This window comes from Strix uralensis, chromosome 5, assembly GCF_047716275.1.
Source record: "Strix uralensis isolate ZFMK-TIS-50842 chromosome 5, bStrUra1, whole genome shotgun sequence".
NCBI classification, from domain to species: Eukaryota; Metazoa; Chordata; class Aves; order Strigiformes; family Strigidae; genus Strix; species Strix uralensis.
Window position 1 is genome coordinate 8,489,049 of NC_133976.1, and position 62,931 is coordinate 8,551,979.

Sequence of the window (62,931 nt, forward strand, 5' to 3'; positions counted from 1 at the left end):
AGAAATAGGACCAAGCTCCACGACAGACCATGTGATGAAGAAGTGTTGCCATCCACGGGAAGGGGCACAATTTATCAAATCATTGGTATCGTGAAAACAAACTCTTGGCTGAGGCAGCTGCTAAACCCAGTAGGTTATCTGTTGGGTCTGTTACATTAATGGCTCAATCAGATCCTGAAGTGCTAAGGCTTGGACAATAGGCCCAAGCCAGAGTTGACCTATAGATGAATCCTGTATATTTTATAACTGATAACCATTGTGCTAGTAGGTATTGTACTAGGTTATAACAACCCACTTATGCTGATGTAAAAAGTGCTAAAGTGTTGAAGTATTGAAGCCTGAACAACAGGCCCCAAGCTGAAGCTGCTAACTTAGTACGTAGTCATTAGCAAAATATGTATGCTCATTAATGAAAGATGTAGCTTAGATATCATATACTCATTACTGATGATGAATGTAATGAAAACATGTCTATCCTGAATGTGTCTTTCTTCTTCTTTGTGTAGGGGCAAGTTAACAAGGCCATGAAGCCAGCTGTCCGGCCTTGGGACCACACGTGTGGCCTTGTTCTAAAAAGAACATAAATAAATCAGATAAGCAGGGAAACTCCCTTAGCTTCTCCCTTGAGCTCTGGCCAGGCTCTGGGGGAATCTAATGTGAGAGTGAAACCGGATGTTCCGCTGAAAACAAAGGTGCCAGCTATTCTGGCTTGCTGAGTTTTGGGTACATAAGGCTGGACCCGCTCACAGAGACTTTGGAAGCCTCACCTATGGGTGGACACACCGCGTAGGACTTCCCACTTGCCGGGACAGGCTCTCCAAATCCTCGCTGTAACCGGGGCTGCCCAGCGGCTGCGGGTCTGGATGATGGTAATATATACAAGTGGTGATGGATCTTTCTTAATCACTATTCTCTCTCTCAGGTAGTAATGATTTGATGCATTACCCTGTATTTTCCTATTTGTTTAAGTGCACTATTCTGTCTTTTCTTGCTGTATGTTTTCTGTATTATTCTGTTATATTATTTAGTTATCCCCAGTAAAATACGCCTGCCCTTTTCACCCTGGTGTCTGATTGGTGTCTTAATTGGTATCCCTAATCAGCAAAACAGATCCTCACTCATCAAATTACCCTTGCTGCCTACTAACTGAACGTGTCACCCAGAGAAGCATTTTGATGCACAAGCAAGTGGGCCAGGCAGGAGATGGTTAAGTGGAGAAGACATGTAGCATTTAAAAAAATGAGATACTACAGCAAACCATGGGCTGAGTAAGTCACCTGTTCTGATCTCAGCATGGACACCTGAGCACTTTGTCCCCTTCAAGGTGTGTTTGGCTTGTCCCAGGGCCACAGGACAGCCCACAGGAGCCATGGCTGTCCCGCACCACCACCAAGGCCCAGCTGTGATTTCAGTGCTGTCATGGCAGCAGCTCACTGCGGCTGTGACCCACCTCTAAAGGCCACAGAATGCTACATCCTGGAGGTTAAACTAATGGCTATTATCTAGTGACATTCGATAACAGAAAATAATTTTCTAGATATCTAGAAAGGATGAAGTCTGGTCTTCTTACTCCTGACCAGTCGAAGAGATACCTTTCATACCAAGCGTCAAGTGTTGGAGGTGCCGATGATGAGTACGGAAGGAAACAATAGAAAGGGAGTTTTTGTCAGTTTATGTCCTAAAGAGGCTGAGACAAGCACAACCTACCCTCCTTGGCCAGAAATGTGGAAGGAGTCTTGAAATGAGTTACGCAAGTGAAACCCCTGCTGAAAGAACAGACAAATGGTTTTATTTGTCTTATGAAACCCAGCTACTGTAGACTGTATTTTTGAGTGACATTGGTTGACATCTTCATTTCATCTATGAACTATTTGTTGACACTATTTATGTCCAAGTAACAGTTTGTATTTTTCATCAAGTTTTGTCTGTGTTTTGCATTTGTTCTAAATTATTGGTAATTAGTCAACAGATGTTGGAAGAAGGTTATGCCCATTTGTCCCACAGAGCCATAACTCCAAGCATAAACGCGATACACAACGCAGGGGACTCACACAGTTGCTCCCCTCCAGCAACCCAGTGTTTCCTGGGCCCCAACCAGATCCTACGCAACCCTCAGGATTTAATCTGGTCAGAGCCAGAGACTGCTGAGGAATAAAATATGTAAGTGCTGAAAAATGAGTGTAAAACCAACTGTAAGTTTTCTACGGGCCAAGAGCACTTGTGTGTCAGGAAGTCGCATCCATCACCCCATGGGAATTTTTTTCCCCAAGTGGCTCAAGATGACATGAAGAGTCTCTCCACTGAGTCCTGGAGACCCTTCTCCACCAAACAGCGAGTGTGGGAACAAATGCTGGAGGGTTACAGGAGCTCTTTATGCCTTTCCACCCAGTACTTAAGCTCAGGATGAAGTCAAGCTCATTGAAAACTTGATAATTTTCCGGCCTTGCTTGTATTTAATACCTTTCATCTTTGAAGCTGCGGTGCTTACGGTCTTCAAGCGTGTTGACCACAGGAGGCTGAGTGGAGATTAAGTGCACCCGGAGCCCTGTGTACACAGCACATGCCCTGAGGTCAAACAGCCCCAGCATCGCTTTTCACCTAAAACAACCAAAATGTTTTGCGAAAAAAGTGTCTGGACAGACTCTTGTTCAAGAGTTGGGGAGCTCCTACGAGCCACAAACAGTGGCCGAAAGGGGATCTTGGATGACTGGGGGTCACAGGAATTGACCCCCAACCAATAACTGTACAGACAATTAATATTTGCTGCTGTTTTTCTTCTTTCTGGTCTTTTTACCTACAAATCTGGCCTCTAAATCTTTTTTATCCAGCAAGAAGGAAATGCCCATGTTGTTTCTACTGAACTCCACTGATATTTAGTGGAATTTGTCTTTCGGGGCAAGAAGCCTCCTGGGAAGTTGTGGAGAGGTGTGGAACAGGGTTGGGAAGAAACAACAGAGCCAGTTTGAACGAGCAAATAAAATCTGTCCGAGGAGACATGATATTTAGCACATCTTAATTGGTTTAATTTTCATCCTAAAATGCACTTGGAGAAATGTCGTAGCCATGATGTTCTGGGGCTATGCAAGAGGAAAGATATTTTGTGAGAGCAAATGAGGTAGTTGGAAAAAATAAAATTAATTAAAAATTAATAAAATTTAACATGAATTCAAATAAATTTAATAAAAATGAATTAAATAAAAATAAAGACAAAAAAATTACACACCCCCCCCCCCCGACTTTCTCACATGCCAACCTGTTTTCAGCCCTGAAAAAGCAGCAGCAAGCTTTAGGCAAAGCAGAGGCAGTGCATGGGATTTCACTTGGTGAATCCGAGTGAAAACTTCGGCTAATGGATAGAGCAAAAATATTTCAGTGCCACCAATCCCAGTTCCGGGAATAAACACTCCCTTTTATCTAATTTATGTAGATAATACGTGTAGGTGGCCAGGAATACTGTGTAAGTTAATTTTTCAGTTCTGCCAGCATCAGATCTTAAAAATAAAAGTGAAAAAAAAAAGCCAAAGTAAATAAAAAATTAAAAAATAAAGTAAAATAAATAAATAAAATAAACAAAATAAATTAAAGTAAAATAAATAAAATTAAGAAATTAAATAAAAGAAAATAAATAAAATAAATTAATAAAGATAAATAAAATACATTAATAAATTAAAGTAAAATAAATAAAATTAATAAAGTAAATAAATTAATAAATTAAATAAAGTAAAATAAATAAAGCAAAATAAAATAACAGTTTTAAAAGCTTAATTTCTCCAAATCACAATATCATCATCAATAATTTGATTTGCTTAAATAACGCGACTTTGTTGAATAATAATTAAATGTAATAAATAACAGACCGGTGACCTTAACTCCACCCCAGGGCCTGGGCTGGCAACTCCGCCGCTGCAGAGGTTCCGCGGAGCCGCACCGCGCCCGCGTAAATCTCGACATAACCATACGCAGGTGCGCTCAGAGATACGCGTATAGCCCCCCGCCCCCCCGCCCTCCCCCCCCCCTCCGTGCTCGCGTCCTCCCCCGCGGGTGTAACGCCCCCAGCGGGCCCCGCAGCAGCTTCCCCCCCCCCCCCAGCTCACCGATCCCCACGGCGGGGGCGTGGCCGGGCGCGGGGGGCGTGGCGGCGCGCGGCGGGGCGCGGAGGAACGCGGAGCGGCGCGGAGCGGGGGCGCAGCATGAGGGCGCCCCCCCCGCCGGCCGCCCCAGCGCCCCCCCGCCATGGAGGGGTTCGCCGCCCGCAGCTACGGCACCGGCGGGCCGGACAACCGGCCGCTCTTCGGGGAGACCTCGGCCAGGGTAAGGGCGGCGGCGGCGGCGGGGGGCGGCTCCCCTTCGCCGCGGGAGGGGGGGGAGCACTGCCCGCGACCCAACGGGGACCCCCAAAACACCCCCCGACCCCCAATAAACGCCAGCAAAGAAAATGTGGCAGCACCACCCCTCCCCGCAATGCAAATGCCCCCCAGTAATGAAGAACCTCCCCCGCCCCCCCCACCCGGGGTAACGGCACCGCAGGAGCCGAGCGAGCCAGCCCGCGAGGAACCTGCCCCAATCCTGCAAACAAATTCTAAAAAAATCACCTAAAATAAGGAAGAATATCCTCGGCTCCCTCCGAACCAGCATGAAAAAAATCAGTAAAACGACAATAAAGCTGCACCCCAATGGAAAAATGGAAAAGGAGCCCCCCAAATTCCAACAGGAAGAAACCTTTCAAATTGGCAGAATTATTAAAAAAACCCTGAAATAAACCAAAACCAAACCCCTCCCGATCAGTTCACTAAAACAAAACAAATTAACCAAAACCACCCCAAACAAACAAACCCCCCAAATTTAAAAAAAAATAACACATCTCCAGAACGATCACCCCAAGTGAGAACTGCTCCCCCAATAAAAAAAACTCCCCAAACACCCCTCCCTCCCCCCCCAAAGAAACCAACTTCCAGATAACCACCCCCCCACACACCACTGACCCCCCCTTTCCCCAAGCGCCCAGCGGGGAGCAGGGGCTCGGGGTGCAGAGCGCCCCAGGATCGGGGGGACCCCCTGTTCGGGGCTGGGGTGCAGCCGGGGGGGGTCACGCTGGCCAGGGTGCCCCATCTGGGTGCGTGTGGCCCTGCAGCCCCCCCAGAGCGGGGTCCAGGGCTGCAGCATCCCGAGTTGCATCTCACCCAATTTTGGGGGTCTTTGCTGGGGATGGGGGGGCTGCTTTTGGTGCCCTCCTGGTAATTAATTTTTTTTCCCTCTGCCGGGTGCGTGCGGCAGCGCCGACTCATCAGGTGTCAAATCCCCCATCAGCTGGGCAGCTTCTGGCACTGCTGTGGGTCGGTGCCTGCTTCGGGGGGCTGCGCTGGGGAGGGGGCTCCCTGGGGTGCTGCCCTGCCTCGAGATCCCTCAGGAATGTGATACCTGGCGCTGTGCACCCGTTTCCAACGGGGTGACGGTGGCTCAGGGTTTGTCCCCTGTTAGGAGAGGTTACGTGTCCGTGTGGGTTTGGAAGGGTGCGGGCTGAAACTGCGTCAAGTTATTCACAAAAGTGTATAAAATGCATCATCCTTCCCCCCAAATAATTGGAAATGCTGCTAAAATGATAATGTTTAATAAAAATAAAGTGATGCCAGCCAAATTTTGGAGGGGGAAGAGAATGATGTGGGGTAGGAAGAGGACAGGCAGCGCCTCTGAGAGGATGAATTGAGGGGGGATGGGTCCCCCCTGCCAGTGGGTGCCAGCCCTGATGGGGAGCGCGGGCGGCGAGGGGACCTTCACCGCAGTGCCCTGCGCGGGGTCACAGTGGCTGATCCTCAGCCAGGGATTTTGGGAAACCTCCAGGGATGGGGACTTCTGGGGACTGCAGGACAGTGATCCCAGCAGGCAAACCCCAAACTTCTAGCCCAGGCCAAGCCTTTGATCCCTGACCTCCCGTCTCTTTCTGGTTGTGGCTCCACTCACAGGGAGCAGTAAATAATAAACATGGGGTGCTCATTCCAGTTCCTGGGCTTGAACAGGGATCCCGTGTCCTGCATGTCACCTCCTGCCCATCTCCTGTGGCTGTTTTTGGAACCTGTCATACGGGACCAGCGGTGGCCGACGGTCCCTCTCTGCCATACCTGTGTCTGACGGGCAAGGGACCGCTGTGCTGGCCTGGGGTGGTTTCCTCCCTGATTCACCGGGGTTGCTTAGAGACAGACACTGGTGAGGTCCGGAGCTGGAAATGTTCTGTCTCAGAAATGGCAAAGCTAAACTGCTTTAAAATGGGAGCAGGTCTGATGGGAGAAACGTGTCTGCCCGTGCCCTGGCTCTGCTTTTGGGTCTCTGCAAGTGGTGGCTGGTGCTGGCAAACCGGGACCCTCTGGGCTGGGCATGAGGCTGTGGGGAGGGGCAGGGGCAATGCTCGTGCCCCAGGAAGCCCTGCACCCAAATCAGGGGTCTTGCACCCTTGCCGGCAGTGGGAGATGGATGTAGAGATGGGGCTGCCCTCTTCTTGCTGCCGCCTTCTTGCTCTCCTGGTCTCTAGGCTGGTGGCCTTGGGTCTGAAACCACCCTGTGGGGACGAGAGAGCTGGGCAGCAGCATCGGCCTCCTTCCCCTGCCATGGTCCAGCTGCTCCTGCCAAGCTCGCCCTCCCGTGCTGGCTGCTGAACGGAGACTGGGGGCAAGCTGGTACCAAAGAAGTCTCTGGTGGGAAGAGGGAGTGTAGCAACACGATGCTGCTGAATGCCAGGCACTGTGGATTCAGCTGTAGTTACCAGGGATGCAGCTCTGGCAGCGAGTGGGTATGAGATAATGCAAAGCAAAGGCACAAGCGGTAAGGTGGCAGAGGGGAGACGGAGCGTCACAGATGCAGGACTTCTTGGGAAAGAATCACAGAATTATCTAGGTTGGAAAACACCTTGAAGATCATCTAGTCCAACCATTAACCTAACAAAGTTAGAAAGAAGTTGAAAGTAGAAGCTCCTTGGGTTCCTCCGTGACGGGAGCATTTAAATATAAGCGGGTGGGTGTAACTGCTGTGGGTTGGAAGCAGAAGGCGATAGAAGGAGACTGAGCAGCTCAGGATGGGAATGAGGAGCCTTTGAGGGCACAACAGCATGTCCCCAAGTCTTGCAGCAGGAGGGTGGTCAGCACAGCTCTTCTTGTGTACAGTATATATTGTCTGCTATTCCATGCAGTTTCATCTGGCACTACATTAAAGTATCCCCTATGGCTGCAGTGGGCTGCTGACCATCTGGACTTGCTGATGTAAGGCATAAAAATGGCTTTTCTGTCATGCCTGCAGAGATGCCACCAGGTATCTGCCCTCCAAGGCACCAGCCCCTTCCCCTGCCCTGGCCAAGCCTCTGCTGGGAGCTTGTTTCCCACGGGCTCAGCCCGCAAGCCGCTAACTGGGAGGATGCAAGGTGCTGAGCTGGAATGGGGCAGAGAGCAAAGCTTGTCACACTGTCAGAGCCCGTGCTGTGGGCACAGTGGTGCGGACACACCCTCAGTCCTGCCTCAGTTTCTCTGTTGCTCAAAGTAACCCTGACCCACATCCCCAAGGATACTGGACTGTGCCCTCCTGCTTTGCGAGGGCTTGATGCTTCCTGACCTCGTCTCCCTTGCCCAGAGGCAGCTGGAGGGAGACCTCTGCACCACAGCAGCTCCCTGGGACAAGCCTGGTGCCTCCAACCCCTGCAACACCCTCCTTGGAGTAGGAGGAGAGGGCAGAAACCCTCCTGTTTTGAAATGCAGCTTGCGCAACACTGAGACACCGAATTCATTGCTTGTCTGGTGAACAGCTCGCTACGTCTCGGCTGCTGGCTGGCTGAATGGGGATCCCCATCAGCACATCGCGTGCTGCCGGGCTGTATCAGAAGTTAGTGTCCGTGTGTGAGCACCCTGCGCTGGTGCAGGTGATCTCCAGTAGCCTGCATGCTCACAGTTCTGGTGTGCGCGCTGCTTTTTTTTTTCTGTCTTTTCACTCTAGCGGCTATCATAATACATAGTGATGCTGGAGAAGAATCCTCCCTGAATCAGCTGTGCTGGTTGCAAGAGCTGGCTGTGCCAGCTTGGTAACATGGTTTGTAGGACACATGGCTCGTCACAGCCCGTTTCTGCGTGCCTGGTATCCACAAGTGTCTGCCCGGGATGGGCTGCGCACTTGGACGTGGCGTGGAGGTGAAAGGCTCCGTCATCCCCAATCCCTTTAGCCGTCTCGGCCTCTGCTTGTGTATTTTTAACCTTTTTGCTGTGCTAAGCTGCCTGGGGCTGAAGTGTCAGCGGGCACCGGGGAATACAGCCTCTCGCCACTTTGCCAAGCCTGGGATTTCAGGATCAGTGGCTCTAATCCCTGGATCCTGAAATACCTTCTTCTGCCGGCAGCGCAACTGGAAAATTTTAGCGACCACAGGTTTAACCGTGGGGAAGGGGATGCCCTGACCCACAGGGACTGGCTGCCACGTGGCAAAGCCTTCTGCTGCCGACATCTGTACTCAATTTGGCTATTGCTGTGATGTCCATCACTCGGCGGCGTGAGATGAGAGGTCCCCATGCTGGGGGGACGCTCTCTCCTGCACCCCGTAAAACAGGCAGAGAGAAATGCTCCGTGGTTACCACTGAGTCCAACCCCCTTGTTTTCTCCTGGTAGACCTGTCTCTGATCTGGCAAAATGGGTGAATTCTCCCTGTCTTAAAATTGCAACCCTCCAAGTCTCTAGTTAATCAGGAGAAACCTAATCGTGGCTGAGTTTCTGGGTGGTGTATCCTGTCCGTAGGTATGTGACTGTGTGCCCATCCCTGCCGGGCTGTCAGCGAAGAGCAGGCTGTGACTGTGCTCTCACCGGGTTAGCTGTATGGGATGGCTCTGCAGCCAGCTCCTCAGCTTTCCCTCCCCTTCCTCTGCTGTTCAAAACCCATCTCCCCATGGCACAAAGGGCGAAGGGATCCAGCTGCTCACCTCCCGCCACCCCTTTTGTCCCTGGGGAGCTGAGCCTGAATGCAAACTCCAGTCCCCCTTTACAAAATCGCCTTGGTGGGCTCAGCTGGGTCTGCAGGGCAAGAGCAAAACTGCTGTCCTTTCCTGATGTCGTTGGAGTTGCTTTTGGGTGTAAGGATCCCTCCACATAACTGTCTAGATTAAAGTTAGCTTTGAGTTCTTTAATTAATTTGTTTAGCTAGGCGGAGGAGCCCAGCTGAGCTGTCGTGATGTGCTCTCGTGGAGGTAGCACGCTTGCCTTTCGCCCTGTTGCTTGTTATTTGCCTGGAGTTACTTCTCTTAGCTCGTTGTTTGGGGTTGGCAGTGGGTACCTTGTAGATGGCTCCCAGAGGCTGCTGTTGTATCGCTGCCACCGCATGTGGAAATGCCGGTGAGGAGCAGGGGCTTGTGCCTGGCTGGCGAGGACCTTGCATGGGGGGTGTTGGTGCCGATTTCTTATGGAGGTGGGTCACTCCCCACTGCTGCAGCCACTGCCGTGCCCCCACGGCCGGGGGCCTCTGAGCTGTAGGAGCAGAAGTGGTCTGGTTTTACGTAGAGGAGCTGGGGACTAAGAAGAGGTTTTAAAGAGTCTGTTTGCTGTGGGCCTTTCCCTTGGGCATGGCATCTGCCTGTTACTGAACCGCAAGCTTGGGCGCCGGAGCTCCGCCGAGCCTTAGGGCAGGGTTGCTGCTCTCCTGCCAGAGCATGCTTTGCTCTCTGCCACCTCCTCTTTGCTCTCTGCTTCCTCCTCCTGCCCTGCTCCTGCCATGTGTTACTTCTTCATGACATGGGGCTTCTCCCTCTACAAGTTGTCTTCCAAAATGTAATGCTGGGAGGGAAGAAGGGTGCGAGACCAGGTGAAGGGAAACCTGGGCTGCCCTGCCTGCTGGCTGGGATGTCTTGAGCAAGAGGCTTTCACTGCTCAAACTCCTTCCTCAGTTTCCTTTAACTGTACCTATTTAATGACTCAGTGTAATTAATTGAAGTCCTGGGTTTTTTCTCTCTGCGCATCTTTTCTGCTATAGCTTGTTCTTCTAGCATTTTATTTGGGCAGCCAGCTGTCTGGGGTGTTACACCTGACTGCATGCAGCCCAGTCCGACCTTGGTGATAGATGCTTATACTCAGAGTAGCACCATGAGGAAAGGGAGGAGGCAGGTATCCCGGCAGGGATGGGAATATTCTTTTGCATCAGGTCATTTCTTACTCCAGTGAGTGCATCGGTACGGGGTCCTGCCCTGGGAGCTCCTCAGAGCCTGTAGTCACGCAGCCCCATGTCACTGCCAGTCCCTGCCCTGATGCCACCTGGGCTGGGATTGCGATGCCAACACCGAGGGATACCTCTTCCCTGGTGCAGAAAGGTTGTCTCCTCCCAGCCAAGTGTTTTATACGGATGGGGAGCAGCAGAAAGAAGTGTGTGTGGGGGGATAGCTGTCCATCCAAGCAGGGCCACCCTGAGGCATGTTCAGATCTGCTGATGTTAGGGGGGAACATTTGGGGTGCAGGGAACACTTCACCTCCTTGTCAGTTGCCCACAAATTCCCACCTAAGACACTATCATTCTCAGGCACTGAGACTAAAGTAAGCTTTTTCTGACAATCTCTGTCTGTGCACTCTCGCTTTTTAAAAATTTTTAAAAAGGATTTGCACAACTGTAATCGATTCAGGCGTAGCGAAGAAGCCAATTGCAAATGAGCAAACCTGCTGCACAAGGACTTGGCCAGTGCCACCTCCCTGAGATCCATGGAGTCAGAGGAACGGAAACCTTCTTGCGTGGCAGAGCTGACCAGGGAGCCTTGATGGTGCTGCTGGGTGTGCTGGGGATAACTGGCTGATGTGGTGCTCTCAGCATTGTTGGTTACTGGTCTGTTTTATGTGGTTCTTTGGCAAGGCGTGCGTGTAACTGTCCTCTCTTTTCTTCAGGACAGAGTCATCAATCTAGTTGTTGGCGGCTTAACATCCTTGCTGCTTGTAGTAAGTATCCCCCATCCCATCCCGTGTTTCGTGCCTCCCTTAGGTGACAGGGTGAAAACCAGCGTTCCTCCTCAAAACAGGCGGTGAAACTTCACTGTCTGAACAGGCTGTAGTTTGGGGCTCAGGTAGTCACTTTGGGGCGCCTCTGTCTTTTGAAACTCTTTGACAACAGGTGAAGGAGAGTATCTTTCTTCAAGCCATGTTTTTAAGATCTGGCTGTGCAATAAAAAGCCCCAGGTCCATGGGCAAATTGTCCATCCTGGCTGCACGTGAGCCTGCGTGAGATGACAAAGTGCTTATGACCCAGGAAAACGTGTTTGCTTCTCTATTTCTTTCTATTTATGATTTATTTCCCTCTATTTATGGCTTATAGGAGTTTTTCTGAAGTTTGTCACTTTGTCTCAAGCGATGCTTTCCCCAAGCTTTAAAGACAAACCCAACGCCATCACGACTGGAGAGCATCAGTTCTGCAGTCCGTGGCGGCAGCACCATTTGAGAGCTGAGGTGCAGGGAGGCGGTAGGAGAGCCAAGGTGCCAGCTGGTGGAAAGCTTGGCTGAAGAGATGCTCCTACACGGGCAGCGTGCACCCCCGTGCCTGCTGGCTTTATGGGTACTTGGAGGATGGTTTCCAGCAACAAGCCAGAGTAGCAAAGCTTTCAGCAATTTTTTTTTTTTCACCCCTCTAAGTCTGTGGTTGCATCCAAGCGATTTTCCTCCAGAATTGCACATTTCCCTCCAGCTCTCCACAGGGTGGGAGTTAAAGAGCAGGGAGGGGCGTGCAGCGCTGGATGCGAGTGCCGTGCTATGCCAGCCGTCGGGGCCAGCCTCTTCTTGTTGCAGCTCTGACGGCAGGCGAGAACAAAGTCTTCATCTTTGTTTTCCTCCATACAGGTCACTCTAATCAGTGCTTTTGTCTTCCCGCAACTACCTCCAAAACCTGTGAATATATTTTTTGCTTTCTGCATCTCCTTGTGTTGCATTTCTGCTGGCATACTTGTAAGTACCGCCACGTTTGCTGTGCAAGCTTTTATGAGGACAAAATCTGAATAAAATCTGCTTTATGTGGTGCCGCCTTCTTTTTCACACTCCCCTAGAAAAGCTTTCCCGCCTCCATAGAACAAGTTGACAATAAAGAGTGGTAACCAGCTTTGTATTAACTGCAGAGTAAGCATGTGAACTAAGCCAACTTCTGCAGGTCAGCTGTGATGCAAGACTTGCCACCTCTGACAACACCACCTGTAGCTGCCAGTGGAGAAAGTAGGAAACGGGGGAGCAGAGCAGTGAGAAGGGAATGCAGAGATGGATTGTGCTGCAGAAGACTTGGGGTGGAGCAAAACACTTGATGTGGTGGGGCCAGCCAGGCCCTTGCGGAAGTCAGTGACCTTTCCGGCACAGGGGATGAGTTGCAGTGGCAGGAAGCAACGGTGGGTGGCATTTCATCAGGGGAGGAGCTGAGGTTCCTCTACTCAACAGTTGAGCATCCCAGGAGTTGGTCCCAAGCGTTGGCAAAGGGAACTGGCAGGTCAGAGTTTGTAGAATCACGGAATGGTTTGGGTTGGAAAGGACCTTCAAAGACGATCTAGTCCAGCCCCTCTGCATGGCTCCTTCCTCTGCTGTAGCTTTTCATACTTGGAGCATTCTCCTTCCTCCAGCTGGGACCTGGAACAGTCGCTGCCCCTCACTGCGGGGTAACTGGGACAGCACTCTGCAGTGCCTGGTCAGTCCCAGTTGCCAGTTCTATGGCTGGTAGCCATGACTCTGCCCAAGACAGGATGTGTAGTGCAAAACTTGATGTTTGTCCTCATCAACCAGGGTGTAGCCAGTTTGGAGTGTTAAACCCCACCCACTCTCTTCAACAAAGCTGACAAAACAACCCCTGTCTTCACAGCTAACCTGGCACTCTGGTTTCACAAACAGCCTTGTTTTGGGGAGAAACACCTTGCCAAATTCTTGTTTGTGTGTTCCACCAGCATGCTGAGAAAACAGGTGTTATTTCTTAATTGTTAAGAAAACTTGTTGGACACTACACCTCATAGTCTCTAGTCAGATGAAGCTGGGTTGTTTTACAGGAAAAAAAAAGGTCTAGAAGGTGCTAGTTCAGTTACCATAGAGTTTCCTCAGAAGTACCTGGCATTTTAAAGTAATGCAAACTCATCCTCTCTTCTAGATCTACTGGTATCGACAAGGAGACCTGGAACCTAAATTTAGGAACCTAATTTACTATATATTATTTTCTATCGTCATGTTATGTATATGTGCCAACCTGTACTTCCATGAAGTGGGCAAATGATGGACATGGGGAACACCCAGCGATGATGCTACCGTGTCAGACTGCTTTCAGCTCAGCTCTCAGCTCTACCCAAGATGTTTAAGTGAGGACAATCAGCCTGAGAGGAAAGAAGTGGGTTGTGCAAGGATAAATCAGTACATGATTTTCATGTAAATGTATATGTAATGTCCCTCTTGTTGGGGAGAATTATTGCCATAAGATGTGACATTCTGCTTTTTTTTGAAGAGCTACTGTTGCACTTTATGAACATTCCAGTTGTACTGATGTTTCAGAATGGCACAAGCTTTTTCATTTTGGAAAAAACTGCATTTTTTTATTACTGTACAAAGAAACTGCAGCATTGCAAGGATCTGTAGCAGTATAAATAAATGGCATCTTACAGTTACGTACGACAAATACTCTTTATTTCATTTAAACTGAATATACAATTATTTCTGTTCCCTAGGCAACCATTTGAAACTACACCTTATTTTTCACATTAACAAAACCACAGACTGAAAAAGACCAACTCTTGATTATGAAGAGCTAATTACAGAAATAAATAAAATAATTTATACATGAGTCTTTAGTTTCTATAGCTTTTTCTCTCAATTCCTAGCTAACAGGCTGGTGCTCAGCCTAGTGTCTGTTTCAAACCCTTGAATGTAGGAATTAATTGGCTTCCTTGGCCTCGGGACCCTATGCCCAAATTCTCACAGAGCTTCTTCAAGACTTTGCCACCTCCACACCACCCCCCATCTACTGACTTGCTGCATAAATCACCTGTGGAGAGCTGGCTGGTAGTGTCATGTAAACAGCGAGAGAGACAAATGTTCCAGCCTACTCACAACAGTCTTCAAAGAAGGTACAAACCTGTGGAGGGAGGCTGGTGGGTCCCTGTAGCTTCCCTTTCTCGTAGCCCTTCCCTTTTTATTCAGCTTGCTGTAGTGATGAAGGAAATGGAAAAAAAGGAGAAAAAAATAAAAAGATTTTCCACAAGTGATCTTTCTGAGCTCTGTCCGTTGCCAGCAACGGACTCCTCAGAACAAGCAGACCAGGCAAGTCCCATAAGCATCTGAGTCTTCTTCCTATACCGCAGACGTACTGACAAGCCAGATGAGATGGGAATACAGACCACTTCTTCATGATGCTGCCCATGCTCCCTGAAGTCTTTGATGGAATACATTTCTTCCTGAAATGTAACAGTCCAATACTCCATGTATTACAAGAGTCAGTAAGTGCAGAAATCCTCACCCATTCTTCATGAAACGTGTGCAAACTAATCCTTGCTGCGGCACTAAAATGCTACAGTCCACAATCCTTGACTTCTGTCCAGTTTTCCAGATGTGCAGTTCAGCACACCAGTATCAAGTCAGATCGGAACTGACCCCGTGGATCCTTAGCAGTGAGCACTGCAACAGAGGTTCTTTAAAACACTGAAACACCCTGGCTGAGACGTAGCACGTCAGGCTTCGGTTGGCTGCTCTGTAACCCTTTACAAATGAGGTAAATAGCCTGAGCAGAGAAAGTGCACTGTAGTCATTTCAAACTGGAAGCTTCTGCTTAAAGATACGGACTGACTGCTTTCTTTGGAAATGTGGCACAGGGTTGTAACTAATTTCACAATGCAAACATGGCCAATAGAAAATGGAGACAATTGCTGCTTCTCAGTGACAGCTCACTAAATCTTCAACATCCTTTGAATCTTCTGAGTCAGGACTGCCCAATGATGAGCCAATAATGTGTGACCCATCTCCGTGATGCTGCAGGATAGGATCTGTCAAGAGACACAGTACACTAGAACTGTTGTTTACTGTGCCATTATAACAAGATATCAAATACACACTTAGGAAACAGAAAATGCAGTCTGGAGTTTTAACCAATTTTAAGCAATGTTGTTCGAACTAGGCAGTTCTCAATTTCTAGTTTCAAGGTAAGCTATGACTAATATGGATGCAACTGGTGTGACTCACAGTGGGATTCATCGGGTATTACTATATCAGACCTAGTACTGATCCTCTGATGGCTCTGCAAGGAGATCCTTCCTCGGGAAAGGAGCATTTGTTAGGTGCAGCAGTGGGAGAATATATCTGTGCTGCTTCCAAGTCTGAGATGACTCTTGGCACTGGGAAACGCGGCACAAGCTAGCAAGCCCTTCCAGGTAAGTGCTGTGCAAACACACCCCCAAACAGCCCAGCCCCTCACCATGAGAGGCATCAAGTGCATTTCTGATGTCTCTGGTCTTCTCTCAAATAAGAAATTTCATTCAAGCACCAGGCGTGAAGAAATGTACACTAAATAAAGAGTTACTTATTAGCCTGTGTGTACTAATTCAAAGCTCAAGGGTGATGGAAACACCTCAGCAAGTGATGAAGCAGCTGCTGTTCTAACGCTCTTCCCACGAGGTTAAGTGGGACTTTTCCACTTCTACTGATACCAGCTGGGTAACCAACTTCCTTAAAGTTTCACAGCAATGACATGGAAAATTATTTATGAGAAAGCAAGGATCTATAAGGCGTTGTTTACCAACACTCAGAAGTGCCATACTGCTTCAATGAATCCTAGCTCCAGCATCAACCCTATGACGGGACTGTCGTACCTGTCAGAGTTGTCAGGGGCAATACTGATTCGCTGTCTATATCATCTGTTGTCTGGATAAAACCATGGGAAGAAGGAACAATAAGCACAGTCTCATCATCTATTGCAGGCTGATCAACTTGTTCTTCTATTGTTGGAGAACCCAGGTCCTGCACAACACAGAAGAACAGGACATGAGAGTGTACTCTTGGTAGCATAAACAGAGAAACCTGCTTTACTCAGCCATACTCCATAGTAAGCAGTAGACTCCCTGGATGAATTTTATCTCATTAAATCGAAATGTCAGCATCTGAGCTAGTTTACTTCAGCGTTTATAGGGCATTTTTCATCCTAGTGTAGGTGTCTAAAAAAAGGATGAGAAGAATTCTGTCCTGTGAGCAGTATGAAGGCAGGGGGAAAGGAGAGACTGCAAGGTGGTGATAAAATGTTCTCTTTTAAGGCAAATGTTTTGTCTATAAATAGCAATAATTAAGCTTTTCCACTACTTGCTGCCTAGATGTTTTGAGATACTGAAGCAATGCCTTTATAGTACGTACCAGCTCCACAAACACAATAGCTTTACCTGAACTTAAGTTTCACAACTTCTACTTCTGTATCAAGTTTTAATTACTGAACACAGAGCTCAAAAGACCCATTTTAGCTGCATTGCCTTGCCTGCCCTGTCACTTGCTGACTCTAGGCTGGCTGCAAACTGTTTTAGCTGAACCTCTTTACATCAAAAAATTGGCAATGTACAAGTTGTCTCTCTTGCTCTCTTCCAGTCCTGTAATAGCTGCTGCCTCTTCCCTGGCTCTTGGTAGTACTGGAATGGCAGTAATACATCTGGCTTACTCAGTGTCACAGCACACTCCAGCGGACTCCTGGTTCTGCGAGCGCAGTGAAAAGACGTCCTAGATAGTACTGCCAGAGTAAGCAGAGATATTTGGATTCCAGTTTTTATGTGTAACATGCGTAAGGTTTGTTCAAGCTTCAGGAATCACTGATGCAGAACGCTAACAAATGTTGCTGGCAGAATGGAAGGTACCTGGATTTATCACTGTTTTCAGAGGGAGCAGTAAGTGTTTGGGAGAAGTTACAGCTCCCTCTGTTCCAGAAAATCCTGAAGTCCCTCCACCTACTTTTTTTAAGAAAACTTGTTTCTGTACATAGTTTCACAATGTTTTTCCAAAGGCAACTGCCTGAAAGCCCCTTCCCTGGTGCTGCTGAAGAGGATTTGAGTACCTGTGCCGCAGCTCAGTGAGTCAGACTTGGTCCAAACGTGTACCCATTCATGCAAGGCACAGTATGCCTGGCCTGCAAAAGCAACTTTCTGCAGAGAGCACAGCTGAACCAGCCCACGGTAAGCAGGATGCTGCAAGGATTGAAACTGGGAAGAGGAGGCGTGAAAAACTAAAGAAGCCATTGTGGCAAATGGGCACTTTTCCCAGCTAGAAATAATAAAACCCTGCAGCATGACTGCCTGCTTCCCACCACCCACACCCACAGTGACAATACAATACTGGCAAGTGCGTAAAAATAACACTGACTTAAAGAAAGCAAAATCTAGGCATGTCTTTCTAGAGTAACTTTTCACTTAGAATCCCTCACAGACAGTTCACTATTTCCTAGAATTTAAATACACATGTCAAACTTGAATCTGACTAGAAGTGTAAGGCAAATTAGAATTACAAACTCAAGTTGTTTTTCTGTATAGAAAAAAATGTTTAGTACCTCTTTATATCCTGCTAGCCATAAGTGATTTCTACGGAGTTTAATTAGGAACTAGGTTTATAGCAAAAGTTTACTAACTCTGCCTCAAGACGCTGAAATTTTAAACAGAGTAAAAAGCTGATGGGCTGCCTCAGCTGTTGAGAATCTTATCACAACTATGTCAACCACGAGACAAGAAAGAAGAAAATGGAAGAATAATTCCCAGTTTCGGATGTATTCAGGATTCAAATGCTTCTGTAGTAGCAGACTGTTGAGATGTACAAGGATCCTCTTTGTGAGAGCATAATGGATATGCAGTGTCTCTTACAAACTTTTTCAAAGACAAAGCCTAACAAAGTCAAAGCATATCAACAACGGATTTTCAAGACTGATAAAGCAGAACTACAGCAACTGTAGAGCACAATGGTTTAGAGAACAGGATGGGGTATCTGAATCTAACTCATCTCTTCACAGTCTAACCTAATCAGGCTTCTAAGGAAAGAGGTACTTTCTACCCACTAAACAGAATTATCTTGGTTTCAGCATCTCTATTTTCCTTGACTTAGTCATTATAGTTCCAGCAACTGGAAGATGGAAGAATTTAGTACAAACAATCCAAATGCCTGAAATCATTTGCATAAATTAACTTCTGCATCTCTGGTGTTGTTGCTGAATAAAACTGAGGCCAGAAAGAGAAACAGGTTAAATGCTTCCAATTCCAATTTAACAGGTACTTAACAGAAGTCCTCAAAAATGGAAACTGTGGTGCACCTCAAAACATGTTACTAGATTCATAGAGCAAAAACTAAATACTGTACCTCACCTCCGTTGCTCAGCAGTCTGTTTACCCATACAGTATGTGTGTTGCACAATTAACAGCCTAGTTTAAAGCAACTGCATCAAATAGTAATCAGATGAAGGCAACTGTTTGTTCGGTGCCACTAATATTCCCACTTTCCACAGTCTTCATACAAATGTACCCTGGAGTAGTGGAACAACTCTACAGCTAGTGAGGTATTCAATGCTCCAGATGAGGTCAAATATAAGCCTTAGTACCAAATTGAATGCTACCACTTTCACTCCCATAACATACTCATGAAGCTCAAGGATAGAGGATCTGAACAAAATACTCGTAGAACTACGATATACGTGAAATTACTGATATATTTCATATGAATAGCTTAATATAAAGGTCAAAGATGCAGTGAAATCATTCTCCATACAGAAATGGGGAAAATATCAAGTATCATGCACTCCCTTACCTCAGTAACGTAAGTGCTGGGTAAATCAGAGTGAGAATCCTCTTCCTGTTTCAGGCTGGCATCTGAAATCTCCTCCTCGGTTCTTACCATAACTCCATCCATCAGTTCACTACTATTCCTGCTGCTGAATTTGGAGGCATCATCTTCATTGTAGGCTGACTGTTCTTCATCACTCAGCTTGGACTGATGGATATCATCTGGGAAGGTATTTGCTTCTAGGGTATCGGGAGGATCTGTCAGGTCAGCTGACTGAATATCTGAATCAACAGTAAGTTCTGCCTGAGTGACAGAGGAGGAGATATCTTCAGCAGCAACAGTGCGGATTATGACACTTGGCGTGTGGCACTGCACTGTGACATTGTCACTTGTATTTAACAAGTGCTCTGGCTGTAAGCAGTATTTGCAAGAAGAGACGCAAACAAAAACAAAAAAAATGTCAGAAACTTTCCTCCAAGTATCTTCAAATCTTTCAGCAAATAAAAGCAAAAGGATTCAAGAACCCATTACTAAGTGTAATTCAGAGTTTTACACATAGAGTGTGTCAGCCCCGATCATCTGTTGACCCTTCCTGGCCTTAAATGAGGAATTCGTGGACTGAATTTGGTGTCAGCTGTTCTTTAAGTCACAAATAAAGTAAATACATAACATGAAAGAGGCAGCTATTCAGGTGAGAATCACTGCGGATTCAAAACATCAGTTTTTTTCCCCTGAATTTTGCATCACTTTTGTTATTCAATCTCCAGTTTGCTTCCCCTTCTCTCACTCTAATAAAAAGTAACACTGCCACTACTACAGAAGTTTTGAGAACACCACTATTCATTTGTGAGCATTTTGTTTTGCTGGGGGGCATGCCACTAGATGGAGACATCATGTTCAGCTACAGTAAGAACTAAATTGCTTACTAAGCTAAGCTTTGAAGCAACTTGAAGTTGCTTCTTAAAAGCAATACAAAGAAAGAAATTCTCACTCTTTAAGCAAAGTAACACTGTTACGACTTAAGAACTGCTTTGCAAGTTTAACATGCACATATAGGGGCTTGCATTATTATGTTCCCACTGCCCCAACTCCAGTCTTTTCACTGCTCGAAATACATACCGATAAGGCATGAACTATGATCTGCTCTGGGGAGGCTGGAGCAGCAGCAGCCGTTAGGGTCATGGTAGGACTAGTCGTCAGTGTTAAAGGAAGGCCTTGGCTTGAGCTTGTCTGTAGTAAGTATGTACCTGGTGTTCCAGTTGGCTGGAGATGGAAAGACTACAGAAGACAACACAAGTTTAACACCCAAACACACTGCCTTCCTGGGCCACACTCAGAGCATGCTTATTTACATGAACTAGCCTAACTGTAACTCCCCTGGAAAACAAACAAATCCAATCAATCCCTACTGCACTGATTGCTGTACTGCACTCAAGAAGTATAAAGAATCTATAGCCTTAGGCTGCCAAGACACATATTAAGGCTAAGAGTCAAGCGGGACTGTATTATACTGTACAACAGCAGGTAAGAAAGGAACAAATTCAACTTACTCTTAACATTGAGATGAAAGAGAAACTGTGCTACAAATTACAGTACAATGGAACTGAGAGAATCTTTACTTGCTGGGAGCTTCCTCTGGTTCTGTTATGTCAGATTTCAACAATGAAAAAAAACCACAAAGGAAAACTTCACAGCACTAAGGCATTAAAACAGATTTAAGCGTTTAACTATATTCCACATTTTACTCCACAGCCCTAATGAATTGCACTTTTAGAAATACATTTTTCTTTGAACTTTTAAGTTTTAGATCTCTTAACTTCCTCTTTCCACTTGAGAACTGTTTTTTTGGGAAATGCACAGTTCCATAGTCTAAGAAGTAGCTGTGCTTAAAAGAAAGAACGCAAGTAACAAATATCAGTTCTCTGTTACTTACTGGAAGAATCTCAAAGGTCTGTAGTGTTCCACTGTTTAGTGTTATTGTCTCAGAGTCAACAGTAGCAGCAGGGGAATCGGCTGAGGCTGCAAAAGAAAGAAAAAAAATTAAAAGAAAGTATGTAAACCAAAATGTTTTAGCTCTGAAGAGAGCGTAACATACTATAATTACTACATAGCAGGGTACTGTTAATGCCAGTAATAAGAAAAAGAAAACTGGCTGCAATCCTAATGACAAGGTTCTCTAATTGCTACCCAAGATACAATACTATTTAAAGAGGGCATTCTACAATCCAATAGAGCAAAAGAAAGAAAGTATGGTTTTAGTGCACAGGGATAAAAGCAGACAAATAAAGTTATCTGACGTGATCTAATTACTTTTTGTAATGAGATTGGTAAGAGGTTCTGGTGTAACAATATGCTTTGGATCATGTATTACTTGTTTTATACTGGTGTCAGGTTTAATATTGCTGTTTCCCACAGACATTTTTTATTTTTCATTTTTAACCTTTTCTACCCTCCCCAGTATGTCTACCACTGATGAAACACCAGATGCTCCCCAAGATATTTGCCTACCCTGTGTGTTATGACTGCAGTGTATAAAAGCTGTTAAGTATTCTTACTACAAGTGTGTAATTATTTATCAAATATCTCCATTCATTCTAAAAGCGACGAAGAGAAGCACTAAAAACAGTTCACATATCAGAGATTTCAAGATCATCTGACCCAAACAGCTCGTATCCAAAGCTTTGTAAGATATCAAAAAACCTATTCAGAACCGTAATTATGATTTTTCCTTACTCTTAAAAAACAAGTTCCAGGAAGATGGAGGCAAATTAATACTTTGCCTGGGATTATGCAGTAATACCATAAATACTGAAAGGGCAAAAGACCTACATGACAACTGCAGTGCTCCAAGCCCTGGAAACTTGGCCATCTCAGACTCTGTGGCTTCAAAGTCAAGTAATTTTGGTCTCTTAAGAAGATACAAGCTCTGATTTTGAAGCTTTTATTGTTGTAGTGGCATGTTCAAAGTTTCCTGCTGCAGATTTCCTAGCACCTAGTAGCAGACAGCTGTAAAATGTGGCCTGTCTGTTACCTAGCCAGTCATGTTCATGAAGTCTACAGGAATTACCCCTTTGAAACCTTGAGCCTTCTACCAAATGCAGCTGAAAGCGGCTAATAGGTTCAGCTCTCACAGGATTGGGAAAGACACAATACAAAACTCACTCTGATTACACAAACAGAAATTCTCCAGGGAAGCAGACTAAACTGGGGAAAAAGGCTTGTTAGGCAGACAGGGGCAAATGACATCACAAAATAACCATGACAAGATTCAATTCAGGAAGGACTAAAGGTTACAGAATACCAGCACATCTTGCCTGCTCATCAAAACCCAATAGCTTTGACCAAGCTTGGTTGAAAGTCTGAAACCACTGACGTATTACGACAGATAAAAAGTTCTTGGCTTGGTGTTGCGTGTCATTCTAATTCAAAAATAAACCAGATAAAATGAAGATGGCACTTAGTAAATAGATTAAGATAGGCTCACCTAATGAAATTATAAACATAAAACTGTTTACCAAATGCCTATCTAGTCATAGTCTGAAGAATCATTCTTAGCTTGAGTAATCAGCAAGACTAAAGCACTCAATTTTCCTAGTAAAATTAACAAATGACATTTTCCTAATAAAATTCACAAACATTGCAAAATAGCGGACAATGGAGACAACGGGCTGCATGTGGGGATTGGAGTGACTGGAGTTCCTTAATAAGATTAGTTACAAAAACAAGCAATAAGCACTACAACCAAAGTAGACCTGGTAATAAATGTTTGATAATGAGCAAAGCTCATCCTTAAGAGAGCATGGGAGGCACCAACTTAAAAAAAACAAACAGTGGTTAGAAAAGATCATCAGCTGAATATCAGTGTGACTCGGCAGCTAACACTTTCCAGAGTGTTTGTGCCTAGAAATAACTGCATAATAAAAGAGCAGGGCTAGAAAAAACACATAACCCTTCCTTCAGTATTCTTCATCAGAACTTAGGGACAGCAGCATATGTATTTTACAAAAGGAGATCTTGTACATGATGGTCATTGTTCTGGATAAGAGCTATCAGAAGAAACTTAAGGAATGAACATATATACTGCATCTTCATTAAGAGGCTTGTGTAATGAAGCCTTTCAAAGAACACGTTATATGGCAAGCTCACGTGTGCATGCACACAGACAGACACCGGCAACCCCTATGTCCAGGCACTCCAATTGCAGCGTCTTGGTACTACTGTCACAAGAACACCTACATTTGCCCAACAAAGTTAGAAACGGGCAAATGGAATCCAGAAATCCTTAATCTGAAGTTACAGCAAGACTGAAGCAGAGTCAATAAAATTCTTTAAGACATGCTCACTCCTCCTTCACCATCTTAACATAAGAAAGCTTTAGATTTCATCAGAGGACAGCAAGTCGTTCGTTTCAGCTACTTACAGACATGTGTAATCTGGACTGGAATCTGCAAAGCTGCCACAGGGCTTGGTGCGTTGCCTGCGTTCTCCTCTAATCGAGCCACTCGAATTTGCACGTGCTGAACCCCCGAACTGGAATTAGTGTTTGGTAATCCACTTCCAGATTTGTTCTCCGAAAGCTGGTGCCCTGGACTGTTTTTTTGGTTCTCATGGAGTTGTTTAAGGCCCTTTATCAGCACTGAGAGAAAGAATACTTGTGCTAAAGCATGCTGAAGAAGCACATTTGAAATGCTGCATGTGAGATTTATCCAAGATGAAAAAAGTAACCAAAATCCTTCTGAATTCGGAACCTAAACAATTTATAGAGATACATCAACCAGAAATTTAGCACATACATAAAGCACATTTATAGTCAACTACTGGAGTGAATTTGATTTTCTCAAGGAACCCAGACATTTTAGGATGCTTGGAAAGAAAAAAAGAAAAGCTCATAAAATTTTGGACCTCTCTAAACATGGTGTATCCCCAAGCTACAATCAAGTACCAGTATCACTAGTTGTGTAATGCTGCTATCAGAAATAAACCCTTCAATCTTACAAAACACGGATGCTGATTTGTTCAAGAGGTTGACAGAACTGTCACTGGAAATAGGGAGCAAGAGAGAATTAATCTCAGAGTAGCTATACTACGGTTCTTCGTCTGTGCATGAAGTGGCCCATTGCTCCAATAAAACCGCCCACCTTTCTTCCCTATGATTGCTTTGGTCCCAATGAGGGAGCGGTTGATATATACAAGGTTAGAAAAGCAGAGGCCTCTGCTTTTGTAGCATTCAATACAGCAAAGTGCTTAAACATCTCCCACTCCTGAGAGCATGACATTTTGTCTGGGGAAAGAGAGTGGAGCCTGTTGATTCAGTGGCGTATTTATATTATGAAGTATTTGATGCAACAACTGCCTATTAATGTATGGTAAGCATAATAGGGCTGCCCTCTCATTTTCAGCCTCCAGGCATGACTAATATATAACCACACTGACGACCACAGCAAAAGCGTCCATTAAATTACACCTTTCATTACAACATGACTAATCTCTCTGATTTTTTTTTTTCCTCTCCCCAAGTCAGAGAAAATGACTGAATGTCATAGAGACTGAAACACCCTTTGTCTCAGGCACTAGTTGCTCCAACCAAGAACGAGAAAACGCTATGAGACACATTCGGGGAGCTTTATACCCCTGATTTCTCCCTTTCTCCTCACTGTGCAGCTAGTAGTAGATCTACCTTCTGCCTACAGCTAAGGTTCAGCACCTCACACAGATTTTAACATTTTCAGGGTAACAGATCTAACCTGAGGTGATACTGTCAGGCTGCAGATACACATCCTCTTCCACCTGAAGAGGTCACTGCCCTCCATACCAAAGATCATCATCATCTGAGATCTGCCAGCTGAGCTGCTTATATACATGCTCTCCTTTAGCCAAAGGGAGGGGAGTTGGCAAAATCTGCTGTTTACTTGTATACATCAGTTTGGCTTGTTTCGACTGAAACACTTAAGGATTGCTTGTACAAGCAATTCAGCCAGCAGATCCAAGGGGCCAGTAACTTCCAGCAAAGGAACAATGTGCTCTTTGGCCAGCAATGCTGTGAGCAGACAACAAAATGCAGCCTTATTCCTTTGACATTTGTGACAGGAGCTTTCAGAAGAGAAGTGTGCAAGCAGTACATTACCAGGGAATGAAACATCTTTGTGGTTTGCAATCTGTCTTTTAATGGTCCACCATTTACTTCGAAGCCACTGTGGTGAGCGGACACTACTCCATCCTTCAGCTAGTAAATCCCAATTGATGTCATTTTCATCAGAAACTTCAAGTTCCGCTATCCTGGCAGGATACAGAAAATATTTACCTGTTAGAAACTACCCTCGACTGGAAGGGGTGTTGCACATCTCCGGTCTTGTCACACGTAACAGCGGCAAAATGGCATGCTAGTGAATAGTCCACCAGAGCTCATGAATCGACACAGGCTTCCAAGGCGCCACGCTGCCAGAGGTCAAGCAGAATCATAAACAACAGAAGATGGACTAGACCTCTTAGATGATCCAGTCCATCTCCTTGCCATGCAGGATTATTCTCCTTATTTACATATATATTAGGACTTTGATCAGATTATTGTGAAGCATTCCAAATGATGGTACTTGCATCTTTTCTCTTTGGAAAACCATTCCCCAAACACATCTCCAAGGCAGGAAATACTTCCTGAGATTCACTCTGAACTTTCACTTAATTAATTTCATGTTATGATATTTACTTCCGTTTTCTCCTAAATAACACTCATCCGTCCTTAACACAGATTTTTGCCTCCTCTCAGATGCTTCTTAGCCAAAGTAGATGAAGTTAACTACAGTATTAAACAGTTCCTCATAAATAAATCTCATCAAGCTCTCCAGGTAAGGGACAGTCTTCACATAATTTTGGCAGATGTTATGCACACACTGGATTCTATCAGAATCTGTTTGAATACTACAAATATCTCTGAATTGCCTCCAGCTCATCTGTACATGGAGCATATGAAAGAGAGGTGAACAGTGAGAGGGGAAAAGATTTTTGTGGAAGTTAAGAAAAGTTCTCTTCACAAACCAAGCAATAGCATTGAACACTCTTGCTAGATTAAAAAAAAAAAAAGGGAAAAAGAAAAAAGCTACGAAAACCAACTCTGCAGGATGAGTCAACGATATCTGGATAGACCAAAACAGATACCATTTGTACAGAAATATTAAGAATTATAACCAGCACATTCTGAAATGTGGAATCAGGTTCCTCATTTTGAGTTAATGTCAAACAGCTTCAGTAAATTAGCGAATATTGCTTTGTAAATAATGCTTAGATTCCCTGGATGTCTTGGCTTTTTATTCCCACCCAAAACTATCAACCCATAAAAATCCACTGGCTAAAAAGCCTGAGTTAAAGGCGTTCAAAATGGGAGGAGGACTGGAGAGAGCAAAAGATTTCCAAAGTTACTACCGGGTTGCCAGTTCAAATATAGTCAAAGATGCTAATATCCAATCAGTGTTTGGTGGCCTACATGAAATTAATTTGCAGTCTCAGTTTAGTTCTTTGTAGACAAGATGTCCACATCACAGAAACCACCACCACACTTGACCCTTGTTGGTCATCTCAGCAGAGAGGCCAAGGACTGAACGGGCAGGGAGACTGAACTACCCTCCAGTTAAGGGTTAAAGCGCATTGGTGGGGCAACGTGTTGGAAGCTTGCACGGTCGCTGCCTGTGCTGTACCTTTTCTGTGGAATAAAGAAGACTTCAGTCTCCAGGGTTTTCAATCTGACACCTTTCACGAACACTAACATTCACTAAAAAAACAAAAAACAAAAAATATGTTCAATAATAAATCTCTGGGAACTGTAAACACAGCAGTGATTTTTGGAGGGTTCTAGAGTTTTTAGTGTATAAGAAACCAGCAAAATGGACCCCAATGGAATCCTGCTAGCGTCATGTATTACAAACCTTTAACAGTAACTAAAATAACAAACCTCAAGATCAGATTTATTTCATCTTCCTTGGTCCACTCAGTGCCCCCACTTTGTTTCCAGTTGAGATAGTTGAGCCATTTAGAGCGGCACTGCTTTTCAGAGCGCGTCCCGACCCGTTCTGCCACGGCAGCCCACGATACACCTTGTGTGACAATGTCACCTGGTTCTGTGCTAGTTAGCTCATGCACTACTTCTGCTAGTCTTTTTTCTTCTTTCTCTGTCCATTTTCCTGAAAGAGAGAAAAGCCCTCCAACTTAACTAACAGCAGATGCCCTCTGTTGTGATCCATAACATGTCAATAGACGTTTTTCCTCACTGCCTAACACCTTAGCCCAGATGCACATATTGATGTGTGATGAAGATATAACTGTTCTTACTAACAAATTATATTATAGCCATTAACAAATGCGTAATTCAATTGTATTGCTGCCAAGTGTCTTCTTTCTCTTGCAGATGAAGCCACACAGAACTTACCGAACTACTAAAGACTAAAGCAAACTGCTCCAAGCTACCTGAATTGTACTAGTTGAAGTAAATTAACCATGCAACGATTCAGTATACAGTAATTACATGAGGTCTGACTAAATTTTCTTTTCATTTGAATATACATGCTACAAAATAAACAATACTTTAGTCCTAAAGTGCACCTGTCTCTTAATTGACACCAAATATACACTGTTATGTTTATAAACATTAAACACAAGGGAAAATACTTTTAAATCCACCTCAGTAAAATATGCTCCAGTGGCATAAATGTATGATGGATAATGGACAGCAAAAATAAACTGAGTGTTCTGATCTTTAGGAAATGAAACTGGAGAAACCTATAACAAATACGTTGGAAAAATGTCCCCAGATTTCACACCGTAAGTTCCTCAGTTCAGAGTTACACATCTCTGAAAACACCACTGACAAAGGTAAAGGTGACAGTTTTAACTAGAATATCCATTACTGACATGAGCATTTACCTCACCTGTGTTGCAGGTATCCTTCATCAATCTACATCGATCTTTTACGGAGGAAGCACTTCTCCCCAGTGCAGCTCCTATCGTAGCCCAGTCGTTACCGTGCTTTATTCTCAGCCTAAATAGAAACATGCTCATTAGCACTGTATCCAATTATGAGATTACCAAAATATCAAATACGCTCTAATAAAAACAGGATAAACATGCAGTTTACAGGCTTAAAGACAGAATGGTGAGTCACTTTGATACTACATTATAAATATTTTCTATCATCACTGCTAATTTTCCTATGTGTTTTCTAGAAGCCTTTCGGGCCAGCCAAGCCACAGGATACTCAACATATGCTTAATATCTAAGTGTCTTGCAGGAACGTTGCAAGACTTAATTACTGTGTTAAATACAATACGAACATTTAGATAAACAGCCACCATCCATTCTACACAAGTTCCTCAAAGATTTTCAGGTGGTATAGAGATCACTTGAGAGAGCTGAATAATGCCTGATGAAATCCCAGGCATCCTACAATTTAAATGAAGCAAAACACTGCATCATCATAATTTTAACTATTATTTTCCTCCCACACATGACAACAGGTTGCGTAACATGTTGAGCCATAACTACTGTTAACAAATCTGGAACCACAGGCACCTTGTGAATGACACAAACCAGCTAAATTGATCCACACATATCCATCAACGCAATGAAATACACTCCCTTCCTTCCTTCAGTCCGACCTTGTTTCTTCAAACTGCTCAACTCTGGAAAGCTGCAAGAGGAGATAAAGTCTGCAGCCCCTCCTCCTTGATCTATCAGGTTCATAGTCAAAATCAAAGAGTCTTACTGACAATTTCTGTATTCTCTCTCATACTTCACAGGGGAGATCCTACCCTTGACCGGCCACTTTCTTTAGAAGTAACTTTTGCTCCAGTTTCCTAAAGAAAGGGAACTTCTGTTTTTCACAAACATAACTGCAAATGTTGACTGTGCTTGTAAAAAACGGAAACATTACTAGTTGCAACAGAAGGTTTGCTTTAGAACTGTTGCACATTGCCTTGTCATGGTTTAATCCCAGCCGGCAACGAAGCACCATGCAGCCACTCACTCACTCCCCCGACCCAGTGGGATGTGGGAGTGAATTGGAAAAAAAAATGCAGAACTCATGAGTCAAGATAAAGACAGTTTAATAGGACAGAAAAGGAAGGGAAAAAAAAAAAAAAGATGATAATAACAATCTGACAATAATAATAATAAACATAAGAGAATAGGAATATACAAAATAAGTGATGCACAATGCAATTGCTCACCACTCACTGACTGATGTCCAGTCTGTCCCCGAGCAGTGATCTGCCCCTCCCGGCCAACTCTCCCCAGTTTATATCCTGAGCATGACATTCTATGGTATGGAATATCCCTTTGGCTAGTTCAGATCAGTTGTCCTGGCCATGCTCCCTCCCAGCTTCTTGGTACCTCTTCACTAGCAGAGCATGGGAAATGACTAGTCCTTGATTCAGGATAAACTCTACTTAGCAACAACTAAAACATCAGTCTGCTATCAACATTATGCTCATCCTAAATCGAAACCACAGCACTGGCCAGCTACTGGGGAGAAAATTAAGTCGATTCCAGCCAAAATCAGGACATGCTTATGTCCTGAATACACATTAGAAAATATAAAGAAATAATCCAAATATAGTTTAATTTCTCTTCAGATTAATACAGTGACCATTATTTTCTGGTAAGAGTTGGAGCAGTCAAATTTACTTGCAACTTTTCAGTGATTTCATGTAACAAAACCTGTAAAAACTACTCAAGCTACTAAATATAAACAAGGTAGCATGACCTTGTTAATAAAAAAGACTTACTCTTTAAGCTTTTCAATTTCCTCAGGAGTATACCTAAGCAACAGGTAAATAAAAAGACATTATTTTAAACAGAAAGCATATAGCGTAAATATTTTCATTTTACTAACCACACTTTACATGTTTAGTTACAACAAGAGATTAAGGAATTTTAGCTGTAATAAACAATCTGGCTGAATGCTTCGAAAGAATGTGAAGAACAAATGCCATTTTCCACATTAGTGCATCTCTAAGGTTATCTGGTTTAAAATTCCTCTCATTTGCCAGCAAATTTCCTCATTCTCGGTGGTCTTACTAGTAAGAACAGAATTAGAATTTTGTGTGTTAGTCGCTCAAACAAACACGTATTTTTTCCTTCCTCAGTTCACAATCACCATAAGGTTGACTTTCCATTAAAAAAAATTAGTGTTGAGATAGTATTTTTAATTTTCAACTACCTTTACAACCTAAAAGCTAACACCCTTTTTAGCACTTCTGGATGGTGCCCTCCCCACTGCTTTACATATGGGCAAACTAAGGGCACAGGATGATATCAATTAGCTCAAGGTCACAGTTCTAGAAAGAAACTACAACTCAGCAGATCCGTACTTGTGTCAAAGTCTTCTAATCGTATCTGAATCCCCTCTGCACCTTTTTTTTTTTAAAAAAAAAAAGTTGTGGATACCATCAACTTAACACAATTACTGTCAAGACTGATCTACCAGAATTCAGCAGAGGTGACGTGATTAGGAAGAGCTAGGTCTGTTTGGCTAAAATCTTCTGTCTCACATATAACATGTCAAACATTAAATACATGACCCTACTCATACCAATAAAACCATGCAGCATTAGAGGTTTTCATACTTTCCAACATGGTTTCTGTCATCATACATGCGAAGAACTCTTCTATAGACAGCAAAGAGAGGCCGATTCAGACCCCAAGCTATTGTCCTGTAGAAATCTTTTCTTTCATCTTTTGACATTTCAAATATAATTTCAGTGGCATCTTTTATTCCACGGGCCTAGAAGAAAGCATTTAAAAAAACCAAAACAACAAACCACAAACAAACCACCTTAGATAAAGTCTCCTAGAAATCAAGAAGCAGAACACTTAAGAACTGAAGCCTTGCATACTAATATGCAACTATGTATGTCAAATACCACAGTCCAAGAGTTAAACTGAATTATTGTTGGTTTTTTCTTTAACACCAGAGTCCAGGTAGACATGGAAGCTCTAACTTTCATCCAGGTTTTAAAAAAAAAATCTGTACAATATATAACCATCATTTAGAACATCATGAAAAATACACTGTGGTGGAATTAGCCTGGGGTCATACCAGGGAAGGTTGTCAAACAGTGCCATAATAATTTATTAAATAATTTTAGATATTCCTTATCTGAAAGTAATTTTTTTCAATTAAACTATTCTTCTTCTGATGGAAACTTGATACAAAAACACTGGTGTACAAGAGAGCTTCTCTAGATTTAAAAACCAGTATTACCTATGAATGATTTTGTGTCAGAAATTCTAATACATGTGTGAACAAGCACACTTTCTACAACTAATACTGAGGATTTTTATACCAATGAAGACTAAATTCAGGGCTTCTTTTGATCCACAAATGAAGGATGGTGAATCTGTAATATCCAGGCTATATATTCTCAGCTCTAAGGGCTCAGCTCTAATATTCTCAGCTGTAAACCTACAACAAATACGACTTCTGGGCAATTGTCACTGTCAGCATGTTAACTGCATGCATATTTTTACACTGAACTCTTGACACCAATATACTAAGGGAAAGAAAGCAGATACAGGTATCCTGTTAGCATAGCAAACAAATACAGATATGGCATCACAGAAGTCTGGAAGTCGTATTTAATGCTTTGTAAGGAAAATTATCCCTACTCATAGTGCAATTTTTTTCCTTTGTCTTCACCAAAGGTTTCATGAGCGATGTATATTCAGAGGAAGAGACTAAGTCACTTGAGCATCCCGATGTGAAATTTTAAAATGGGTTACATTCAGTACACAAGTTATAAGCAATGTTATATTCAGTAGTTTTAAATCCTGTGTATGGATACAATTTTCTTATGTATTTCAAATGTGTAATGACTATTTCTACCACGAACCGATCAGAATCACGTATTGCGTATTCTGGGAAGTACTAAAGAAAGTTGGTTTCTAGCAGAAACTGCATCACCACACCAACTAGCAGATAACACATACCTTTAAATAACGCTCAATGTTACTCATCAAAATGTCAATTTCTTCCTTCGACCACATCCCTTGCTTCCACTTATGGCCTGAAAATAGAAATGCCAAACTAATTACTGAAGTGAAAGTCAGCAAAACAACAAGAACAGTAATATCAGAAAACACGACCCTCATTACTGCAATTAACAAAGAGGTAATTTTAGCTACTTAAACTAACTAGAATTAAACAGATGTTATTTCAGAACTGATAAACAATCCTCAGTAACTGTCAACTAATGTTTAAATAATGTGACTCAGACCCCTCTTCAAAAACATCAATTTTTTTAAAAGAGAACATGAATTCCTCTATGTGCTGTCAAGTCACATTTTCAGGCTTTCTCTTCAGCCACAAGTAGAAAATTTCTGTCTTTTAAACTGACAGCTGAAATTTCCATGCACTCAAATGATTCCAGAAGCTGGGACTTAAAACGTGACTCATAATATTACTTGAGGAATTGGCAACAATGTGGAGTTCTCTTATATGCCTTATCACTTCCCAACATGTGAGTAGTGCTACCTACTTTGAGTGCTTTTCGTAGAGGTAAATGCTCTACCTAGTCTATTTTGACAAGCTGGTCACTAGTTCTCTTTTTTTTGCATTGGGAAAAATGCTCAGTGGTCACAGTCAAGATAAAAACTCATGGCAAGTGTTTTATTTCCCAAATAAAAGTGTCAAACCATTAGAAACAAACATCTCTGTCTATGCTGTTAGTAACTACAATGCCAGCTAAGCTTTAAATGCAAAACCAATCAACTTTATACAGAGAGAAAACTTCAACTCTGAGGTCTATCAATAAAACACTGAAGCATATATAGATGTCTTTTTTTCCCCTCATGCTCATACCATACTTAATATTGCTTATCACTTATAATTAAGATTATGCTGGTGACCCAGTTTATATACTGGTGTGTGCTGGCCACCTGCCCATTTCTGCTCAGAAGAATCAGGGTACTTCCTTCTCAGCCTGCTAATTACCAGAGCTGAGAGGCAGAACACACCAAAGAGACTGTTTACTCAAATCCAATTAGAGTGAAAAGTACAGGCATTATTACTAACTCCATTGGAACTGATGAGAGAAAACTCTTCCCTTGTGCCTGATGGCTTCAATCTCTTCTTCTAAAGCTACAGAGACAGAACAATAATCTACTACTGTAGTTGGGATTCCCACCTCTATCCAAGCATCTGAACTGACTTAAAGGGACAGGTACTCTTTATATGGAATAATCTGTAATACCCAACTATTTTAGGAAAGGAAGCATATTTTACATTTCACATTTTCGCATAATCAGTACCAAGATTATTACAACCTGCCCATGGGTCTTCAAAGAAAGCATTATCAGTGGGAGACTGCTATAAAATGATGAGCTCAGGCAATGCACATCAAACACAGAGCTACCGTAAAAGAAGACACATGCTGGGGTTCCTCCACAGCTGATCTCTGACACAGAACACGGAGACCCCAAGAAAAGTTCAGCTGGTATGGATTCTCAAATATTCTTCTCAGCATATTTTATTGAAAGTGTCTTCCTCAAATTATTAATCTTTAATTACAATCACCAGATTTAGTGCCCTCGTTCATTCACAACTGTAAATGCCACTTGTGATATATGGTCAGTTGATACGCCTGTGAGACAGCTACGTATTTAACAAGACACGAATCAAACATGAGGCCACCAAGACACATGAAAACAGTCATTCATTTCTCTGGCAAATCACCAGTACATACTCTCCCAGTCAGAGCTGAGAATGTGCTGCTCCCAACCGAAGTCCTTTACCACTGGCTACAGAAAAGATCATAACCTCTGTGCTTCCTCTGACCCTAGAGCACAGCAAATGTAGCAACAGGATTTCTCACTACTTCTACTCAGCTACCTCAGTGCTGTGATGCAAAGAGATCTCTTTGCTATCCGATGTCTGCCCCAGTCCTTGGACTGAAATCTGAATAGCTCTGAAGCCCTATAAATCCACTAAGACAGACAGAGAAAACGGGGAGAATAATTTATTGGCTGCTAAAAATTAGTGCACACTTGGGATCAGTGAGTGAAATAGTTGTTGACAGAGTTGCTCAGCTACCTTTCTCTGAATTTTCCATATCCAACACGCAGGTTCTGCATGCCTCATCCACATTTTTTCACTGACTCTGCAGTACACTCAGCTCCCTGGAGTAGAACTCACTGGGTAAGAGATCATTTGCTTCTGTGAGAGAAAACCATTACTTTTGCTCCTGAAGTTTTCTAATCAAAAAGGGAGTTGCTTTGGACTCACTGAAAAACAATTTTCTTTCCCCTAGAAAGAGGTAAAGTCAGGGTAAGAAAAATAGTAGAGAGACTGAGGAAACTGGAGAGACAACATGTCTTCATTTGACACTAAGCTGCTTCTCTAGGTTTAGAAAGGCACTTTCCCTGGGGAAAAAAAAAACCAAACAAAAAGCTCTATAAAGTTCAGCAACCACTACATGATTGCCCAGATACATTTTGAAAGCGAAGAATGCCCATGGGGTGGCAGTTTTAGAAGTAGAGTGATTATTTCAGTAGATCCTGGTCTGCATGATCCCTCTACTTCTGAAGCAACTCCACTCCAGAAACTGTTTGATATGAATCAGAACACAGTAGCCAGACTAGTAAAACCTACTCGGAGGAAGATGGACTAACCTGAGCACAGATTAATTTTTTTCCTGGTATACCCCCCTCTGACTGCAGCTTCCCATCTCTTAGCCAGGTAGAACTGCAAACGGAGCAAACACAACTGTCTGCCCCACCTGTGCCGACACACATTCTCTACAGCTGTTCTCTACCACGGCCACTAGAATCACTGCCACCACTGCAAGCATGGCCCCTCTTCCTCTCCAAGTGCTTCTGGAATTCCAACTTTCTTCTTGCATTCAAAGAGGGATGGTGAAGTCTTAATGCATTAGATGTCTTAGCATTTTTAGAATCAGTCTTCTCAAATACCTTCGCTAAAACAGAGATTACTTTATGCAACCTGCAAAATGTTGAGACATTTGGAATAGCTTATCTTTTTACAGCGTGGGAGAATTGCATTTGAAATATCCTACCTTTATTTGTTAGAGAATCCTTATCCTCTTTGGTTGTGAACCAGGCTTGACTAACAGCTGACACTTCTTCATTGCCCATTGGGGAGATTTCATCCAGCTGTTCATTCTGAAGAATCTTGAAAAGACCAATACGAAACCACCCAGTCAGATCTTCAGTTCTTTCTATCACCTTGCATTTAACATGGAGGTATAACTTGAAGGAAAATGAAACCAGCACACCTCGTTACCTTGCTGACTGCTCAGAAAGTGTAACTTTTTAGATATGGCATTAAAAGTACGGTATTTTTAAAAACACTTGAGTAAGATTTAGCATCTTAACATATAGATGTTGTGAGAATTAATTAGATAAGATTCTTCATCCTGTTTAACGTACAGTGAACGGGAAGAGTCTCACTGGCTTTGGTGGAAAGAGGACTATGTCCAGCGTCTCCAATCTAGAACTTTTAAAGGTGGTAGACTACAATGGGAACTGTACTGTTAGGACCAGTGACAAGACAAAGCAAATTTAGGTCTGTTACAAAGCTTAATTTATAATCAAAGAATGACAGAAATAACAGATAAACTTGTCTTCTATGCAGATCACCACAGAGCAAGTAATTATCAGTGAAGGGTTAAATCTATTACTGTTTATTGTATTGCTCTTTGGGCAGTAAGTTACACTATAAATAACCTCTTCAATAAATAAAATGATTCAACTGCACTTTTATAGAACAACATTTTACAAACAAGATCCATGGTCAAATACATTAAATACTAAAAGTAATCTTATTAACAAGCCCTTTCTGCTATTTGTTTCCCTTTTCATTTCAATTTAAATAAAATTGTACATCAAATAGAACAGTTTTGAAGTTTTACTGTACCTGAATCTGAGTAACAGTTCCTTCATTAATCTCATCTTCAGCTACCTCAGTGGTAGCAGTCATGGTCACCTCAAAGCTCTGATCATTTTCTGAAACTTCAGAATGGGTAAGTTAGTTGTATACCTTACTCCTGTAACATTTTTAATGCATGCTCCAGGTTTTAGAAATCGTTTTTAGAAAATTGTAAAGAGGCCTTATTCAGTATTTATTTCTTGACACAGTAAAATCACCAAAATGATTATCAACTGTTCCTCTTCAAAAAATTTAAATATGGGTTTTGAAACCTTCAGATTTACACTTGACTACAACTAAGACCTAATGTGAAACATATAAATAAAACGTGTTTGATCTGGTGCAAACATTTGGTATTGTATTAATGCTTCCTTTCCAGCCCTATCTTCAGTATCTTCCAGTTACAAAAGGACAACGTTCAAATCTTTAGGCTCCATTCTTTTTCCCATTTTCCTTCAACTTCCACATGATAATGCCTTTACTTCTAAGGAGTTTCTACTAAGTTCCACCAAATAAACACCCACTCTAGGTATTGTAAATTGGTATTTTAACTTGCTAGATCTTGCTTTGCCTCCCTTTGGGAGATTATAATAGAATCACAGAATCATAGAATACCAGGTTGGAAGGGACCTCAATGATCATCTGATCCAACCTTTCTTGGCAAAAGCACGGCCTAGACAAGATGGCCCAGCACCCTGTCCAGCTGAATCTTCAAAGTGTCCAATGTTGAGGAATCCACCACTTCCCTGGTGCGATTATTCCAGTGGCTGATTGTTCTCATCATGAAATATTTTCCTTTTGTATCCAATCAGAACATCCCCAGGAGCACCTTGTACCCATTACGCCTTGTCTCTTCCATCTGACTCATTGTAAAAAGGGAGTTTTCATCTTCTTTGTAGCCACCCTTTAAATAATGTCTTCCCTAAGCCTTCTCTTCCCAAAGCTGAACAAACCCAATTCTCCCAGCCTTTCCTCACACGACAGGCTTCCCAGCCCTCTGATCATCTTTGTGGCCCTTCTCTGGACCCTCTCCAGCCTGTCCACATCTTTTTTGTATAGCTGGGACCAAAACTGAACACAGTATTCCAGGTGTGGCCTGACAAGGGCTGAGCAGGGTGGGATAATGACTTCTTTACCTCTGCTGGTGATGCCCTTTTTGAGGATTATATTGAACTATCTAATATTCAATCAACTTCCTTAAGACTAATTCAGTACTTAGCCTACCTTTTGTACAACAATCTCTACCTAAAAAAGACCATAAATCTCAATATTACAAAATTCAAATACAGAAATACTAACTATACTGTTTGATCATTTAAAAAAAAAAACACCTACTCGCTCTTTGCTTGAGGACAGCATCTAGTTTTGTTGTTCATTCACTTATCCTTCAACTTGTTCAATGCACCTGTGCCTGCAGGTCTCTATCTGTAAAGCAGTTTTATTTTGCCAGTACTGTATAGATAACAATTGCTGCAAAACCATCCAAGGCTCTGAGAGGTAAAGATGATACCTAAGTATATTAATCAAATTTGAAAATAAAACATGCAAAATATTCTCATGTGATCCAAAGAGTCCACTTTTAACCTCTACCAACAGAAACATTTGCTATAAGAGTACATAAACTTAAAAGAACTTACTTGGAACTGCAACAACAGAAATGCATGGAGTGGAATCATCAAGGCTTTGATCATCCTCTGATAAGCAAAGCCTCTTGTGTGGAGGTTCAGTGCTGTCTTCAGAGTCTACTTCATCAGCTTCTAACAACAAAAACATATGCAGGTTACTCTCTGTTCACAAAGTGGACCAAAACAAAAGGTAGAAGCAAATGTGATAGGTTGGTTCAGAGCTTTACTACTGCCCAGGAACTTGGTCTGAGTTACAGGCAACAACAGTTCACATGCTTCCTTCAACATACATTTTCTCTGAGTTTTTGTTTGCAAATTCCATCCACAGTCCATCACACACAAACCAGTCCCTTAAGTCTACAGAAATTTGGGTACATGTTTGGTTCTAAGAGCCCATTTCCACTGAAATAAACCAGAACAGCTATATCCTTGTTAGGGCACATACATACATACATAATTTTGTGATTTCCACCTAATTTGACACTTTATCCTTCTTTAAACTGACAACAAATTGCAGAACAGTAAGCTGAATCCAAGTAGCTCACAGAATTTGGGGGCAGGGAAGTACAATGGTTGGATCAATGAAAAAAAGAAGAAAAAAGAAGAAAAAATACTATGCAATACAATTCTATACCATTTTGAGGGCAATGAAGTATAAGGTTCCCTTCAGTGTCCTGAGTCAAAGTCACAGAGTTCACGGTTTCTACTGTCACTGTTTCAGACTCTTCTTCAACTGTGCTCATACTCAAACCTGAAAGAACAATACAGAGATTACTTTTCTGCAGTCAGACTGCTGCATTGACCATAATGCTGCTTCCTTTACCTCAACCAACCAGCATAAATTCCCACAGAGAATAACAAATGCCTGTCTGTTCTTTCACATGAAAAGTTCCGTGGTTTAAGACATTCACCTGTCTTTACTTTTCCTGCATACTTACACGTTACACAAGGTAACATCAAATAGCTTCAAAGCTACTTTTCCAGTTAAAAATAGTACCTAAACTCCCTATTCAGGAGCATTTGCAATCTACTACTATTTTAAACACAAACCTAGGCTATTACTTTTTCATCATTTCTAAATTCTCCACATCTGATACTTTTTGTCTCAATAATATTTGTTCCACTGCTCATTTAATAATTTTACTATTATATAACCTAAAGCTAGTCAGGGCTGAGAAATATTTTTGTAGTGTCATACTATTCATGGTTGCACTATTTATAGATTGCTAAGTTTTATTTTCCTTCCATACATATAACTAAATGTGAAGCTAGTATTTTTTCTTTAGCATTGAAACAATATGAGCAACAGAAAAACTGGGTTCAACCAATCACCAATATAAAAAAACTAAACCGGGATAAGTACTATACATGGAAGTCAGTGAACCTGGGCAATACAGAGTGCTTCTGATAACCTTTTTTCCACTATAAAAGTACTATGAAGAAACCCAAAGCTTATATGAATTTCAATGTAAACTAGCACTATTACTAATTTTGAAATAAAACAAAACTCCACAAAAAAGTTCTAATCCACCAAATACAAAGAAATATAACCTTTTCTGCTGTAGAAGCTAAATGAAATTACATCTAAAATATCCAGAAGTTTTGCAATGATTTCATGAGTTTTGAGAACCTGCGTTTGGTGCCTGTCTTTGGCAGAGATCTGTAAAAAGAACTCATCATCTATCTCTCCTTGGAGTACTCAGTCCTTTTAGTGTATCTTCTCATATATCAACAACAGAAAAAAAAATACTCGTAATTTTTATTTTGAAACCAAAATACTGTTATCAACAATTCTAATTTACGTTGTTAAAAGATCATTGACTATAGCTTTAAAAAAAAAAAAAAAATCACAATGATATTACAAAGCTTCCATGTACCAGGCAGGGATACCCATATACCCATACGTAACTGGAATTTACAACCTGGATTTTAAATCCCCTGTATAATGTTAATAAAATTTTAAATCAGAAAACATGTTCTTTGGTATTGAAGATTCTCAAGAGCAGTGTTTTCTTGGAAGGATAAAAATACTGCCAGTCTTTCAATAAAATTACTTATCACCTCTCAAGCTTGATGAAGATTTGGCACATCTTTAAGCACATGTAGTGACTGATTCCTACTATGAAGTGATATTACCCATCTGAACGTGTCAAAAAATTCAGATACTGCTGACATTTTAAATCAGAGGGTTCTCAAATTTACTTTCATATCTACCATCAGCAACAGCTCCTTGCCACATGCAAGTGTGGGAGGCAATAACTTGGTTGGGATTCATCTGCTTCTGAGTTTTACAGCCTCTGCCCTATCCTTTACTAGGAGTGATGTTTGCTGCACGGCTATAGTACCAATTTTAAAGAACCAAAAGAGGCATCCTTAACTCTAAAGCATGAAGAAAGAAATCCAAAGTGTTACAGCTAAATTAGCAGACTGTAACTTCTTCAACTCAGTTTTGAGTTATTCATTTGACTTTTCGGGAGTGAACAAATTGGATTAACTCTGGAGGGCCAAAAGAAACAGATTTTCTTTTTCATGTTCATATGTACTTTCTGAGTAACTTTTACTACATGGAATGCTGTAGCAAAAATTCCCAAAGTTACCTGAAACACTGCGGAGTATTCTTTAATTATACCTGAACAGACAGTGATAACATTTATTTTTCTACAACCCGTTGAAAATACCTATTTTTCTTCTCACCACTATAAAGGCTTGAAAGACATGAGATTTATTTTTATAAAACACATTATGTCAATCCCGTACTTCACCTAAAGCTGACCTAGAAGCAGTGGAAACTACAGCACCATCCACAGCATAAGACCATTCCTTCTTTTTATTGAAAGAATACTGAAAATGGAATACAGTGACAGCAAAGCTGGGCCATTCTTTCATCAGTTACTCAGGATTTGCTGAGAATCAAGAACTACATTTATAGGATTAGGCTCCCAAATCAAAAACACAGAGTAATTAGGTTTGTCTGTTTGCATTTTCTCCCTCAGTGGTTTGCCATGTTAGAGGAGAAAAGGATAGAGCATGGAAGGGGTCCATGCATCCAAACCTGGCATTTCCATCAAAGCTGGGGAAGAAGATACACCCCGATTAATAGCTGCTACCCTGTCACTTCCATACAAACAGAGCTGTAACAGGACTCTAACTAGGCAACAGCTGGGGGCACCGCATCTAACAGCGGCACCGATTCTTCCAATCAAGTGAGATGTCTGTACGTGTCTGCTTGAGCTCCCAGGTGCTCCTTACAAAGCACCAAGAACTGTGCCCAGCACACTGTTCAAGGAAGTGCCGTTTCCTAAGAAGCGCTCCTGGACTGAGTGGGGTTATGTAACTTCTTGCCAATCTCCCTGGAATGGTTTATCCCAACAGTAAGTGCAAGCTCTCCAGAAAAAAAAAAAAAGTTCTGTGTCAAATACTTGAGATTTAGAGTATCTCAGGTTTTCTGAGTAAAGGTAATAATCCTAACCAAGCCTTGATAAAAACTTAGGAAGAGCCAAATCCTTGATTTGACTGGAAAAATTCTCACCAACTTTAACGGATATGGCCTTGGACCTCAACTGAAAACTGACTGCAAAGAACATGAGTAGTCATGTCGAAGTCAATGCGTATTTTGGACATTATTTTTTATTCATTAGACTACACAAACACAAGAAAACTGAAGGAAACAAACAAACTTGCTCTTTCAAGATACATTTACACCAGGACGGGAGTGCTAACCCATGAAGGCATGAATTAGTGACAGAAAGGCGAGAAAAAAAGATCTCGAGTAACTGCAGTGGTTCTTCTGTGTGAATAGGAAACAATCTCCAGATCTTATAAAAATCACTGCTTTACACCTAAATAGTGACAGAACTCCCACGTATGCTGAAGATACATCAAATACGACATATGACGGAACCACGTGGAGTTTATGGCGAGCTCAGTGGAGAAAGCCCAGTGCTGCTGCAGGAGACAACGCCCTCTGATGCGGGTTTCTCTGATACTGGCTGCAGGGACACTCTACTCGCCCGATGTCCTTGATTTATCACGGGATGACAGCCGAAGCCATGCTAAACAATGCCGAACCACCGCAGAGGTCTTTAGGATGTGCCACGCGTATTCTGTTTAACACAGATACCTGCACATCCACTACATGTCTGCTCTTGAAAAAGTTAAATACAAAGTTAATTACAGCTAATGTTTCTTAATTAGGGAGAATCATGACATGAGCACTCTCATCACCTCCAGAATATCACCTTCTTTTCATAACTTCACTAAGTATGCTTTAGAAAATGCATTACTTTCTACTGGAAACAAAAAGCTTGCTTTAATTTTAAATGCATGACCCAAGACTTTTCTTTAATCCTCGATTCAAACACATTCTTTATAGAGATACCCATCTACCACTAATATTTTGTGTTCTGAAGGAGGGTGTTAGCTTGTGGGGGAAGGGAACACTGCTGGATGCACAGACACTAATAGTGTGGATGCATATTATGAAATGAAGATAGCATAATCTTAAATTTCTAAGATAGCAGCTTAGAAATCTGTACATTTTAATAAGCACTTTTTGGCTTGTTAGATTTTTGGGTGTGTTTACCAAATCCAACATTTTTAAGAGTTTTAAACAGGTTTCAACATGCAGCTAAACAGATAGGAAAATACTTTTGCCTACAAGAATCATTTAATATAAAATTCCAATATAAATTTTCCACTAAAGCCACGTAATACAACAGTTCTTATTTACTTGGGAAACATGCAGCAGATTTAGGCAGCAAAAACCCACAAAGCTGATTTTATAACAAGTTACAAAGAAACTGAACATTTTAATACAAAATTCCTGTAATTCTAAATAACCATCAGGCAGATGGGCTCAATTATTCTGTGGCATGTAAAAATTAAGCACTTCTAAGAAATAGCATTTTTACCGTTGCAGACAGAATTCTGTCATTACACTTAGTTACTAACTGAATGTTATGGCTAGTATTCTGTGGACTGTTGTAAATATTTTAAAATTTCTACATGAACTTATATTAAAGGCCATGTTTTCTGCACTGGGCAAAAAGTAAAAGTATATTTCACTAAATCCTGTAAGAGGCAGAAATTGAAGGGAGCAAAAATTAAGGGAGGCTTCCGACTATTGAGGCATTTAACTGGAACAATCACATGGGATGCACTGGGATTTCAAGACATTCATTCAAGAGTAACACAAAGGAAACCAAGTAATTACAGGACTTCATAAACCTCCTATTTAAGGAAGCCTGATTATTTAGTGTATTCCATACCAAGTCAGTATTTCCAATACATAATCAGGAGTTTTTGCTATTCAACTAGTGCCAATTCTCTTATGCTATTATTCAACAAAAAACCTTTCCTCCACACCAGTGTTCTGCTCTAATTTAAAATTCCACCACACAGAATTGTCTTTAACAGCTGCAACAGACGTAAGAGGGGATCAAACCCGACAGATATCAAACAGAAGTATCCAAAGACCTGAGCTCAAGGCATGCAAAGATTTATTAAACTATATCAGCATGAGATTACAGTGCTTTAGGAACAGTTACATTCTACTCGTCAGTGGTATTTAGAGAAGTGGGCCATCACAGAAATGAAATATATGGGGAGACACAATGGGACAAACTGTTCTCATTTGCATCGATCCAAATCTGGCAGAACTCCATGAGTTCTAGCCTATCCATTGATATTTTAATAAAAAGCACTGAGCATGCTTTAAATGTCACGGCATGCAGGGGGAGCAAAAAAAAAAAAAAAAAAAAAAAAAGCTAAGTCCTAGCTCTTTCAAAAGAAAAAAACGGAGAAAGTTGTACATTTGCTTTCTCAGTAATAGAAAATGGCTCTTCGGCACAAGGTTATGACTATGGATAAAAATCTTGGTAAGACTGATATGCACAAAAATAAATATTCTTTCTCTTTCATGCAAATCCAGTTTCATTCTGAGCATTCCAATAACAACTTCACTTTTAAAATAACAGGCAGAAATTTAGCATGCAATAAAATATGAAAAGTTGATTGTTATCCTAATTGTACAAGGTATAAGATTGATAAACAAAGACACAGCTCTGTTGCTTTCTGACTGACAGACAAGCACAGTATTAATGCTCATAAACAACGGACTATTAGAAAATGTAAAACACAGTACAGACACATGGGGGTCTTTGTCTCTTATACATCCACCTTTTATAATTTTGAGTGGTTGATCCAAAAATCAGTAATTTTTAGGCATTCTATTTAAGGTGTTTTAATTAACGTTCAATCTTTGGGCTAAGTCATAAAACATCATCGAGAAAGTTTCAGTAAGTGTCTGGAAAACAAGCATGAAATTGTTGCCATTATTATATTCATGTGGATTGACAGAAATGAGGATTTCAACGAGATGTGTCCATCTCATCGCAAAGCCTACAACTCTTGGTTTTGCAATGGGATTTTAACTATGCTGTCAAGAAGCCAACTTACATCTATGGCTGGAGCAGTGCTGGCAAACAAAAAGCATTTTCTAGATTACTTCAACACATAACTTACAATGGCCAGGTGGGGCTGAGCAATGGTAACTCTTTGTGAATAAATACAAATACTGTGCCAGCTAAAGAGGTAGATAGTAGAAGCGTAATATGCTTCGCTGTGGCTAAATGCACGACGACCATCAATAGAAACCTCAGAAAGAAAAAAAAAAAAAAAGGGGAAAAAAAGGCTTGTCCTGGCAAAACGTAACTCTAGTGCAGAAAAGCTGATACCGCTTTTAGATGAAACCCCTGATCTTGGCAAAGTTACACATTTCAGACTCCACTTAAAAATAAAGCCCCAAGCAACCTCAAATCACTACTCTCGCTGGAAAAAAAAAATAAAAAGATTATGAAACAAAACAGATAAAAGCCACAAGCTTAGGATACCCCAACCGCAGACCCAGCGAGGGGAAATCAGGAGATTTAAACGCGTTCGTGCAGGTGGTCTTTTATTACAAACATCAAGGTAAGGCGACGGGAGTTTAAAACAGAAATAGCAAACAAAAAAACCAACCCAACCCGCACACCACCCTCCCCTTCCCGTGCCCTCCCATGGGAGTCGAGGTTTGGTAAATGACAAGTTTCCCCCTATTTTGCCGGGCCCCCCCATTCCCCCCCCGCCCCCATTTCTTTCTGCGCAGCGCTCCCGACGCCCGGCAGCACCCGCCACGGCGGGGAACAACGGCCCATGGGACAAAGCCGGCGGGAGGCAGCGGCCCTGCCCCAGCCCCCGGCACTGCCCCCGGGGCGGGCGCAGCGCCCCGCAGGCGGCGGCTCCGTGCCTCAGGGCCCGCCTCAGACCCCCACTGCCCCCCGGCCGCCAGCGCCGCCATTTGGTCCCGGGCGGCCGCCGCCACCGCCATTTTCCCGTCCTCTCGGCGGGCGGCGGCGCCGGCCGAGACCGCTGCCAGCTCCGCTGCCAGCCCCACTCAGCCCGGCCCGGCCCAGCCCAGTCCGGCCGCGGCCGAGGCGTGGGGCCGGCCATGGCCGCCTCCCGCTCCCCTCGGTCCGCCGCGCTCCGCCGCTGCCGCGGCCCGGCCGCTCCCGGCCCTGTCAGCCCGCAGGCCCCCGCGCACTTACTTCCTGTTTTGGGTCCGGGCACTTGAGAAACCAGGATGGAGACTCCCAAGTACCAGGATGGAGGCGCCGAGCGGCAGCGAGCGGCGAGTGGGGGAGGCGGAGGCAGCGGCGGGGCGAGGCGCAGGCAGCCCGCGAGCCCGCCGGAAGGTCCCGCCGCCCGCCCGCCGCCGCTTCCGCCCCGCCGCCGCGCCACAAAGCGCACGGCGCGGGCTCCGCGGCGGCGGCGGCGCCACAAAGCGCGCGGCGCCTTCCCCTGCCGCGCTGCGGGGAGGCGGGAAGGGCCCCCCGCGCCCGGCCCTCAGGGAAAGCCACGCTCTCCATCCACGCTCCCCTCATGGCTCGCTCTTCGTTTCCCTCCCGCCTGATGACCCGGGGGAAAATATGGCGTGTTATCAAAAATGAGCCTTAAAAATGAGAGTAGACCAGCGCTTACCTAGCAGTGTGCGGCTTGCGGTGCTCGCCGCTTCATGGAGCGGGTGTCTGCAGGCACACTGACCCTTGGCCAAAAAATGGCACCCGCTGAGCTTTCTCACAGGCAGACTGGGTGGATCAAGGCAAGAGGGTGAGTGGAATCCCCTGCCCGTGTTTCTGTGTGTCAAATCCTCATGACACTTCTACTACAAAGCCCCTTTTTGGCTCCTTCCCTTACATGGTGGGCCTCCAGCTGCAGCCTCCCCCAGACCTTGGGAGCTTTAAAGTGTGCTCTCATTCCCTGTCAACAGCTTTTCCACAAACCTTCCTCACAGGCTGTAGGCACCCTGAATCTCAGGAGTGACTTGCGGAATCTGCCAGGCAAGATTCAGTTGCGCTAAACTCTGGTGCCTTTTAACACCTTAAAACCCCAAAAGCATCGAAGATGCCTGTGGGGGACGGGTCAGCATGACCCGGGAGCTCTGTGCGCTTCTGAAGCAGCAACTGGAGGGAGGCAAGGCAGGATGGATGCTGCATCTAGTCTAGGATGTCTCAGGTGGGACTAGATGACTATGGTTAGGCAACCACATCTTACCCATAAGGTTTTGGGTTGCTCTGTTTGCCCTGAGCATGCTACAGCTTCGACATACCGAAGTGAACAGGGTCCTTCCTACATGGCTCTTCCCGGGGAGCATGGCAAAGCTCGGTTTTATTGTCTCTTACTCAAGATTAAAACATAGTCATGAAGAAAACCTGGGAATTTGCACCTGTAAAACAAAGGTGTGTAGCTGGAATGTGGAAACAGAGGGCTAAGACTCAGAATTGTAATGAGACAAGGCGAGGTAGAGAGGAGACTTTGCACATAAAATTAGGGTGGTGAAGGAATGGAGATTAAATGCACGGCTAGGGACAAGGAGAAGGTAACTCTGGTAAGAGCTAAAAGTAGGATTTATAGCATCTGTTTTGTTCAAAGCACACTTAAATTAATGCTGGTGTCTGTCTACTTGGTCTTTCTGGTCCTCAAACCTCAGGGATCTCAAATTCCATGTCCAGTAGTTGACTTCCAGGGAGAAGTTTAAGTGCCCGTTGCTCTTGGGCATTCCTTGGCCAAAGTAGAGGTACAGTTTGCTTTTCTAGGGTTGCATGCAGCTGTTGGACTCACCAGCCCATGATCTCTTGAAGCTCCCTGATTTTTTTCCCCCCAGTTTTTGCAGCAAATGAAGCACAGACCCTATGTTTGCCTTCTTCGAAGTACATCTCTGCTTTGTTGTTTGGTTGGTTGGTTGGTTTTGTTTTGTTTTCAAGGCGGCTATGGGCTTGCTTTAAAAATAACAGGATATCACTTAGCTAAGCTGTACCAAAATGTATCATTAGGAGGCTGAGTCCAGACTGTACAGAAAGCAATAATTTTGACATTTCATATATGTCTTCACCATGTGAAAATTTCTAGAAAGACTTCATGTAGTAAGCAGCAAACACAAAGAGGACTCCTTTCATATCACACTTATTTTCCCCATATGTTATCCTCTCAGTTATGAGCATTTTTCATGCTGGGTATAAAGTCTTTCTCCTTATTCTCTTTTTATCTCATTTATCTGGATGTACCTTGTAGAAAACAGTATTTTAACTGCAAAATCTGTACCTTCTTTTACATAGTGGTCATGGTTTAACCCCAGCCAGCAACTAAGCATCACGCACTGACTCGCTCTTACCCCCTGTAGTGGGTTGGGGAGGAGAATTGGAAAAAAAAATAAAACTTGTGGGTTGAGATAAGAGCAGTTTAATAACTAAACTAAACTATAATAATTATTATTATAATAATAATGGAAAGGAATATATAAAAAAAAGAGAGAAATAAAACCCATGTGCAGTTGCTCACCACCCACTGACTGATGCCTGAGCAGCGATCCGCCCCTCCCAGCCAACTGCCCCCAGTTTATATACTGACATGATGTCTCATGGTATGGAACATCCCTTTGGCTAGTTCAGATCAGCTGTGCTGGCCATGCTCCCTCCCAGCTTCTTGTGCACCTCCTCTCTGGAAGAGACTGGGAAAAATCTTTAACTTAGGATAAGCGCTACATAGCAACAACTAAGACATCAGTGTTACCAACATTATTCTCACACTAAACCCAAAACACAGCACCGTACCAGCTACTAGGGAGAAAATTAACTCTATCCCAGCTGAAACCAGGACAATAGTGGCATTGTTCTGGGATGTGTCATAGTGAGATATGAAGATGATAAGCTGCTGCTGCCAGATCACACTGCAGCACTTTGTGGACTGGGGCACCAGGAACTGTGTGCTACTGTCCTGGGCTTTAGTCACAGATCTGCAAGGCTTTGCACACTTTTTGGATTATGACCTCTGTGCCCCATTCTCTGTCTGTGAAATGGAAATGATATCACTTTCCTCACAGATACATGGTATAACCACACTCGGGAACATTTGTTATATCAAGTTCAAGGTATATGTAGAAAAAGTGATGACTGGAGTTCTCTGATGTTTCATGAACAGGATGAAATCTTACTCTGTAACAGACTCTTGTTCTGTGGAGCGAATAAAATTCATGCGTCCTGAGTTGTCTCGTGTTAAGGGAATAATTACATGCATATATACCTACTTAGGTGGATGAAAGAATCAAACACAGAGCTTGCTGTGGACCTAACAATCCCTTTTTTAAAGTCGCAGTTAGTTTTTTACCCAGCCATACAGTTTTCTTCCAAAGGACCTATGTTCCTGGTGGCCACCAGGTGTCTCTACTGGACCCACCAGTTGCATCTCGGAGGCGGAATTTTTCTCCCTTTGCTGCGATGAAGTTAAAGCTAAATTAGCATTGCTCTGTAGGTATAGTATGCTCACTCCTCCATCAGGCATTAGGGGAAAAGTGAGACTGTGGCACTGCTTGATAAGAAGACGTGAGATGGAGGATCATCAACATGCTGATGACTCACCATGGTGCTCAATAAATCCTGAAGGCAAAGCATAAATTCTTAATAATCCTAAATCTGATTACATGGACAGGACAGTGACAGGAAGTATAGAAGACTGAAAGCTTGGTGTAGATCGTTTTTCTTAATAGAAAATAAAGTTTTAATCTGCAAAATTCAAGAGAAGAAAAGCAAAAAATAGAAGTTAGGAAGACCTTGAATTACATGTATTAAATACTGGGAGGTGGGCAGGGTAGATGACGTACAAGATGACAAGCAGTGTGGCTGGCCTCAGTGTGGATGATGTACAAGATGACAAGCAGTGTGGCTGGCCTTAGTAGCTGCTTTTGATCTGACCTGTGAGAGTGTGTATGGTGTCAATATGAAGCGGGTGACAGAGAGGAGTAGTAATCCATAGAGGAAGCCCTGGAGCAGATTTTGATGTAGCTGGAAGAGAGAATCATAGATCTTGGTTATATTATCAGATAGATGGGCTGGGGTATGAACACATTGCTTACTGCCTTCTGCTTCTCGGCTTAGGGAGACGCATCCCAGGAGGTGAGTAGCTAAGGGCCTGGGGGCGGTAAAGGCTGGTGGAGCAGTTGCAGGGGTGGGCAGGTAGCACGGATGAACTGTCACAGGGATCTCCCTGATGTCAAGTCAGAGCAATCAACAGAGGTGCAGGAGATATTTTGCACAACTCTTATTTCTGTCTTTCTCTGTCATGTTAACTGTCTGGGATCAGCAGACCTAAAACCTACCTCAATTGCTTTAAACATTGAAGTCCTGCAGATCACAGCAGGCAGTCCAAACTGCTAATGCTTCATTCGACCTAACCTCTTAGGACACCCCAGTCCGGGAAGTTCTTTAGGCTCCTTACTTTAGTTTCCCAGGGATACATGAAGTATTTTTGTTCTGAGATGAACAGCCACCTCCTGTTGTCAGCTCCACTGAGATGTGCTTTCAGACAAACATTTGGGGTGAAGCTGCTCCTTTCCTTTGGTGTAGAGAGCACCCACATCCCAATAGATAAGCCCTCTCCTGCAGCAGATGGGTACAGAACATTCCCTGGAACTTCAGAGAACCTAACTGTTGTGGGAAAAAGTGTATTGAATTTGGAGGAGTTTTTACTTAATTTATTACCAGTCAGCACCAACTTCTGATCACTTATTCGGATATCAAAAAAGAACATAAACAATCAAAAAAACACTTAAGTAAACACATTTTCTCCCCCTTCTGCAAGCTGAACTTCCCTTAGGTGCCCAGTGGGTTTACACTTAGGCCATCCCAGTGCATTTGGTAAGGTGACAATGCAGCAGGCTCTTATCGGATATGTAACAGTTTCCTTCTGTTCCTCTTTGCTTTGATTTTCCTCTGCTTGAGCCTGGGTTGCTGACATGCTGCAGTCCCTCAAGGGTGTCCCCGCCCCAGCATGGCATGCCCATAACCACAGCCCATCAGGAGCGTACCTCTTTGTCATGGAGCATCTCCTTCCAAGAGCACATCTCCTGCCACACGTCTCCTCAGCTGTCTCTCCCTTCACCTGTCTCTTTACCTGTATCTCCTGTTTTTGCAGCTGCCTCGCTTTCTTAAATCTGCCTGAGCACTCCACTGACCAGCTGGTGTTTTGGCACACAGTGGCTCATTTACAGTGCTTTCAGAGCTGGCTGGAGCAGCTGTGAGTGGCCCAGTGCAGGCCATGGCCTCCTCCCATGCAGGGCACCTGCAGACCCTGGCTGCCCAAACCCTGCCCATCATGCCTCCAGCTTCTGAGGCAAGGTGGCTTTGCACTTCCTACGCTGCACAAAGGATGGAGATCTCAAGAGTTTTGACTTCTGGAAGTTCATGTTATGCATGAAATGATTAAATGCAGAAGGATCTACTAATTTCAGTGGACTGGATCTCGCCAGGGAGGTCTTTCGTTGTATGTCTCTGCACTAACATCAGAAGGAGCTTTGGTGCTCAGAGGGGAATGGTCCTTCTGCTCTGCCTTGGTATATAAGATATGCCTTGCTTAGTGCAGTCTGGTGCACTGGTCCCAGTTCAGACCCTGGACTGGTTAACTATTCTTTTCTGTGGTTTCATGGAAGGATGCTGTCACAAATTGTGCCTTTTTCCCCAGTTTATTGCAATCCACAGCTCCGGAGGTTCTCCTCCTTTGGCTACATGTATTGATCTCTTGTGCCCACTTAGTGTGAGACTCTCCCTCTGTCACTTTGGGGTGGTAGAGCTGAACTACTAATTTGACCCACCAAGTGTCTGCTGCTGTAACTCCATCCATTCCCGGTCGCACTGACAGGCATCGGGGTGCTGAGCAAGGGTTCAGGATTCACATTCCAAAACCGCATCTTCATGTCAGTCATAAAAGTTTGCCCCAAGCAAAAGGCAAGTCCACAGAGAAGAGCTGGCTTGCAGATTATCCCCTGACTAAGCCTTTGCACATGGGATTTTCCATCCTTCCCTGAGGAACTCTATCTTGCTGTCACAGACACAGAGGTGTTACTCTCTAGGACAGGGAATTTTTGAGTGGAGGTAGTTGGCATAAGCTGGAGGACGCAAATCCAGAGGGAAAGACACCTCTCCTCACTGCACTATCCTGCAAACAGTCTGATTCCTGTTTATTTATGAGATTATTCATATTTACATAGATTTCTGTCTGTATAAATGTGTATCTAATTACATATGGGTATAGCAAATATATTCATGACTTATTTATAGGAAAAAATATTTTTATCTATAAACAATCTAGTATTTATATAACACTTGTTCATTTATATGCTCACAGTTTGGTAGGTGCTGGCTATGGAGGATTGCTCAGGCTCTGAAGAGCTGCCATGAAAGAGAAGAGATGCCAGAGAAAGAGTAACAGAGCATGGTGTGAGCTTGTGTGGCTTCTCCACTGCAGAGTGAATCTCCTGTAAGAAAAAATATTACCTTGGGTCCTGACCTAGGAAGAATCCTATACAGTGGTTACTCATTTTGAGACTCTGTCTTTGGTGACAATCTCATCTATCTCCCCACTTGCACCTGAGTGAGGCTGTAATGGATTGATGCACCTTGAAAGCCTCTGGTGATATGTTTTGAACGTCTGCTGTGCCACTTACCCTCTGCTAGAGTCCTGGAAAATATTAGAGAATGTTCATGTATTCAGGAGCCTCGCTACCAGTCTGTGGAGCTGGGAAGGAGGACATTTTCCTTTTTTTTTTTTTTTCCCTGAAACCTCTACTGAGACCCCTAAATTACAATCACAGTCAGCCTAGGCTGCACAGGCAAGCACACTTATCACCTGGGTTGCCATCTAGAGGTGCCCAGCTCTCCCCACAGACTGTGGCCATAGCAGTAGTGATCCCACTGAACCTAACCCAAGGCTAGCAATGTTTGTGTTGATATAGCTAAATGTGAAGAAAAAGGAACAGAGTCCCAGAGACAGTGAGAAGAGGGCAAGCTGCCATCAAGGTCTACATGGGTCTGAGCTGCCAGCGGCATCGGGATGATGCATTCTCCTTACTGTTGAGTATAGCAGGAAGGGAGCTGTGCAATTCACAGTACCCGTAAAGGATTTGGTGGCTGGAGGGGATATCCAGGAGAACAGGAAGGAAGAACCGGTTTCTGTAAGATGGGTGTGTGGACAGCAGAAGAGGAGAAGGAATGAGGCTTCACAGAATCATTGGCGGAATAGAAGGGAGAGAAAAGGACAGAGCAGATGGGAGGAGCAGATGGATCCCAGCTGGGAAGCGACTTACTGTGTGCCACTGAAACCGAAGGCTCTGATGGCAGGGGGAGGCATGAGGAGAGGGTGGCAAAATCTAGTTCTTGCTCTAAGAGGAACAGACAAAAGTGGACAGGTGCTTTCTGCGTGGCATCATACCCAGATCATGTGCAGGGGCTATGGGTGGGCAGGGGAGCAGCAGCTGTGCAGATGAGGGAGGGACAACGTGAGGGACAAGAGCTGGTTGCTTGGCCTATGTCACCCATAAAATTCCAGTAATTGAAGCTGTATGGTCATGGTCTTGAACTCTCTGAGGAGCTGTGGGAGGAGAGTGATGTATTCCCCACTGGAAAAATGCGTCCTGTTTTGGACCTGCAGGTTGATTTAGCTTTCATGTAGGTTCAGCCGTTTGGCAGTGTCTGCCAAATGCTGGTTACCATGAAAGCAATGACAAAGCTCCCGTGCATTTGAAGGGCACAAAGTGTTTTCTTCAGGCACAACGTACCATTTACCATGTAATTCCACTCTCTGCTGGCAGATGGTGCTGCGATATATACAGGAGCTGGGAAGCAGCTTCTTCGACTCAGAGGGGATGTGAGCAAGACACATCTACTTTGTATTTTCATTCTGGTTTGTTCCTAAATTTGTTTTACTATGAAATGAAATTCTACTCCTTTTTGTTGTTCTGCTTCCAACTTCGACTATGTAAGCAGGTTGGCCAGTTTTATTTTTGTCTCTGTGGATTAGCACAGAGCTGGCAGGCAGAACTCAACTCCAAACCCAGATCGCTCTGTTGGAAGAAAAGCTATTCATGGCATTATTCCCCTCAATGTAGGATTTTATTCTGTTTATGAAACCTACCTTTTGGGCCCATGATGGTCTTACAGTCTTCCCTTAATAGTAGTCTAGAGTTGCTGTCAGTAGATAAATCAGAGACACAACCTAAACCCTCTGAGGGTCACTTCTGCCCCAGTTTTTAATGGTTTTTTTAATCTCACTTGCTGTGGCCCATTGCTGACTGTTTTTCTTGCAACGTACAGTGTGATTAAAGGTTTCTCTCAGTGGTTTCTTTCTAGGAAACAAAAAAACCCCACCCAACCCTGAACCCTTTTCTATTGAAAAAAAAGAATATTTGGAGGAATTAGTGAAGGGTGGGAGCAGTCTATTTAAACTCTAAATTTAAAGGTCTAAAAAGCTGCTGAAAAATCAGTGACAGACCTCATCTGCTTTCTAGAACTTCTGTCCAAGAGGTGCTTAAACCCTTCACGTGTCTCCTTGCTTTGCTTGAGATGTCCCTGAAGCCCTACACCCATATTCTTGTAGAGTGGCTGAAAATGCCAGAAGCACCAACAAAAAGAAAGACCCTATTCTGGCAGCCAGCACACTTGGAGCCAAACAAGGATTTCTGTCATTAGCCTCAGATCTCTCCAGTGAGGGTGTAATGTAAAAGTCCTACACACTCCAGGGAGCTGGGTGTGAGACCTACGTTTTTTCCTGCCCAGCTGAGCATCAGGCTTCCTACCCTGGGCTCATCATCTGGCTCTGTTTAAGAAGAGAGGGAGCAGCTGCCTGCCTCCCCCGCCTCCCCCTTCACCATCCCTGCCAGAATGCAACATGACTGAAATGATCTGGGTTAAGGAAGATGTCTAAAAGAGGTATTTTTTGTTGTTTTCCTGCTTTGCCCTGGATCTTTTCAGTGACCCAGTTTTCAGCACAAACCCACAAAGCTGTTACAAAGCCACAGGAGGAGGCTGCAGGACATGTGAGCAGAAGTGGTTGCAGGGGGAGTACCTTAGAAACCTCTTTAGATGGCTTCACCACTTGAGAAGAACATGCCCATGGACCCATGCCCCACACGGAGGAGGAGCCTTGACAGAAGCCTGGCAGCTCCTGGGGAAGGGATTGTGTCAGAAGCTCTCGTGCAAAAAAAAGTGCGGACTGGTGGTCCTCTCACGTTCTTCCCTTTTAATAAGAAAACAGGCCATTAGGGACCTGTTCTGTGGTGATGGGTCCTCTTAGAATGTAGGTGTCTAACATTTCCTGTGGAAGCCTCACAGTCAAGAAGAGACAGAGGCTAACTTAGGCAGACAAGATCATCCTCCAGAAATCTCCAGAAGCACTTTTTTCTCTGCTGCAACATCTCGAGAAACGTCTGCATTTACATCAGAAGGACCAGGGAGAAGCCTCTGACATTTAAGCACATCTGGGCTTCAGGTAGTAGTTTTTAAACTCAACACTTCATAAATGACATTAATAACTTAGTCCAGTCCTGCATGACCAAGTTCTTCAGATACATTTATCTTGCTGATTGCAATTCCAGCTGAAGTCACAAAGGATGGAAGAGTCTCAGTGTAAGGTTGTATCCAGTACCAGTGCCCAGTTTTGGGGTGATTTGAAGTGCCCGCGTCAGGGAGGTTGAGTACGAGTGCAAGAAGTTTGTCTCTTGGAAAATTCACTGCAGGGTAGGACTTGAAACCTGAGCCACAACTGATCTATTGTTTCCTATCACATTCCTGAAGAATAATCTTAAGCAATTAAAGCAGTAAATCAAATTTGGCAATTTACAGGGCAGTGGCCAGGATAACACTATCCATTTCCAAAAGTGACGGAGTGATATGTTTCTGGACCTTAAGCAGGCCTGTATTTCCATGTGATTTAGCAGAAATAGGTTTCATATTCTAATCTGATTTCCTAGGCTAGAGAAAAAGTGACTAAATGAGCTGATAATACTACCTGGCAGCTGTCAAACGACTTTTTGCCATCTAGAGAGAAAACAGAAGAACATATGTTCTGAACTGCTACTTAAGTTAGAGGATGAAAGAAATAGAAGGGGTTTAAGTTGGAAATGAGATCATGCATTATGCCCTTTGGACAGCATGTAATCTGGCTAATGGCATCAAGGAGCTATATAAATAACTTCATTAAAATGAACTTGTTTCAAATGAGCTAAATAAATCAGACTCATTTGTCAAAGAGGTGGGATGAAATAATCAGGTTAATTTAAAGCTGCTCGCTGAGGGGACAATTCCTGCATTTGTTCCACCAGTGAAGCTGCCATCAGTAGCTTCAGTCACCGGTGGGAGCCCTGAGCCCAACATGAAAAGGCAGACTGGGCTTCCACAGCTGCATTTTCAGGAGCCCCTCTCTTGTGTCCATAGCACAGCCTCCAGAATCCCACAGCTGAAGGTCTGTGTTCCAGGGCATTTAAAGGATTGTTGAAGAACCATGAGCTCTAAATCCTTTGCTGGTGGTTGTAAGCTGTTCAGCCCCTTAGTCTGCACTCCACTGTCTGCTCTCTGCCTCTGAATGAAAGGTGAAATGAATTTTCTGGAAAACTAGTTGCTTTTGGTACCTATCCTGCCTTGGTGGGAGGACTGTATGATGCAACAGGCCTTTTCCCCATGCTTAATTCAACATTTTGTGCCTAATTTTTCCCTTTCATCATTAAGCCCTTTGCTTTAGCAGTTTCTTCAGAAGTCAGAAGGATACATCCAGTTCTTCAGGCTATAGATGGACTTGCTCCTCCATGGTCCCAACAACCCTTACCTTTCTTGGGATGAATAATTACCTTCTGTAAACCCTCTCCACTGCAGCGGAGTCAGTCTAGCTGTGCAGATGTAGACCAACTGAGGATGTGACTGTAGAGGTGAATGAGTAGGAAGATTGTCCTGTTCGGATGCAGAATATCTGTCTGTCTTTTCTGGTTTACTGCAAACCTCAGATTTTAGGTTGTGTTCTGATGTAACAAGAACAGCCCATATGCCATCATCACGCATTGTACATCCCACCTTTACCATATGACCAGTTTTGCTCTTTGTTGCATCTTGGATACTTTTATGTAGTGGAGGGAAAGGATGAGGACATGGATCTCACAGAAAATGAGTTTAGAATCAGCATTTACAGAACAGACACATTTCAAAGAAGGAGTGAGAAATTGATTCTTTGTGTTTATGTCTTCCAAGATCAGAGTTGGGGGTACAGCACGTTGTGCTCTTGCGCAACGAATCTGCCCTCAAGTGTCTGTAGCTGACAGCTATTTATTTATCAAATGAGAAACTGGACTGTGAATTCAACTTGCAGCAATAAAAAGCCTCTCAGCTCTTTAATACATCTTGGTCCTGCCTTTTGGTTGCACTCCAGCAATGGTCCCCCAGCTCAGGAAAAGGGTTGTGCAAATGACTTCAGGCTGCAAGAGAAATTCCTGGAGCGCTGATTTATCCAGTTTGGTTGCTGATAGCAATCTCTGGGCTGCTCTAGCCCTGTGAGATGAAAACAACTTTAGACATCTGTTGACCGAAGACATGGTGGATACTCCAATGTCACCTCTCCTGTCCCAGTCATCTAGGTGACATACTGCCCGAAGACTGTCCTAATCGCAGCTTATCCTCCAGTCCCCAGCCTGGTCGGTATCTGCAGGTGGGTACATAGCTGTGCTTCCCTGTGGAGCACTCTGGCCCTATAGGGTTTGGCTCGTAGTTTTTCAAGTTCAGTGCTGTATGTTTTTAGCAATTTGGGAACTCGTCATTAGAGTGAAAGGCGTGCAGTCACCACCCACCCCTCAGTGGCTCAGCTCAAGATGCTAAAATGCCTTCCCAGAGCCTGGGGTACAGGGAAGCTAAGAGCTGCAGGACTCAGCTCGCAACCACCTCAAAAAGGGGTTGAACTAATAAATCCTGGACTTTATTATCAGGATTTTTCCACTGGCTGAGATTCCCTCTGCCCCTCCAAGTCCAAGTTACTGGACAGCTTTCTCCTCTTAGCCATTAACAAATGTAACTGCTCACCTGGGGCCGACACAGCTGCAGCGTTCATGCAAGTCACATTGATATCAAATGGCAACCATATGTGTGGGGCCAGAGGTTATACTGCTGTGGTATATCTGATGCGATGCAGAATGATGTGCTAATCCGTTAGTAAATGTCAGCATGCTGTCTGCAGTGGAAATGGAATCACATCCAAGAAGAAAACTTTGATTCAGGTATGAAAATTATTTGTGTTTGTGATGGTTTGGGGTGGGGTAGAGTTAATTTTCTTCATAATAGCTAGTATGAGGCTACGTTTTGGATTTCTGCTGGAAACAGTGTTGGTAACACAGGTTAGCTGTTGCTGAGCAGTGCTTACACAGAGTCAAGGCCTGTTCTGCTCCTCACCCCACCCCACCAGTGAGGAGGCTGGGGGTGCACAAGAAGTTGGGAGGGGACACAGCTGGGACAGCTGACCCCAACTGACCAAAGGGACATTTCATATCATATGGTATCATGCTCAGCATATAAAGCTGGGGGAAGAAGAAGGAATTGGGGGACATACGGAGTCATGGCATTTGTCTTCCCAAGTAACTGTTGGTAACTAATGTTAACTTCCCAAGTAACCGTTAGGCGTCATGGAGCCCTGCTTCCCTGGAGATGCTGAACACCTGCCTGCTGATGGGAAGTGGTGAATGAATTCCTTGTTTTGCTTTGCTGGCATGTGCAGCTTTTGCTTTACCTATTAAATTGTCTTCATCTCAACCCATGAGTTTTCTTATTTTTACTCTTCCGATTCTCTCCCTCACCCCACCAGGGGGGAGTGAGTGAGCAGCTGTGTGGGGCTTAGTTGATGGCTGGGGTTAAACCATGACAGTGTTATTGTGAGTTTCTTCATTATGATAATTTTGATAGTGGCAGTTTCTCTCTGTAGGACTAAAACACATTACAGACTCTTATGAGTGGAAAGGAGTGATCTTCTTAGGGATTTGAATGCATCTGGAAGATGCATTTTTTCCTTACATAATTTTTTTTTCCATGCCAGGTGGGTCATAGCCTCCTGATTTATACTGCTGTAAATCTGGATTTATCCCACCTGTCTGACTCTTGTCAGAATCTGTCCAGTGTTTTTTAATACATTTTTAGTTTAAACTGATGGAGTTAGCCAGTAGGACCACTCTTACTAGTGAAGTGAGCAGGATTTACGTTTCAGATATGAGACTCATTCCTTCAACTCATTTGTAAAAGCTTTCTAATCATCTTGAGCCAAACAGAATTAAAATCAAGCACAAAATATTATACTCTTGAACATATGGCTGGTTTTCTGTATTGTAGCAGTGACTGCCATACTGCAACCTGCATCCTGGTTCCCATTATAATTTATCTTTTCATCTGCTTACTTGTTTTTGAGATGAATTTGTTCCCAAATTAAATCAGCACAAATCTTTAACTATGGTGTGTGGTTGCTGGCAGGGCACCTTTCAGTGCAACTCGTTATCTAGAAGGAGCAAGACACAGGAGAAGGAGATGCTGATGATGGCGGAGGTCACTCGGTGACAATAAGAAATTTGGAAGGGACATTTCAGCTAGAAGCAGAATCTGTATTTCAATCTCCTTCTCTCACTAAATTCAAAATGATTCTGAGTTCTGAAACTCAGAAACACAGCCTTTTCAAACACTGATAACAAGGCAAAGCTACCAGCAGAAAATGAGGTACTGTATCATTATAAAAACAGTTTTAGCCATCATTCTAACGAACAGTGAAAGGACACCTGGCCTGCCTCTAACAGGTGATTCTGAGTTATCTGTGTAGGAAATTCTTTTTTCTCTCTGCAGCTGATGAGGCATGTCACTGGTGATCTGAAAAATCTATATTCAGGGGAGAAGAGGCATCTCTGCTTACAGGACTGACAAGAAGAAGAAAGAATTACAAAATCACTTTTTTTTCCCTTCAGATGAACAATATGCCAATTAAAATATTCTGTCATCAATCAGCTAGTTTGAAAAGCCTGAAGTCATCAATGTTAAGATTGTAGTCTTGAGATCCACGTCTTGCATGTTCTTCCCTTTAAGACAATGTGAGCATCCATATGAGCAAGAGAAAATGTGCATTCAATGTCTGCAGGATCTTCACCTTTCTTGGCACAGTCCTGCTGAGAAATTAAAAATATCAGCCCTCAGGATTCCCAGCCTATAAATACTTAAGTGTAGTCTTAACTGCAATCATGACTGGTTCTGAATTTACATCAAGAACATACATGTTGGGAGCCAATGCTATACAATTTTGTAATGGATATTTGGGTATTTAGGACCTTTTTCAGAATGGCTGAAATCCAGGGAGTCATAGAATTTAAAGACCTTGAATTTGAGGTCGTTGCACAAGTATTGCAAATCCCTTTCAGACTTTTCTTTGCAAATCCCCTGCTGAGAAATATTGTCAGCTATGGCAAACAGAAATATTTGCCATGGATAATACCAGAAATATTGACAGCTATGGCAAACAGCCCTATGATTAGAAAGCTTAGCAACTCCTAAATATTTTGGAAAAAAATTCATTTCTGGTTGCATATATGAAACAAATCTCGATAAATAACCAAACCAAATACATGGTTGAAAGAATGTAAGTTGTAACATCAGCCCTTTCAGGTATTTCAGAGCACCTCAGCCCTCTTGAAAAGATAGGTTTCAATAATTCATGTGTCCCTGTAGTGTGTATTAGACGTCACACACAGTTGTGAAGAGTAAATGGGAAAATATGGAAACAAAGCCTTGAAGTTTTTCATTCAATAAAAGAACAAATAAATACTGTTTATATATATGCAGTGATGTGGCTGAAATCAGTGATTTAGTTGTTGTTTGAATTGGTTGTTGTGGTTTGTGGGTTTTTTTTGCTTTTTTGCTTGTCTGTACTGTGCCTTTAACCTCAGAGCTGTTTGCTGCCTGCTGCGGCAGCAGCTGTGAGTCAGGCCAGTTAGTCTTTCAGGTCTGATGCAGGATGCTGCACACTGAGTCCTGGCTTTTTCCTCTGTCTTTCCCTTTCTAATGATGATTTGACCATAGAAGCCCTTCTAATTGACACTGGAGAGGATCTAGCCTTTTATTATCCTGTTCTTTCAGGCTGATGGAATTGCCATAGCTCTAAGACAGTTCGTTGGTAGCAAGAAAGTCAGACTCCAGCATTACAAAGTGGGTTTCAGGTGCAGATTTCCAATGTACTTCAAACTCAGCTCTGAATATTTCCTAATTTTGAAGCTGCTCATATCTGAAGTCAAGGCTGAGAGGCAATAAAGGCCACTTGTAGAGATTATATTTACATCCAGCTTCCTCCCAGTTTTGGTAGCATTCAGATGAAGGGATTTCGATGTGGAGCCCTGTTAGAACTCAGTAGGATAACATGTTTGGCCTGAGTACTGTGTGAAATTATGTGAAGTCCCTCTCACTCTATGACCTTCATGGAGTCTGCCAGTCAAGTTCAGGTTTTTTTATGCAGCTATTTCTTAAACTCACAGTGGGTAACAGCTTCATCATGTGCACAAAGAGCTGAGAGAGATGTGAATATAGCACTGAAGAAGTGACAAAAGCATGGTGTATTTTCCCAGTAATTATTTCTATGCAACTTCATTACATTGGTTAGTCTCAAAAAATTGCAGAGAATTAACTTCCTAGTAAATTAACAAAAATATCTATTTTGCGCTGTGGCAATAGGAGAAAAGCGAGTCAAGTTTATTACAAGGAGAAAAAAAACCTGAAAAAACATTTCGCCAACAGCCCAGCAGCATATATGAGACAGACAGATTTCTTTAAAAATGTCTCTGTTTTCTATTTGCTCATTGCAGGTAATCATTACCTTTTGATTTGAACAGCTCTGTGCAAATTCATTTTGTCCTGCCTCTGTATATAGGAAATCCCTGACTACTGTAAATATATGGAAGGAAGCATGATGTAGTGGTAGGGTCACATGCAGCAGGGAGCCAGGGGTTCTATCTCCTCACTTCTGCGTTGCTGTTTAACCTTGCATGAAGTAGCTATGCCTTTTCCTGGTCAAAAATTAGAACTACTCAATTTTAAATTCACCCTTTTTCCAAAAGTGGGTCTTTTCTCTAAAAAAATTGTTGATAAAAACATTATTGCTAACAATATTTGGATTTGATCACCAAAAAAAAAAGTTTTAAACTGTATTTTCAGTGAGAAAACCCTGAACAAAAATATCCTTTTAAAAAAATATATATTATTTTCCTTTCTCTAAGAAGGAAGAATCTGAGCTGTCCTTTTAAAATACCTTAGCCTCTGGGTCATCATCTGTAACACAGCTGTTCTCATGGTGTGGCATATCCCAGTTTGGGCTCCTATACAAGTTTTCACAGTTTTGTAACATGGTTATAGCTCAGTTTAGTTCCACTCAAAGGTGCAAGACTCAGGGCAGTGACCCAGACCTCAGCCTACCCCCTGAATACCCCAGGCACCACAGCTCTTGGCTCCCTGGCGTGATTCTTATTTCTCCTGTGAGATCTTTTACACTTTGTCTAATCAATTAAATAATCCTTGGGTCAGTCAGAGATTTCTCTGCCTTGGAGGTAGCCAGTTTCAGGATGGTTTGAACTCAGAAGTACATTTCCCCAGTCCAAGTGAATACATGTAATACAAAGTTCTTGGCTATTCTGATCGTTTTTTTCCTCCACCTTTTTACAAATGAGCTTGCTCCACTGTGCAGAAAGCAAGCTGACAATAGACCCCAAATGTCACATGATGGAAAAAATATTTCCTGGCCATCTGTGTTCAGGTTACTGGCAAACAAAGAAATAAATAATGCCATAAATTGTTTATAGAGCTATTAGGACAATTATGGGATTTTTCTTGTGATAAGCATGAAATCTGATTGTTATTACTTACAGCTATCTGAGGGCTAATGCTTCTCATAGGAGCTGAGAGTCTGCATCAGTATTGACATCCGTGTGGCTCAGCATCCTGCCCGCAGCATGTCTGCACAGCTGCATCCGAAATCTCACACAAGCAGATGGGGAAGAAACCAGCTCCAGCAATGACCTCACCAAGACTGACCTTCCCTGCGTTTTGACCTGTGATGAATTAATATCCTCGGTATCTGTGTAACTGCTGAATCTCTTCCCTAAATATCAATGCTTGGATACCAGTGTGAGTTCTGTTTATTTCCAGGGGCTCTGCACATACCAGTGATTAAGGATGAAACATTATCTATTACTGTTACAACTGCTTCCATAGATCCAAAGTGTCGAAGCCAAGACCAGAACCCCTTTGCATGACCCACAACGCAAAGAAAGAATAAAACTCTATTTTTACTCCAAACAGTTTACGATCTGTTTATCGGAGAGGAGATGACAGGTGGATGCGAATCAACAGATTGAGGAATGCCACTAAACGAGGAGTTTGGTCAGCAGGATTGGCAACAATTTCAGTCTCCCAGGTGCCTTTTCGTTGATGGTTTGTTTGGAGGCACCACTCCTGTACATGCTAGGAACTGAGGGACTGCTGTGGGGGGGAAGAGTTGTCTGCATTACTCACAGAATCAAACTTTTTTTTTTGTGGACGAAGCTTTCACTTTATTTGTTGTTTTGAACCAAACCGTGTTGTTAAAAAGCAAGATTTGACCTTTGCTCTCACTTTATTAGCATTCACAGTTCCAGCCTGTTGTTTATGACCATTACCTGAAATTCATATTTGTTGAGCCAGCAGCTGTTTGCTTTGGCTCTTGTCTGATCTTTTTCTGTCGTAGTTGCAATGGAGGTTTTATCGACTTCCCCTTTCCACAGTGCTTGGAGAGAGGGGCAGAGAGAAAGAATTTCTTGGCTTATAAAGTGGATGTAGGCAAACAGTCACCATAACATACAGCATCCAGTGTGCTGAAAACAACCTTTGCTGGCAGGTTTCTTGTTCTTCCCATCAAGCGTTTTGCTCCTGGAGGGGTGAATGCTGTGCTGAGTATCATCCTCTGCTCAATGAGAGTTTATAACTTAGATTTTGAGGCCTCATGAGCCTGTTGTTAGAGGTATCATTTTGCATTCACACCTACTTTCAGCAGTATCACAAAATCAGGTTTTAGCTATAAGGGTCCATTGTTGCCTCTAACTCACTCACCTCTTGCATAGCACAAAACTCTGAATCCCACTTAGTAATTTCTACATGGAGTGGGAAATTCTGTTTCAGCTGTAGCAGACCTTTCAGAATAATATCTGTCCATGATTTAAAGATTTCTGGTAATATACAACCCACACAACCCTACACGTGTTGTTCCATGACTCACCTT

The 62,931-nt window shown here is 43.2% G+C and overlaps 2 protein-coding genes across 4 annotated transcripts; one reads left to right on the plus strand and one right to left on the minus strand.

Moving 5' to 3' along the window:
- The first annotated feature begins 4,150 nt into the window (after positions 1-4,150).
- TMEM243 (transmembrane protein 243) lies at positions 4,151-13,604 on the plus strand. Its single transcript, XM_074869834.1, has 4 exons — positions 4,151-4,311; positions 10,879-10,929; positions 11,821-11,925; positions 13,097-13,604. Exons 1-4 carry the CDS (start codon positions 4,234-4,236, stop codon positions 13,217-13,219), a joined length of 357 nt encoding a protein of 118 aa, XP_074725935.1. The 5' UTR covers positions 4,151-4,233; the 3' UTR covers positions 13,220-13,604.
- DMTF1 (cyclin D binding myb like transcription factor 1) lies at positions 13,602-45,005 on the minus strand. 3 transcript variants are annotated; one of them, XM_074869830.1, is made up of 17 exons: positions 44,859-45,005; positions 37,910-38,026; positions 37,288-37,407; positions 35,639-35,733; positions 34,779-34,893; positions 31,696-31,772; positions 30,333-30,490; positions 29,493-29,525; positions 27,639-27,748; positions 26,666-26,894; positions 24,848-24,999; positions 23,144-23,359; positions 20,657-20,742; positions 19,843-20,001; positions 18,748-19,134; positions 15,798-15,945; positions 13,602-14,975 (listed from the first exon to the last, which is right to left on the minus strand). In XM_074869830.1, exons 2-17 carry the CDS (start codon positions 38,016-38,018, stop codon positions 14,866-14,868), a joined length of 2,304 nt encoding a protein of 767 aa, XP_074725931.1. In that variant the 5' UTR covers positions 38,019-38,026; positions 44,859-45,005; the 3' UTR covers positions 13,602-14,865. The 3 variants fall into 3 exon arrangements, with proteins under 3 accessions (XP_074725931.1, XP_074725933.1, XP_074725932.1); XM_074869831.1 differs by lacking the exons at positions 13,602-14,975; positions 15,798-15,945 and adding an exon at positions 15,957-17,162; XM_074869832.1 differs by lacking the exons at positions 34,779-34,893; positions 35,639-35,733; positions 37,288-37,407; positions 37,910-38,026; positions 44,859-45,005 and adding an exon at positions 33,797-33,904.
- Between the last annotated feature and the right edge of the window lie 17,926 nt (positions 45,006-62,931).

What these genes read in the sequence shown, in the direction of transcription:
- DMTF1 (XM_074869830.1), bottom strand. Translation starts at nt 38,018, where the DNA reads ATGAGCACAGTTGAAGAAGAGTCTGAAACAGTGACAGTAGAAACCGTG. An exon ending in ACTTCATTGCCCTCAAAATG is followed by an intron (nt 37,408 to 37,909) that starts GTATAGAATTGT and finishes TTTTGTTGTTAG; the next exon opens with AAGCTGATGAAGTAGACTCT. An exon ending in GAAGGATACCTGCAACACAG is followed by an intron (nt 26,895 to 27,638) that starts GTGAGGTAAATG and finishes TCTCTCTTTCAG; the next exon opens with GAAAATGGACAGAGAAAGAA.
- TMEM243 (XM_074869834.1), top strand. Translation starts at nt 4,234, where the DNA reads ATGGAGGGGTTCGCCGCCCGCAGCTACGGCACCGGCGGGCCGGACAAC. An exon ending in TCGGGGAGACCTCGGCCAGG is followed by an intron (nt 4,312 to 10,878) that starts GTAAGGGCGGCG and finishes TCTTTTCTTCAG; the next exon opens with GACAGAGTCATCAATCTAGT. An exon ending in GCATTTCTGCTGGCATACTT is followed by an intron (nt 11,926 to 13,096) that starts GTAAGTACCGCC and finishes CCTCTCTTCTAG; the next exon opens with ATCTACTGGTATCGACAAGG.